Source organism: Oreochromis aureus, linkage group 9 (assembly GCF_013358895.1).
Source record: "Oreochromis aureus strain Israel breed Guangdong linkage group 9, ZZ_aureus, whole genome shotgun sequence".
In the NCBI taxonomy this organism is placed as follows: Eukaryota; Metazoa; Chordata; class Actinopteri; order Cichliformes; family Cichlidae; genus Oreochromis; species Oreochromis aureus.
The window spans coordinates 25,817,589-25,868,791 of record NC_052950.1 but is presented as its reverse complement, the minus strand read 5'-3'; the positions used below and the strand labels follow the sequence as shown (position 1 = coordinate 25,868,791).

Here is a 51,203-nt window from a genome sequence, read left to right as displayed (position 1 = left end):
ATTGCTCAAAGCAGAGTGGGCGGAGGTGAAGTGTGTTCATGGTGATACTCACAAGTATCCAATAGTACTGCTGATATTAAAATACAAGGGCAAAACACATGGAATCAAGCCCACACCTGTCGCATAGAGGAGACAAACATCCAGTTGTTTGAGCCTAAAGCCACCGGGAAATGATTTTCCAGGCGGTTCATTACAACCCCATCGCAGGGCATGTGGGATATGACAAGACTCTGGAGTGAATAATGGCCCGATTTTATTGGTAGGGCATCCGACAAGTTGCCCGGAGTGCCAGCTTGTTAATCAGCCGGCCATACCAAAAGCTCCGTTCCCGTTAATAGAGGTCCCGTTTGAGCGCATCGGCATGGACCTCATCGTTCTGTTTCACCAGAGTGCACGCGGTTATCGCTTTGTATTAGTTCTGTTGGATTATGCTACGCAATACCCGTGTTACCGGCATGGCCCTTTAAGGGTGAAGCCTGATGGGAAATGTATTCAGGATGTGTGTAGCGGGACGGGCCTGTGTGTGTGTGTGTGTGTGTGTGTGTGTGTGTGTGTGTGTGTGTGTGTGTGTGTGTGTGTGTGTGTGTGTGTGTGTGTGTGAAGAGAGAGAGAAGAAGGGAAAAGTAACAGTTAGCGACAGAAGAGACGGAAAAGGAAATAAGGAAAAAGGAATATAATAACGCCCTCGGCAGCCTGAGTTGGGTCGGCAATGTTCACTGTGAGTAAATTGTTTTCAGCTCACTGTACACGGTGTTCGTGCCTTGGAGAAGGAATAAAGTTCGGTGAAGCAGTTTTCCTACGCCTCCTTCGATCTTTTCACTAGCGGAGTAGACCTGTACAGTAAGCTAGTTGCCGGCTACGAGCCAGTCACGAAACCTTCAAGTAACTGCCAGAGGTTTCCTTACTACGGTTCGGAGCCGCGAATCTGGCGCGGTAACACCCGGAAGCAGTGCCGCTGTGCACCATTTCTGCAAAGAGTGTGGCGCAAGTGCTGTTTCAGGTCATTTCCCAAGTTTGTATTCTGAAAGAAATACTGACTGACCAGGGCACGTTGCTTGTGTTATGCAAACTGAATGAACTGTATGAATTATTGGGCATTAAGTCTGTTCGGACCAGCATCTACCACCCTCAGACTGACGGGCTGGTGGAGCGGGTGAATAAGACTTTTGTGACTTCCATGATTCGGAAGTTCATACACGAGGACGAACGCAGTTGGGATCGCTGGCTAGACCCTCTGTTATTTGCAGTTTGGGAGGTGTCCCAGGCCTCCACAGGATTTTCTCCCTTTGAACTGCTATTCGGCAGGAAACAGTGTGGGGTGCTCGACCTCATGAAAGAACTGGGAGAAAGGCCCGAGCCCCGCAAAAAATTAGATTCAGTATGTGCTGGACCTCAGAGCAAAACGCCATACTTTGGGAAGGTTGTCACGGGAGAATTTGCTCCAGGTTCAGCAGCATCAGCAATGCCTGTATAACAGAGGGGCAATTTTCACTGGGAGACACAGTGCTTGTATTACTCCCTTCTTTTAGCTCCAAGTTACTTGCCAAGTGGCAAGGGCCCTTCATGGCACACGGCGAGTGAGGGACATTGACTATGGGGTTGTATGGTCAGACAGGGGAGGGGCTATGCAGATTTATCACCTATACCTCCTGAAAGCATGTAGAGAGGCTGAAACCATTTCTCTGGTGAATCTGGTAAAGGAGAGAGATGAGTTGGAGCCGGAGGTGCCAAATTCCACCATTCCTGCCTCCCTCCATTGTAACGGCCATCTCACACAGGCCCAGAGAGCAGATGTTGCCACATTGCAATAGTGCTGTTCTCTCCCCCTGACTGGCTGTATTACTCTCATTGAGCACCATTTTGAAATGTGTCTGTGAAGGTTCTCAGTCATCCAGGTCATCATAGTCTAAGGAGCTTGGAAAGAAAAGCGTCTGGACTTCTTTAGGTTGCTTGAAGACGTTTCACCTCTCACCACCAACAGAACATGTTGCCTCTAAGCCTGAAGGGAAAAAGAAGGAACACACACATGTAAAGGAAGCACATAAAACATGCAGTTATCCTAATTGGGCTTTTATAAAGTCAGCAAAGATACACAGAAAAGAAGTTCAGACACCAGCTAGGGAGGATAAGACAGACGCTACAACATTGTCATCCCCTATGTAGCCGGTGCATCAGAGAAACTCAGGAGAGTTTTCTCCAAGCACGACATCCCAGTGCATTTCAGACCCAGCAACACACTCAGACAAAAACTGGTTCACCCGAAAGACAAAACTCCAAAAACACAAACTTAACAATGTGGTGTATGCTGTACAGTGTAGCGAGGAATGCCCAGACCTCTACAATGGAGAGACCAAACAGCCACTTCACAAGCGCATGGCACAACATAGAAGAGCCACCTCCACGGGACAAGACTCAGCAGTCCATCTGCATATAAAGGATAAAGGTCACTCTTTCAACGAGCCAATGTTCACATTTTGGACAGAGAGGACAGATGGTTTGAAAGAGGAGTGAAAGAAGCCATCTATGTCCACTGTGAGCGACCATCTTTGAACAGAGGCGGTGGCTTACAACACCAACTGTCTGCCATCTATAATCCAGTTTTTGAGATCCCTTCCCAGATGCCTTAACACCCACTCACACCCTGGGCCATCTGACCTCAGGAAATCACATGATAGGGTGGGGCTAGGTTTCACAATGAGCTCACCCGAAACCCTGGCTGATTGTGACCCACACCCGTTTTCACACCTTGGCTCATGTGATTAGGTAGAGGATCATCACGGGGTCCTTTTGTCCCTCTGTGGGGGGATACTCCCACGGGGTTTAAATCTGGGACTCGCCACCATTTGACCCTAGAACTGAAGAAGCTTCTCGGGTGAGAGATGAAACGTCTTCAAGCAACCTAAAGAAGCCCAGACGCTTTTCTTTCCAAGCTCCTTAGACCATTTTGAAATGCAGCCTGGCGTGACGGTGTGTTCATGGCCCTACAGGCTACCTGAACATAAAAGTAAAATTGTTCAGAGCGAATTGACTGTAATGCTGAAAATGGGAGTAATAGAAGAGTCACACAGTGCCTGGCGTAGCCCCATAGTTCTTGTAGTGAAGAAAGTTGGGTCTATACAGTTCTGTGTAGACTATCGCAAGGTGAATGAAGTGTCACGGTTTGACGCCTACCCCATGCCCTGGGTCAACGAGCTCCTGGACAGGTTGGTTGGTACAGCACAATTTTTCACGACACTGGATTTAACCAAGGGCTACTGGCAGATTCCCTTGTCTGCAGAGTCTAAGGAAAAAAAACGGCTTTCTTCCCTCCGTACGGTTTGTACCAATTTGTCACACTTCCATTCAGCTTGATGGAGCCCCCGCCACATATGGTCCCTATAGATGTTCCTACACCTGTTTGTTAAATTATTAAATTGTCAAATTACCAATATGTCTTCTTTAGTGCCATTTATTGGATTTAGTTCTGAAGAAACAAAAGTCAGTAGTATTTTTAAAGTTTTTAAATCGGTGCAACCTACATTTAAAACCCACAAATGCATTTTCTTTACAAATGTGGTACTTATATAGGGGAAATAAACAGGCATTCCAACAAAATAATACTTGCCAAGAAGAATTGTTACCACAATTTCTTTTTTAATTAATTAACCAAAACACAAAAGGTCCTTATTTTTTACTGAATTAAAAAGGATTACAGTTGAAATGTAAGTTTAAGAAACATCTGAAAGTACAATTATCTTAAATCTATACTTCTAACCACTTGGAATTTTGTTAGAGAAAACATTTCCATGAACACATGAATATTCAGCTAATCCAATATATTCATGCTTGAGGACGTAAACAGAAAACATATTTTTCCAAATTAGAACAACTTTGTCCTTTTCTGGATGCCATGGTTTAGTTTTTCCCACCTCACTGGAGGCTCTTTTTAAATAAATATTTATAAAATATACAACCCACTCAGTCAATCACCCAATTATTGACCCCAGAATTTTTGGAGGCTACCAGACATTTAAATGGATAAAGTTTAATCACTTTTTCTGCAGCTTCTCCACCAAACAAACTAATAATTTTGCCTTCATGGAACCCCACTGGTTCTGTTTACTGAAGCGCATTCGCAGTGTAGTGTTATGCACACAAAACACATCCCACTGTGTCAAAACTGTGGTGTCAGTAGATGCTACCATCCCATAGATCTCTAAGGCTGATCAATGCAAAAACAAGCAACTACATGCTTCTTGCACGGCCATTTGATGTCAATTTAATATCGGCATTTCAAATATCTCTTTATCACATCGCCAGGACAGCTGAAAGCCAACCCTAAGAGGGATGTAATTTCCTTCATCTCCAGTACAAGCTTAAAAGTGTTGGCTTGTCAGAAAACAAGATGCATTTTAAAAAGTGTCAACTGAATAAAAATCCCTTCTTTCATTTTTTTGGATTTCAGATTAAGTATTAAGCTAAACTAATATGAAAAGAGTGCTGGTAAGGGTGCAAGCAAGAATGATTTGGTTCCTAGTTATAAGCTGCAAAGTAACTTGAGGAAAAGAAGCAAATCAAGCCAGTCAGCCAAAGCAGGTCGAATTAAATTCATCTTACTAGAGACTATAGAAAGTATAACGCTAGTTAACAGAAGGGAGCGATGAAATGCAAACAAAAATCTAATTGGAGGGACAAAGATTTTATTTAAAAAAAAAAAAACAGTCAGAAACAGAAAAAAACCAATGCAAGTTTTTAGGAGTGATGCAAGTGGCTTGAATTTATACACAGTTGCTTGATGAAAAACAAGTGTGGCTTGATGAGGTAATGAGGGGCAGATGTGCAGGGAGGCGCAGGCTGGGTGATTAGCAGGAGAACTGAAGAGGGGCCAATTGGGAAAAAATAAGGAATGACTTGGTCTTGAAAGGCTGAAAGTAAAGAGTTAAGATTGAGTTTAACTTTATAGTAATTTCTGTATATAACCCAAGGAACAGAAAATTTTACAGATTTTTTTTTAAGGTGAGAAGCAACGAAGTACAAATACTTTGATAATTTCAAATGAAAGGTTTCAAATAGCTCAACAAATGTCAGCAAACAAACTGTTCATGAGCAGTTTGTCACATAATGTGTCTGTGAACTAAAGTACAGCTGCTTTATTTCTCAGGGATTAAAAGAATTTGACATAACTTCAGTCAGAGATCGAAAAACTTGTAAGAAAAATATAATAGTGTGTGTGTGTGTGTGTGTGTGTAATAGTTCTTCACTAAATTCTACCTTTTACTGTCACCAAATCAGTCATGAAAGTTCATATAACATCTACTTGTATCTTGTTGAATTTGTTTGGCTAAATCCAAAAAGAGCGGTAACACTACAAATTATTCTGACTTATTTCTAAGTGATTTTTAGGGCTGCCTGCTGAATACCACATTAACCCATGACTATACTAATTTTCTTTTAGGTGTGATGTCACCCATCTACAATGTAGACTGTTGCCTACATTGTAGAGCTTTTATTTTTATTCAATTTGCGTCATCTCTTCACACAGCAGATGTTGAACTGTTCTAAGTTCTAATGAACTGTGTACGTTCATTAGAATGTATAAAATAAAATAAAGAAAGAATAAAATTTGTATGGTACTTGCTACTTTCATACTACTTACATGCTACTCAAGACTCGCAAGTTCAGACAAAGTTTTTCCTGTTTTCTGTTGTCCACTTTTGGTGAGCCTGTGTGACTTGCAGCCTCAATTTCCTGTTCTTAGTTAACAGAAGTGGCAACTGGTGGCTTCTTCTGCTGCTGTAGCCCATCTGCTTTTTGATGTGTTTTGTGTTGAAGGAACTATTCTGCATACCTTGGTTGCAGTCTGGCCATTCGACTCTGACCTCTGGTATCAATGAGGTATTTGTATAGTCACCCTAGAGATGGTTGTGTGGCAAAAGTCCAAGAAGTTCAGAAATTTCCATCCGGGCACTAACAACCATGCCACTTTCAGAGTCTCAATAATCATCTTTCTTTGCCATTCTAATGCTCGATTTAAACTTCATTGGGTTGTCTTCACATGTCTAAATGCATTGAGTTGCTGTAATTTGATTGGCTGGTTAGTTATTTGTATTAAACTGCAGCTAAGAAGTGATGTGTTAGTGTAGATGCTTCACAAATGGCCTCTTTCCTTTAGCCTTCATGTAAACAATTTTTTTTAAGCTTTCAAGCGTGCATTATGCAATTTCAGTTGAGTTTACAACATAAACGCTGACAAATCACCAGCAAAGATGCATTTTTGTTTTCTTTATTGCAAAGACAAGGTTTATGTTTGAGAATTAAGATCGTTTGTTGAAATGGCTAAGGTGGTTTGTCCATTACAGATACTCATGTGACCTTTTCCGGCATGCAGTCGAATTGGTTTGCCTGTTTTGAAATGATATCTACTTTCAAAACACATCTTATTAAAGAGATCTAAAAAGAGATTAGAGATGATGTAAGTATATCTGAAGAATTCACTTGAAAATTTAAAAAAAAAAATACTTCCCATACATGATGTAACAGTTTCTGTTTTTGAGGGTTGCATTTTCTCACTCAGCTTTTCTGTTTGCTTGATTCAAATACCGTCCTCTGATTATTAGTTTGCACTTTTCCAAGGAGTGCCAATCAGCCAGCTGTCCCACTTTGTGTGCCTTATTTGTAGTGTCTTGGCTTGAGAAACTGTCACATTTAGTGAAGAAAAGAGTTCGAGCTTTTTAACTTGAGACTAAACATGAAGGGCCTCCAACTGTGTGATTAGAAAACTTCAGCATCTTGTTTTCATAGACATGTAAACACTGCAGCTCAGACTCTCTCTTATCAGCTGGTAGAAAAGACAAAAACATGACTATTTATAACATAAATTACCAGAGGACATATCATTTTGCAGTGTGGCTCAACAGTATGAATACTTCAGCTCTGATTCACAGGAAAAGCTATTTGTACCCTTTTAGTGTCAAAACATCTCCAATATAATTATTTTGTTCCATAACACCAAGTTATGCTGGAATAGTGAATCTCCCCTACTACTATTAGTAAAACTCACAAAATAGTGAAGCCTTCTTAAAAATACTAACTAACATGTCTGTGTTTAAAAGTAGGTTACCTACTATGCAAATCCTTTGAAGATTAAGTAATAGATGTTGTTTCTCCACATTCTGTTGATAGCTTTAGTTAACATTAGAATTTATAATGTATGACATTGGGCTGTAGCAAGTGACTTCTAGTATGTTGGCCAACACAAGACGAAGTGAGAATGGTGACTGAGAAGCAGATATAGAAGAACGGGTATTCTAGTGCCTGGAAAAACAATTCTAATCACAACCAGCACTAAAAACCAATCTTACTAATAGTTTTTCTGTATGTTTTGCTATCCAGGTATGCTTCAGCTGCATTGGCAGTATATCTAGAACCATTGTCATGTTGAAAAAAAAAAAGCCAGTCCTAATCAGATGCTTTCCAGATAGTATTGCATCAGTTATCAAAATCTGAGTGTACTTTTCTGTCTTCATATTTCCATCGATTTTGACAACTTCCCCAACAGCACTGGCTGAAATGAACCCCCAAACTACAACAAATGCTTCATTGTATTTTACAGATGGCTGAGAAGGACTCTAAGAGATGTCTTGATGCATTCTCAATCATCCAGGAAAGTAAATCTCCAAAAGTTGAATCTGTTCATCTGGACGTAGCGTTTTGTGGGAGAAAGCGTTTAAGTCACTCATCAAGTGACTTCTTCAGTCTCAGCTGACTGCAGGTTTCCCCAAACCTTATAAACAGTACATTTGCATAATGACTGAAACCAGCCCACTGATCACTTGGTCAGTGATTGTTGATCAATGGTCATGGGAATTTGCATAATTATGATTAAGGAACTGACCTCACAGCCCATTGTTCCTTCAGTGGGCTGGTTTCAGTCATTATGCAAATGTACTGTTTATAAGGTTTGGGGAAACCTGCAGTCAGCTGAGACTGAAGAAGTCACTTGGATGAGTGACGAAACGTTTCTCCCACAAAACGCTACGTCCAGATGAACAGATTCAACTTTTGGAGACTCTAAGAGATGCATAAGTCCCTTTAGTTGATTCAGCTACTGGTCTTTGAAGCCTCATCAGAAATGGTCTCAGTGGAAGGGCGACTGACAAGAAGCCATTCTTAAGCAAAGGAAACAGGGAGAAACAGCTGAGGTATGCCAGATTACACAAGAACTGGAGTGAAAATTGGCTGCAACAGGTCTGATGGAGTGATGAATCTAATTTAAAATTTTTGATTCAAATTGTCACCAGGATGTACTGAGGAGGTCAGTAGAGAGGTACAACAACGAGTGTCTTCGGGTCTTTACTGGATTTTTTTTTCTTCATATTTCTGAAGGATGTGATTTTCAGATACTGTTCATCTGCTCTAGATTTTAGGCCAGCATCCTCTTCTTTTCTCCTTTACTTCTTCAGTTTCATTAGAATTTTTTTAAGGACATTGTCCCATTGTTGGTGTAAAAATACTATTTAATACCTGTCAGACTGTGGTATCTTTGGCATTATTTAACAACTTGGCAAAGAACCAATTTTAAATTCCATCTTTAGGGACTTGATTCTTTAGGCCTGTTGCAAAAACACATGTTTCTAAGTTGTCTATTACGTATAAACATGACTGGTATAGCCTTTGAGTTAGATACCTTTTTTAATGCTGGAAATATTCTTAGGTCAGGTCATGGGCATAAAAAAATTAGTGAAAAATTAGCCAATGTCCAAAGAAAACTTCAGAAGTTCTTCAGAAAGCCAAGGGAACTATTGTTCAAGACCACTTTAAAAGAGTACAAGTAAAAGTCTGGCCCCTTGGAAAAAAAATCTTAGAATTGATGGGTGTTTTAAGTTTGATATACTCAGTGTTGGGAAGGTTACTTTTAAAATGTATTCCATTACAGAATACTGAATACATGCCCCAAAATGTATTCTGTAACGTATTCCGTTACGTTACTTAATGAGGGTAACTTATTCCGAATACTTTGGATTACTTAATATATTATCATGCTGTTTACAACTACGTGAATGTACTATTGCTGTGATTTATTACTGTTACTGAAGGTCCGCGGCTCCGAACAGTAGTAAAGGGACCTCTGGCTAATACGTCGGGTTCCGTGTTGGGCTGGTAGCCGAAAACTAGCTTTACTTTGTTGTCTGGGTCAACTTTGCTTGCCAGAGACAGAGAGAGGCGTTGAAAGGCTGCTCCAACGGAACTTATTTTTTCCGGAGGAAAACACGAACACAGCGTACAGTCGAGTCTTAATAGCTTACTTACAAATGGGCTCGTCAGGCAGTCTTCTTGGCTGCTGTGGTTATTATTATATTTACATGCTTCCAGCTCCCGTTTTTGCTCCGTGACAGCTCGGACTTTTCCTTTCTCTCCCTCCCTCACTCACAGACACATAACGGGTATGGTAGTCCATTCTCCCTGCAGCACAGACTACACTGCCCATGATGCTACATTCTTTAGAGCTATGCCTGTAGCATTCTGCCTATTAGCTTAGCACAACAACAAAAAAGCGCTCTCTCACCCAGGAAACACGCAAAGAGAGAGCGTCACCCTGTAACCATGGCAACCGTAACGCTGCCGCCTGGAACAACAGAACGTAGCTGTCAAACAAACCCAAACAATCCTGGCCCGCGACAATATGAAACAGGAAAGTACCGCCGTGTAATCCATTTATTTCAACAAAGTAACTGTATTCTGAATACCACCTTTTTAAACGGTAACTGTAACGGAATACAGTTACTCATATTTTGTATTCTGAATACGTAACGGCGGTACATGTATTCCGTTACTCCCCAACACTGGATATACTGTAACAGGACGCTAGAAAGTTGCAGTATCTTTGAGTCAGTTATAGCATTCACTGTGCAAGAGATGCACCATGGCAACCTGGTGGTAATCAGCTGATCTGCTTGGACTCTTGGCTGAACTTGACCCACAGAGCCCACCAGATCTAAGCTATGCTTAATTACTACTCAAATAGTGTTTAGCCAGAACATGTACATGTCTTTAACAAGAGCACTCTGCTTTGTCTTCGTTCATGGTGAAGAAGCCCACTTAAAGAAATCAGTGAAACAATGAAGTACCTTTGGCAGCCAAGTATTCAGAGAAATGAAGAAAAGGGTAACAAGTCCCACTGAGATCCGAATACACACTTAAGAAAAAACCTGCTGCGCATAAATTTGAATGAAAATCTTAAGGGTTGCAACTTTAACCCCCTGAACATGAGGCTAAACAGAGAATGTCGGTAAGAGCTCCTCAGCCTTGGAACATAGATAAAAGACACTTGGAAAAAATTTAAATTTATCTCCTTAGCTGCATCACAAGGTCTGAGTGACATTTGAAAAACTGCAGCAAAGCTGCTTTGTCCTTCTTTATCACCAAAACTACACATGAAAGAGTAAAACCACATAAGGCTTTATACATAGTAAATCCTGATGTTTGTTCTCATTTGCAACTCAAGTGGAGTACTTCTTCACAAACAAGTTGCAACTTCATATTTACTTACATTCACTCAACTTAATTTTAGTATGTTTTATGCCTATACTTCATGCACGATTTTATGGTCATGGTTCACGACTGTGAGGACATCTGAGTATGTCCTGTTTTTGGTGGAGAAACAAGATGCCTACCTTTGTTTAGACTTATGGAGCTTTAGATAAAAAAATATCCTTAGCAGTGCTTATTCTGGGAAATTTTCAAGGATAAAAAGAAATTGTCACAAACAGTATAAAAGGATCTGGTCTCTTGGAGCAAGCTGTCATGTCCTGCACATTATCCCCACACTCCCTGTGTTTCTGTGAATAAAGCTATTGATAAATTTGAAACCAATGCCTACTGAGAATGTGTGTCCACAACATAAAGTGAAATAGCTTTTGCTGCCAAACAATGAATACTGCCACTGCAGTTATCATCTCTTCATGCAAAGGGTAAAAATTTATGTTGTTTTTTTTGTTATGCTCTTTTTTTATATGAAGCGATTTGAGTCAACAGGTTACAGAAATAAACAGGTAGACACATTCTTCAAGTGTGTGTTGAGTCTTAATTTCTTGATATTTTTATGTGAGGTGCTGGTAACTTGTTCTTGATGCTGGGTGAGGCCCTAGGGTATCTACTGTTGTTGCAGAGCAGTTTTGCTATTGTTTTTGTTGTTTAATGTTCGTTTGTGTTAATATGAATGCAACCACATATAGAAGTAGTGCAAAACAGAGGTATGATGCTCAAAGGCCTAAGGGACCCTATTGTCACAGGTGCCTTGAGGGTGACAGGATGAAGAAGTAGTGAGAAAAATGGAGATAATGTTCAGCGGTCAAAGGGGCCTTCGGATACCCAGATGTGTACAATGTTTGTTTATATTTGTATGTATGAGACAAGACAGAGACAATATGTTAAATCTGATATTGAAGTTGTTTTTGGGTATGTGAGGAATGCCAGATGCAAACAACTTGGTATTTGCTTATTGCCCAATATTGCTTCTTTATTCATGACAAAAATAATTTCCACTGAGGGGAAAAAATCTTGTAAGAAGCAGAATTCCCTCTTATGAAATATCTGAAGCAAATAAGATTATAAAAAGGATGGCTATGGCAACATTTCCTATATTATTATAGGAAATGTTGATATAATATGATGAGACCTGAGGAAGCCATATGAATGCAGAGAGACTGAAATAATGGTAAAAATCATCTGAGAAGTTTTGCATTAGGTATTCACTTATGGCCCATCCTGGGCCTCTGCTTAGGTTGAATCTGGTAGCCTAATGTGTGAACTTGAAAAATATATTACAACCATTTTGAACGAAAGATGCATCCAGCATTGTCAATAAGTGGGAATTCCTCAATGAGTCATGGCATCAGCAAAGAAAACCAAGAAACTATTTACTGAATAGATGATTTAGTTAAATATCTCTATTAAAAAAATATTAAAAATCAATTGGTCTTTTTACAAGAATTGTAAGAATGCAGGACTAATTTTTGCAGCTTACAGAAAGCTTTGGTATTTTGTAATTTTCTTGGCTGACTCTGTCTTGTGTTTTCCAATTTTCTTTCTAAGAACTATAACAGGCAGCATATCCAAACAAATATCAACCTTTATTCAGTGCAAAATAGGATATCAATCTTTTTCTCTTCATTATTTTCCCATGCTTTGATCTTTTCATTGCATATACCGAGGCTCATACTGAGGCTGCTTGCTTGTGGCTGGCTCTGAGCTCTTTAGCTTTCACCTCTTTACCTTTGTAAGTTTATTTAAAATGTCCACATTAGTATGTCATTATAAAATGAGTTTCCATGCAAAAGACATGTTAGTATGTGGCTGCAAGTGTATGCACGACTATTTACCTTTACCTATGACAGGCTGACTGGCTGGTCACTAGAAATGGGCTGATACCAGTTCCTGCCCGAAGACATGAAATAGGATGGTACTTTTTAAACAGATTGTATGTCTGGCTAAATATCCATGTTTTTTACACTGCTTACATGATTCAGTCTTTCATATGCAAATGTGAAGCTGTTTGCTTAATCTGGATTAGGCATGATTAACAAGACAGCTTGAAACCAATGTAATATGACTTATCTTGCTAATAACCACTAAATAAACCTCCAACTCTAATAATGGTCTCTTTGAGCCTTCTTTTACTGGACATACAGCAAACACACTACTCAGATCCATCCTTATTGCTCTGGTCATATGAAGTCACAACAATACATACTTAATAAAGTGAAGCAAACCATCAATCATGTAGTGATGATCGAACATTTTCCCTATGCTGGATGCAAGCTAGACAAAGAAGAAAAATGTTGCTTAGACCTCAGGAGAGGGTTGATTCAATACTTGTGTCATAATATATTGTGTAACTACATTTTCTTACTCTACTGTGTCTTTCTTTGTAGCTCTTTCAGCATCCTAGATGTGAATTTCGAGAAAGGTTAAAAGAGAATTCAGCTATGCCAGTACTCAGTTACTCGTAATAAAGAATGAGTTGACTGGTACTCTCTACAACTGCTTCACATCGCTGACAGCTGCATCAAGGGAAATGAAACCAAATAAATGTTGCCACACATTAAAATATGAATTATTTTCTAATAAATGGAGGACAATAAAGCCAATAAGCACAGCCTGAAATTCACCAATTTGCTAAATAGCAAAAATCCTGCAGATTCAGCTACCTCCCTCAATCAACATTTGATTGAAAGTTTTGCCTCATTGATCTGATGGTTCCTTGAGGAGGCTTTTATATTGTGCTGATGCTGAGGGGAGTGCTTTTGGTGATATTTGCTTTCAAATACAGCAATACTGCTCATGAAAGCTGGATTAGAGTCCATATTATTTTGTATTTACATCATGCAAACGAGGAACAGTGCCAGTTATAATATTAGTGTGCATCTTATGAAGCACAGTAATACCGACACTGCTTGTTTGTGGCTGGCCCTGAGCTCTTTAGCTATATATAAACACCCAGCACGCCCCTGCGGGCGGTTTATCCTTCAAGCTCGGGTCCTCTACCAGAGGCCTGGGAGCTTGAGGGTCCTGCGCAGTATCTTAGCTGTTCCCAGGACTGCGCTCTTCTGGACAGAGATCTCCGATGTTGTTCCCGGGATCTGCTGGAGCCACTCGCCTAGCTTGGGAGTCACCGCACCTAGTGCTCCGATTACCACGGGGACCACCGTTACCTTCACCCTCCACATCCTCTCGAGCTCTTCTCTGAGCCCTTGGTATTTCTCCAGCTTCTCGTGTTCCTTCTTCCTGATATTGCTGTCATTCGGAACCGCTACATCGATCACTACAGCCGTCTTCTTCTGTTTGTCTACCACCACTATGTCCGGTTGGTTAGCCACCACCATTTTGTCCGTCTGCATCTGGAAGTCCCACAGGATCTTAGCTCGGTCATTCTCCATCACCCTTGGGGGCATCTCCCATTTTGACCTCGGGACTTCCAGGTTATACTCGGCACAGATGTTCCTGTACACTATGCCGGCCACTTGGTTATGGCGCTCCATGTATGCCTTGCCTGCTAGCATCTTGCATCCTGCTGTTATGTGCTGGATTGTCTCTGGGGCATCTTTACACAGCCTGCACCTGGGGTCTTGCCTGGTGTGATAGACCCCAGCCTCTATGGATCTTGTGCTCAGAGCTTGTTGTTGTGCTGCCATGATTAGTGCCTCTGTGCTGTCTTTCAGTCCATATATATATATATATATATATATATATATATAATATACGTGTGTGTGTGTGTGTGTGTGTGTGTGTGTATATAAAAATATATATTGGATGCATAAAGAGTCACAAACCCACAGAGAGCTGCTGGAGCCTGCAGATTCTGGTGTTTTACTGCCCTCCATGGTCACATAGTTTGAGATTAGTCCTCAGCCAGTAGTTCAGACACAAATATCCCATTATTATGCTTAGATAGTGTCCACACATTTGATAATAAGACATGCTTGGGAAATCAGAACCACTTTTTATCAAGGTCACATTATTACTTTCAGCTACATTTTCAATAACAAGGATGATATTTTTATTATTTTAATGTGCAATTTGATGTTTATTTAGATCATAGATATTTCCCTGCACACACACACACAAACTTTTACCATTAATTCGTGCTGTATTCAGCATAGTGGCATCTGTTGGTAGACGCTAAACTTAGAGTTCAGTTTAATTAGTTAAAGCGCAAAGTGCTTAAATCACAATAAGAAATGTTTTTGTTTGTTGGTTTGTTTTTCAAACAGTAGAATCTACAGCATTTTGGTTCTTTTTGGAAAACTGCTTCTAACATTTAGATTTTTTTTGTTCTAAAAATCCCTTTAAAACTTCTTATTATGGTTAAGTGTACTAAAAGAAATTGGAAAAATTGACTAAATATGTTGCTTCCTGCAGCCACCATTTATTTCAACTCCCCCCCAAAAAATACTATTAGTGCAGTTGCGTTGTATTGTTGACCTTTTAATTCAGTATTCACGGGACTCTATGCAATCCTTAAGTGCCTTCCATGATTCAGTAGCTTGTACAACCGCCTCTAGCAGCAATAGTTTGAAGAATTCATTTTCTGTTTGACTTTATCAGTCTCCAATGTCCTTGTGGAGGAATTTTGCCCCACTCTTCTTTACAATGTTGCTTCTGTTCACTGAAGTGTGTGGAAAAGAATTTCTACAAACCTTGATTTACTGTACTTTAAGAGAGTGGTAAAATGAACTAAAGTTTTTTAATTAGGTCTGAGTATAGGCTTTGACTGAACCATTGCAAGACCTTGATTCCTTTCTTTTTACCCATTCTGATGTAAATTTGCTGTTTCGGATCATTGTTCTGCTGGATGACCCAGTTTCAGCCAAGCTTTAGCTGTCAGACAGATGGCCTCACACTTGACTGTAGAACAGGGGTGGGGAAGTCCAGGCCTCAAGGGCCGGTGTCCTGCAGGTTTTATATGTGTCCTTGATCCAACACAGCTAATTTAAATGGCTAAATGACCTCCTCAACATGTCTTGACATTTTGCAGAGGCCTGGTAATGAACTAATCATTTGATTCAGGTGTGTTGACCCAGGGTGATATCTAAAACCTGCAGGACACCGGCCCTTGAGGCCTGGAGTTCCCTACCCCTGCTCAAGAATATACAACGCAGTGATATACAGAAGAGTTCGTGGTCAACTCGGTGACAGCAAGTTGCCCAAGTCCTGTGACTGCAAAACAAATCAACCCTCCACTACCATGTCTGAGAGTTGGTATAATACTGGTCCTTCAAAGTTCTTCAAATTTTCATAAATATCTGAGAGTGTTTTTTTAAATAGCACATTTGTTATAAGAAAGCCTTTTAGTTGTATAACAAGTCATACAGGTTGATAATATCAATGGCTTGTTAAGTTTTGCTATAGGTTCAAAGCTGTAACTGTTAGCGCTAAATGAAAAAAAAAAAAATTCTCGGGCTTTGTGGAGGAATGTTTTCTTATCTTAAACTGCATCTTCACCACACCTACAGAAAACATTTAATAGTTCTATTTATTTGCTCAAGCCATCACTGGAAAAAAATAGATATAAGTCAAGTCTGTTGCAGTATGTTTACATTTTACCATAGCTTAAGTTTGTACCCTAATAGGTATGTTCATTAAAAAAAAGTATTACTCTTTGCTACTTTCTGAAAATCCCGAAGAAAATTATCCTATCATTGAACATTAGGAGTACTTTCAGATTATAGGAATGGTTGAATACAGCCATTTTGGTACAGCCAGGTTTTCACTTTGATCTGCCTTCTTCCAAACATCCCAAATACCCACTGCCTTACAGATACAGGACTTTAGGTTCAAGGATACCTGAATTTGGTACAAAGTTGGAAAAATTGATATACCCTACGACATTTACAGCTATGTTAATCAATACTTAACTCAGGGTATCTCACTGTATATCAATGTATGAGGTGAAAAGTGTGATGCAAGTTGAGATATTGCAATCTAAAGTCTGCAGGCTGCAACATTTCAGATTGACCAATGTTAGTCAAGTTAAAAGCTACAAATGTGAAAAGTATTGCACACCTCTCCCATGTTTGAAAGTACAATTAAAGAAAGGGATAGAGGGCTTAAGAGAACAGAGATAATACATACAGTTCTATTTGTAGTTCATTCAGCCAAAGGGCCGATAAGCTCATGCCATGGTGAGCCATCCATCATCCATCCACAATTCACTGGAATCACTCCTCCTCCGCTTTAGTGAAACTTGCAAACAGTGATCACCTAATAGGGCTTCACCCAAACTGTGCTCAAGGCCAAATCTGTCATTTTGCAGCAATAACCTGTGAATTATGAACTATGAGTGGTTTTGTTTTTGCAGGTTTAAATCGTAGTAACATACCTTTCTGCTAGTAACGAGGATGTCCGAGTACCATGAGTGAATTCAATTTTGGGCTCATGAGCTGCTTCTTTTATGCAGGTTTGCCCTCCTGTTAACTCTGTTGCTAATGTTTAGTTATCTGCTGATAAGCATCATAAGCAGGTTTAGCTCCAATTACACCTGTTCACTGAGGGCAAAAGACCACAGCAAAAGACGGGAAAGAAAGTTGCTGCATAGAGTACAGTTTTGTAAGGAGTGAACCCTCACATTAGCCCAAAAATCAGAGTGAATTACATCTCCTAAACTGCAAAAAGATTAACTATTCACTATTAAACACAAGCAGGCTGTCTCAGGTCTTATATTATATTTAATTTTCACATTCTTGTAGGCTTTTATACCTGCAAATGAAGCAATGCAGGTATGGAATGAATGGAAATGCTGTTACAGTGTCAAGCTGCCACCCTAAGAGAGGCATGGGCCTTTCTTCAGCTGGGTGAAATATGGATGGCCTTTGTAGATTAATTGTATTTGTGTATATTTTCCCTGAAATTAACAATAAAACATCCAATTAGAAATGAAATGTTGTATCAGTGTTAGCGGTTTTACTTCTCCCTTTACTTTTTCCCACATTGCTACTGTTAGTGTGTTTGTGAAAGCACGTAGGCCATGCTTGCACAGCAGCAGTAAAAATTAACCTTCAAATCTAATTAAAACTTCAGATGAGGGGAAAAAACTGCCCCCTTGGCTGATGTGTGATTAGTTTGTTAAATCTGCAAACAAATTAGCAGAGTGAACCTGCCACTTTTATTTTGCATCCATGGCACCTTTTTAGCAAAGTGAAATACAGAATTTGGCAGAATTACATCAGCCAGACAGAAAGGATTCTCGTGCATACATGAATAATATGACGGGAAATGAGAATTTAAGGGTTCTTGGAGGTCCTTGCTGAATTTTTGTCATTCAGAAATTGTATTGTTTTATAGTGGTTTTAACAGGATTGAAACTGTAATATTATCCTGGTTAAAGCTGGGGGATTTTTATTTCACTTAGAAGCTATAATTAAGATTTGCCTCGGTAATAATAATATGCCAAATAGCTGTAATAAAACTGCACACTTGCCAACAGGCCATCATATCAGATTTAAAGGTAGTGCAAAGTGATGGGATTATACTGACATCTAGTGGAAGATGGTAGAGCTTGAAGAGTTTTTATGGAAAACAAGCTCCCAGACGATGCTTGAATGACTCTTAACACCAACTGATTTTCATTTGTCTTTATTTACATTTAATACTGTCAATGCAAACAAGATGACTGCCTGAGGCTGAAGAGCACAAGTGGGTGGGTGTATAGAAAAAGTTACATAAACAGATATGATTTAATGACATTTAATGAAACTGAAATTTGCCCATCTAAGTGCTTTAAAATAAAAGCTTTACTCTCTGTAGAACATTGTGAGAACACACACCCTATTATTTTTTACTTTTATCCATTATAGCCAGGGTTCATAAGGCTTAATAAAAGTGCTTTACACCACAATATGTGAATAATTATTGAAACTACGATACTAAGATAGCTTTGCACCATAACACAAATCTTACCAAGTACCCAAATGGTACCATAACTACGTTACCATTATCAATTACAAATGCCATTAATACAGAAAATATCGAAATATAAACTGTTTAATTTATTTAATGAGTTATATGTGCACAAATACATATACATTTTGTTTGGCAGTAAAGCATGGCAGCGTGCATGACAGCCTTTTTTGCCTCATTCCATGTGAAGCGGGAGGCATTAACTCCTAAGCTCCAATTTGGAGATTTCTGCATGTGAGGGTTAAACAGAGACAAAAGATATGACATCAAGGATCTTTAAGACCGCAGTGGGGTCACAAAGTCAAAAATTAAAACATAAACAGGTAAAACAAAGGTGATAAGGTATAATGGCATTGCATAACATGACTGCCAATACCACAAATAAAGACCGTTTAAACTGCAGAATTAGGATTGATTGGCATTGGGCATTCAGGATTAAATTTAATTTATGGTATTCATGCTCATCGGTGTAACATCTGTGCCTCCAGCTCTTCATTTTTCTCCCAGCATTTCTCACTCATGGGCTTCACATTAGAGGTCTCCCTGTTCTGAGGTTGGAAATCATGTAAAACTTTTAATAGCTAACTGCTGCCGACCTCTGAGGCTGACCTTGACAGGCTGCGATTGAACTGGCGCTGGGTGGGCGTGAGATGCTCTGCTGAAGGTTACTCAACACGGTGATGAGAGGGTTGTCTGCTGGGATCATAATTGTAGTTTTTTTCCCCCTCCTGTTGAAAGGATTTGATTACAGACGTAAAGATGTGGAATAGATGTGAAAGTCTGATGCAAAAAAAAGAGAGAGCAGCTGGGCAGGTGACAAGTTGAAGTTAGTTTTTTCTCTTTTATTTCATCTTTCATTGCATACAAATGGCCTTCCAAGGACATTTAGCAAAATGTGTCCTTGTTAAAAAGGACAGGACATAAATCCCATATTTTGATTGTGCTTCAGTTTGCCACATGAAAATATTTTACATCTTTTTTTTTCATAAAAAGCATGTCTGAACTGAATAAAAAAGTAATGTATAATGTAGTGAATAATACAATATTTAAAACAGAACTGCACCCTTAAATAATCTTGCAGATATCATCTTTTATCAGATATGATCAAGCAGTTGAGTTTGGCATGTGCACATTTTGCATCAATCGACCTTGTCTCTGTAGGTAGCTAACCCATCCCAAAGTGCTATTTGACACTGCCAGAATAAACTTAGAATTTAGCAAAGGCACTGAAATGTAGAGTTAAGACTGGAAATTCCTTCATTTGTCTGTTCAAGAAATGAATAGAGCCTCAAAGAAATAGCCAGATATTAATCTATACAATGCTGACAGCATCTGTTCTCGGCTACCAAGTAAATGCAGTTCAATGAAATGTTTTAGTTTCAGTAGTAGCTTTGCAATGAGAGTAAGCACTAACACTGAGTCAGAGCTGTAACGATAAAACTAATCATATTATCAGTCATAAAAACACCTTATCTCTGCTAACAAGACTCTTCCATTATTTATACTATTAGTGTAGAATTGAAAACATTCTCCACTTTTTGATCTCTTCTTCTCTAAAGGTATTTAGACAAAGGTCTCCTTTGTCCCTGTTCCTCTTTAGTCCTTTATCAAACCTTCATTTTTGTAACATTAAGGCTTTCTTAAGGAAAACTACTCCTCCAATTTGCATCTTGTAAACTCCCAGAGATCCTTTCTTGGAACTGGCTGTAATCACAAAAGAAAGCTCAGGCAGAGTCACTTGGTGGTTTTGCCTTGTGTCAGATTTCCCCTGTGAATCTCATTGAGAACGACATCATTGTTGGAGCCGTCAGATATTCCGCTGTCCGCGAACACAGAGCCTGCGGGCAATGAGAACCATGTGTTATAAAGAATATATACAAATATACGATGTTTGAAAAGGACTATCTGCCACTGCATCACATACCACTGCTATTGGTGCCATAACTGACACCAGAGGAGCTTCGAGAAGTGAACTTTTGATCCAAGGTAGTTGCACTGGAGCGAGAGATATTCTTCTTGGTTTGTGTGAAGGTCCGACTCCAATCTGTAGAATACATGACTTTTTAACCAAAAATAGGCTGAAAATTGACACATTTGTTTGCTTTCAAACTATCTGCTTTTTGAAAAGGCAGGGTAATACGACAAGATTTCACTCTGATTTTCCTGTCACATTCTTTAAAATCTCTGCCAAATCTCTTGTTAGGTCAAAGCAACCCAGCAACACTTTCAAGCCATTCACATTTATGCTTATCTGGCCGTCAGACTCTTTCAACTATTGTCACTATGTCGACAGTGTCAGCATCATAAACCTCAGAATACAACTTGTGATTTTTTTTTTATTTCTGTTGAGAATATTTTATTTAGCTTTACTCTGATTAATAAAGACATAGTAGAAAACAATTCTTGAGCACAAACTTTGTCTTGCTAGAAAGTCTAACAAAGAGGCAATTTTTAAGAAGTAGCTACCTTGAATAGTCGTTATGTATGTTATGTATATCATATCTTTGTTTAGATTACTTTAAGTTATTATTAAAAAGGGGTTCTTATTTTGGTGGAAATTAAGACCAAAATTTGAAGACAAAGGTTCTAAAGTAACTACTGTTTACTCTGTTGTGACCAACTGAACTACTATAAAGTGCTTTTAAAGAAATTTTCGGGAACATTTAAGAATTTCACCTGAGTTCTCAGCCAGTCGCAGTTTTCCACAGCAAAGATAAGTTCTCCACTGCCTGCGGACATTCTCCTTTATAGCACAGTGGAAAACAAAGACAAAGAAACCTACACAGGAACAGTAAGGAAGTAGGTTATTGTATACATCCATGCATCTATAGTGTTATTATTGTGTTATTATATATTAGTGTTATTATGATAAAAAAAATCAATCCTATTTTGAAATTCAGTGTGTTTATACATATCTCACCTTGCAGAGAGTTGAATATAGAGAAAAGGTAAACAAAGGGTAAGTAGAGGGGTCCCCATGCAAACAGAGCAAACCCCCAGGTGAGGCCGAGGATGATGACTAGGCCAGTGACACTGCGCAGATCAGTCATAACACTTCTTTTGGGAGACTGGTTGTGGGGGTTCTGCTTCTTGATCCGTGAAAGCTGTACCATAACAACGATGAAGGCCAGCATGCACAGGATAAAGATCAGGAGGAAATAGGCCACCACACCCACATAGAAGGCTATGTTATTACTCAGCCAGCAGCTACAGAAAGAAAAAAAAAGGAGAAATGACCAAGGGAACATTTTAGCTTCAAAACAGTGATAACTTGTTTTCTTTCTCTTCATTTAGGTTGCTTCGAAATTATTAGATGCTGTGGCAACAAAACTAAAGCAGTGTGATTAATCAAAGGTTAAGTTCTTTGCTAAGGTGGCTGGACCATCTAATTTGTTGATGTGTATTGTGAAATCCACTTACTGTAGCTGAACAGACTTTTCCCACAGGGATATTTTGACTCCTCACTTGGAAAAATCACTCTAAAATGGCTCATTCATAATGGCTCTGTTTCAATATATGCATCAGCGTCAATAATCCATGCCATAAAGCAGCCTCATGGAATGTGAAAATCCTAGCAGTTGCATAGTCTTTTTAAATCATAATCTCTGATCAGTGCTGGGAGAATCAAGTTAAGACATTTTTCCACAGTTGCCACTCCTGGGAAATACTTTTGTTTAGGAAAGGTGACATTAGTTTAACTGGTTGTTGCACAGTTTCATACTCTGAAAAATGGAAATGGCTGATTTCCTGACATTGCATAAAAAAGTTCCATTGGGATGCTAAAACTTTTAATGTTCAGCACTAATGTGGATTTTTCTTCTTTATAAAGTTCCTTCAGTTCATTGAGGTTTGCACAGATGAATTTATGCACTACACTCTTAAGGTCCCACCAGAACATTTCAGTGGGGATGAGGACTGGACTTTGACTGGGCCAGTTCAGCACCTTAATTCTTTCCTTTGCTGCTGTTTTTGGGATCTTTGGGATTTTCATCAAGGTTTAGCTGTGGGACTGATGGACACATATTTGCCTTTAGAATACTAGTAGGTCCTATGGTTTAAAAACAAGCCTAAACCATCAGCCTTTAATCACTGTGCTTGACAGTTTAACAGCATAAACACTGCATACAAACTGTTTTAGGTTTTTACCAAAAATAGAGCTGTGCATTTTGTCCAAAGATCTCTGCCTTGGTCTCCTCTGTCCAAAGGGAATTGTTCTAGAATTCTTGTGGTTTTTTCAGATGTAATTTTGCAAATATAAGCCATGCTGCCATGTCCTTTTGAAGTGAACAGGTTTTCTCCTGGCAGCCCTTCCAAATAAGCTATATTTTCTCAGTCTTTTTCTAATTGTACTTTAATGAACTTCAACATTTAATATGTTACGGCTGACTTCTCTATGATTGCTGCAGATGTCTTTTCTGCTTGGCATTGTGTTAACACACACCTGAATGCTCCAGAGCAGCAAACTGACAACACTTGCTGATGATTAGTTAATTCAGTGTATTTTATTAAGAGAACCAGGCTGCTGTTTACCCTCTTAATTCTAATGGAAGCAGTAATGGTATACTTAGTTTTTCACACGGTGCTTGTACATTTTGGCTTAATTCTGGTTAAATAATGCCACTGTGTAAAATCGTGTGGTATTTAAATAGATAACCTTTATATTTTTTCAAGAAATATGTTTAAAGCTTTTTGACCAACATTATGGGAATGCTGCTTACTCTTAAATGCTGTTTAGGAAAATCACAGACTGCACTTTCCAAAATGTTATTAACCATTCAAAATATTTTACACTACAAGCCTTATTCATCTCATTTACTATTCACATACACAATCGGAATTCAGTATCTTGCCCAAGTAAGTGTTCTATCTACACTACTTAGCCATAGCTTCTTAAAGTTAAAGTGAGTTTAATCAAGAAAATGGATCTAAATCTTTGACATACAAAAAAAAATATTAAAAAATAACTCACAAGTTATCTGAAGTGCCATTTGTGTGTTTTCCATAATTAATCACACCATAGTTGTTTTTGTCCACGGATATCACAATAATTACAATGACAAGAGGGATACCTGCAAAAAACCCAAGGTTAATCAAAGGAAATTTATGAACATGTTTCAAATATTGATATAATGAAAAATTGATAATTGATCATCAAGTAAAAGTTTGAAGATTCCTACCCCAACCCATCAGAGTGAACTTCAGCATGTACTGGCTCAGGTAGGGTGTAAAAACTCGCACAATGCTGAGATACATATGCAGGGCCTCAAGCCCCGCCCATGTAAATGATGTCAGCAGGAAGTAGTGCAGGAAGAAGGCAGTACAAATACAGAGGCCTGTATTGTTGTGGCTCGCCAGCCAGCTGTCCAGCAGGAACACCAAGTTCAGGAAGAGCAGGGATAAACAGAGTTGGACCAAGATCTTGGCTGGTATATCCCTTAGCAATTTTCTACAAAGACAGAGTTTATTAAAGAACTTTAAGAAATTTATAAGACTAAACAGTAATGATTGATGTGCACCAAAATGGATCCTTACGGAAAAGAAAGATACGTCAGCAATGTGATAGCAAGAAAAATAGCAGAGATTCCACAGCCGATGTAGGTGATGAAAGTAAGAATTTGTGCGTTCTTCGGGTCAGGAAGTTCCTGTCTGGACAAATCCTGCATGGAGAAGTGGCATACACAAACAAACAGTGAACACAAACCGAGACAATTTGTTTCCGTTGCCGGTTGTTATAAATTATAAATTATAAATGAAACAGAAACAGGTGCACAAATTCACACTAACCAGCAGTACTGCAAAGGATGTAAGATGGCTGCAGCTGCAGATTGTATATTCAGGGGTGCTGTTGACCACAAAGCAGCCAACAGAGCTCCAGCCTCCTCCATCACCTGAAAAATAACATCAGGGGCAGGAATATTTACACCTAGGCCTTTCTGGCTCTTCACAGACACTGTTTGAAATGTGTAAACTCACTATTCAGCGTGAAATCCCAAAATGCACACTTGGCTGTGTAGTTTTCCTACAAACCAAAAACAATTTGTTATTACAGTTTATCTTTTTGTGAGCCTATATTGTTTATAATTGCAGTGATATAATGTTATGATCATAAGTGAACAATACAAAACTACTAACGTGCTGCACATGACACTCACATGAACTGGGTGGCTGTTTCGGATGGTGAACTCAATGTTTTCACTCAGGTTGCTAATTGACAGATTAGCCACACTTGAGCCCAGAACTGCGCTGACAAGAGTTTTGTTATCTAATGATGCATCCTGCAAAAATGAAGAAATATACAGAGGTCAGTTACAGGAGAATCAGATTCACTTCATATTTAACCCCTTTCATATAGGTCATAATCATTACATAAATCAAAACAGAAAATAAATAAACACATTCTGATATGACAGTGAGAAAGCACCTTAAAGAATGAATTTTTTGCATAGAAAGTAAACTGGACGCTGTTGGCCTGCTTCTGCTCTTCAGGGCTGATACCAGATGTGAGGGAGGCAGGCAAGTATACAGACGCCACAGCAGGCTCGGAGCTTTTCAACATGGTCCTGTTTGGGCCACTGAACTGAAAACATGCAATAAATAAATAAATAAGTGGTAGGTTTGGTTTAGGTTTAGGTGTGGTCGAGCCCTTACGTGTCTTAGATACTAAGATTGATATGTTTATAAAAAAAGGCTCTCATGTGAGGACCAATGTCTCTTGATGAGCAGATGACTACCTGGACATGATCAGTGTTAAAAACATCAAAAAGGATTGTTGTGAAGTTGCTCCCATTCACTGTCTTCACAGCAACAACTAAGGAACTGGTTGACAGAATTCCATCGCCACCAGTGACAGCCAGTTTAACACCCAGATTATCCACCAAGTGAATCAGCCTGTCGCCAAGAAATACAACACAAACATCAGGGGAAAAAATCACATTTGCATGTGCATATGTTATTTTCTTTGTTTGTTTTAAGACAGACGTGTGTGTTCAACCTGTTTGCAGATTCAGAGAGTGCCTCAGGGTTACTGTCCATCAAGTTACTGACAACTTTGATTACCACTGATGGTGAAACAGAGGGACTGTCCAGATGTTTCTCCAGTGTCTCAACCAACTGTGACACCTTAAAATTCCCAAATGAGACATTAAAATAAACAAACACAGTCGTTATCCATTTAAATGTTAGTTGTACAACAGAGTAGCAGAGTGACATTTACTTGAGAGGCGTTGAGCAGAGATACAGCCTGTGTTTGATTCAACAGGTAAATTGCTTCATCAGTTGTTTGTACATCAGTTGTGGAAGTTCCTGTGTTCTCTACAGGAGCAAATCAATAAATCAGTAGATCTATTTTCTTGTTCTGTAGCTTAAAACTGGATAGTAATAATTTTTTAAAAAAAAGTTAAACTACAGAATCTACGTACCAGCCACTGTGGTGGTTGTAGTAGTTTTGGTGAGCGGTGTCAAAGAAACCTCAGCAGAGTTGCCATTTAAATCTTGTGGACCATGACCTGTTATAGTAGTTGCAGTGGTTGCGGGTGAAGTAATAACAAGAGAGGCATTTTCTGTTGTTATTGTCGTTGTTGTTGTTGTTGTTGTTGTTGTTGTTGTTGTTGTTGTTGTTAAACCGCCCTCTGGTGTGTCATTTGTTTGGACAGTGCTGGCAGTTGTGGTGGACATGGTTTCATTTTTGTTTATTGTTGTGACATGAGTCAAACTCACTGTGGTGAATTTTGCAGTCTGGTTCTTCAGTGGAGCTGAAGTAGGTTTAGTACTGTGAGACACTGCAGCAGTTGTGCTTTTCTCTGTGGTTCCAATAATTGCAATTGTTTTATTTTGAGATAGAGTAGTCGGAGTAATGATCACTGGTGTTGTGTAATTGTTAGAGGCTGTAGTTGTGCTCGTTATCATTGTGTAGTTGGGAGATATTGTTGTTGTATTAACTGTTCTGTTACTGGTTGTTGCCACACCATTGTGTAAAGTTGTGCCAGCTGTTGTTACATTGTACATTGCTGTGTAATTGTTGTCAGCTGTGGTTGCAGCATACACAAGGGTGTAATTACTACCAGATCCAGTTGCATTATAAACTATTGTGTAGTTGTTGTTAGTTGCAGTTATATTAAAATTGTTGCCAGATGTAATCGCATTATACACTACTGTATAATTAATGACAGCTGTGGATGCATTATACATTGTTGTATAATTATTACCAGGTGTAGTTGCTGTGGGACTATTCATAGTTGTAGCTGTACTAACGTTGTTGGACACTAATGTGGAATTACTGCCAGGTGTAGTTCCATAATTAAGGGTTGTGTAATTTTGGTTAGTTGTATTTTCATTTAAATTGGTCCCAGATGTAGTGGCATTATGAACTACTGTGTCACTGTTGTTCACTGTGGTTGCATTGTAATCCTTTGTGTAACTGTGCCCGCCTGTAGTTGTATTGTATATTGTTGTATAATTATTGTTGGACATAGTGGTACTGTAAAATGCTGTAGAATTATTGTTGGCTATAATTGTGTTGTAATTGTTGTGTGACATAGCTGAATTGTAGGCTGTTGTGTTAATGTTGCTGGCTGTAGTTGCGTTGTACGCTGTTATGTAATTGCTGTCAGATATAATTCCATTATATACTTCTGAGTCATTTTTGTTAGTTCTAGTTGCATTGTGCGCTGTTGTATATTTATTGCTACCCGTAGTTGTATTTTGTGGTATTATGTAATTGTTACCAGCTATGGTTGTGCCATCAACTGTTGTATAATTGTTTCTCTCTGTAGTTGCACTGTGAACTGTTGTAGAATTATTGTTGGGTGTGGTTGCGTTGTAATTGTTGCCAGGTTGTCTGTCATTGGTGCCAGATGTAATTGAACTGTACACTGTTGTACTGTTCAGAGTTGTTGAAAATGGGCTCACTGTTGTGTAATTGTTGTTTGCTGTAGTTGTATTGTATGCTGTTGCTGAATTTTTGGCACTTGTATTTGGACTGAGCACTGTTGTATAATTGTCGCTGGCTGTAGTTGTAATGGAAATATTACCAGTTTCTCTGTAACTGTTACCAGCTGTGGTTTCACTGTACACTGTTGTGTAATTGCTACCAGCTATAGTTGCATTATACACTGTACTGTCATTTTTGCTTGTTGTAGTTTGAGTGTATGCTGTTGGATAACTGTCGGCAGCTAAAGTTGTATTGTATGTTGTGTAATTGTCACCAGTTGTTGTTGCGCTGTTGACTGTTGTATAATTGTTTCTGGCTGTAGTTGCATTGTACGCTGTTGTAAAATTATTGCTGGACATAGCTGTATTGTACAACTTTGTTGAATTGTTGATAGCTGTAGTTGTGTTGTAACTGTTGCCAGTTTGTCTCTCATTATTGCCAGAAGTAACTGAATTGTACACTGTTGTACTGTTCAGAGTTGTTAGAAATGGGCTCACTGTTGTGTAATTGTTGTTTGTTGTAGTTGTACTGTAACCTGTTGTTACATTTTTGACACTTGTATTTGCACTGAGCACTGTTGTATAATTGTCGCTGGCTTTAGTTGTAATGGAAATATTACCAGTTTCTCTATAACTGTTATCAGCTGTGGTTTTACTGTACACTGTTGTGTAATTGCTACCAGCTATAGTTGCATTATACACTGTACTGTCATTTTTGCTTGTTGTAGTTTGAGTGTATGCTGTTGGATAACTGTCGGCAGGTAAAGTTGTATTGTATGTTGTGTAATTGTCACCAGTTGTTGTTGCACTGTTGACTGTTGTATAATTGTTTCTGACTGTAGTTGCATTGTATGCTGTTGTAAGGTTATTGCTGGACATAGTTGTATTGTACAATGTTGTAGAATTATTGATGGCTGTAGTTGTGTTGTAAATGTTGTCTGACATAGTTGCATTGTACGCTGTTGTATAACTGTTGTTGGACACAGCTGTATTGTACACTGTTGTAGAAGTAATGTTGGTTGTAGTTGTGTTGTAAATGTTGTCAGTTTCTCTGTCATTGTTGCCAGAGGTAATTGAACTGTACACTGTTGTACTGTTCAGAGTTGTTGAAAATGGGCTCACTGTTGTGTAATTGTTGTTTGCTGTAGTTGTATTGTATGCTGTTGCTGAATTTTTGGCACTTGTATTTGGACTGAGCACTGTTGTATAATTGTCGCTGGCTGTAGTTGTAATGGAAATATTACCAGTTTCTCTGTAACTGTTACCAGCTGTGGTTTCACTGTACACTGTTGTGTAATTGCTACCAGCTATAGTTGCATTATACACTGTACTGTCATTTTTGCTTGTTGTAGTTTGAGTGTATGCTGTTGGATAACTGTCGGCAGCTAAAGTTGTATTGTATGTTGTGTAATTGTCACCAGTTGTTGTTGCACTGTTGACTGTTGTATAATTGTTTCTGACTGTAGTTGCATTGTATGCTGTTGTAAGGTTATTGCTGGACATAGTTGTATTGTACAATGTTGTAGAATTATTGATGGCTGTAGTTGTGTTGTAACTGTTGCCAGTTTGTTTCTCATTATTGCCAGAAGTAACTGAATTGTACACTGTTGTACTGTTCAGAGTTGTTAGAAATGGGCTCACTGTTGTGTAATTGTTGTTTGTTGTAGTTGTACTGTAACCTGTTGTTACATTTTTGACACTTGTATTTGCACTGAGCACTGTTGTATAATTGTTTCTGACTGTAGTTGCATTGTACGCTGTTGTAAAATTATTGCTGGACATAGCTGTATTGTACAGTGTTGTAGAATTATTGTTGGCTGTAGTTGTATTGTAACTGTTGCTAGTTTGTCTGTCATTGGTGTCAGAAGTAACTGAATTGTACACTGATGTATTGTTCAGAGTTGTTAGAAATGGGCTCAGTGTTGTGTAATTGTTGTTTGCTGTAGTTGTATTGTATGCTGCTGTTGAATTTTTGGCACTTGTATTTGCACTGAGCACTGCTGTATAATTGTCACTGGCTGTAGTTGTAATGGAAATATTACCAGTTTCTCTATAACTGTTATCAGCTGTGGTCTCACTGTACACTGTTGTGTAATTGCTACCAGCTATAGTTACATTATACACTGCACTGTCATTTTTGCTTGTTGTAGTTTGAGTGTATGCTGTTGGATAACTGTCTGCAGCTATAGTTGTATTGTATGTTGTGTAATTGTCACCAGTTGTTGTTGCGCTGTTGACTGTTGTATAATTGTTTCTGACTGTAGTTGCATTGTACGCTGTTGTAAAATTATTGCTGGACATAGCTGTATTGTACAGTGTTGTAGAATTGTTGATAGCTGTAGTTGCGTTGTAACTGATGCCAGTCTGTCTCTCATTATTGCCAGAAGTAACTGAATTGTACACTGTTGTACTGTTTAGAGTTGTTAGAAATGGGCTCACTGTTGTAGAATTATTGATGGCTGTAGTTGTGTTGTAATTGTTGTCCGACATAGCTGAATTGTAGGTTGTTGCGTAAATGTTGCTGGCTGTATTTGCATTGTGCGCTGTTGTATAATTATTGCTACCCGTAGTTGTATTTTGTGGTATTTTGTAATTGTTACCAGCTGTGGTTGTGCTGTTGACTGTTGTATATGTTTTTCTCTCTGTAGTTGCACTGTGAACTGTTGTAGAATTATTGTTGGCTGTGGCTGTGTTGTAACTGTTGCCAGGTTGTCTGTCATTGGTGCCAGATGTAATTGAACTGTACACTGTTGTACTGTTCAGAGTTGTTAGAAATGGGCTCACTGTTGTGTAATTGTTGTTTGCTGTAGTTGTACTGTAACCTGTTGTTACATTTTTGATACTTGTATTTGCACTGAGCACTGTTGTATAATTGTCGCTGGCTGTAGTTGTAATGGAAATATTACCAGTTTCTCTATAACTGTTACCAGCTGTGGTTTCACTGTACACTGTTGTGTAATTGCTACCAGCTATAGTTGCATTATACACTGTACTGTCATTTTTGCTTGTTGTAGTTTGAGTGTATGCTGTTGGATAACTGTCGGCAGCTATAGTTGTATTGTATGTTGTGTAATTGTCACCACTTGTTGTTGCACTGTTGACTGTTGTATAATTGTTTCTGACTGTAGTTGCATTGTACGATGTTGTAAAATTATTGCTGGACATAGCTGTATTGTACAGTTTTGTAGAATTGTTGATAGCTATAGTTGTATTGTAACTGTTGCCAGTCTGTCTCTCATTATTGCCAGAAGTAACTGAATTGTACACTGTTGTACTGTTCAGAGTTGTTAGAAATGGGCTTACTGTTGTAGAATTATTGATGGCTGTAGTTGTGTTGTAATTGTTGTCCGACATAGCTGAATTGTAGGTTGTTGCGTAAATGTTGCTGGCTGTAGTTGCATTGTGCGCTGTTGTATAATTATTGCTACCCGTAGCTGTATTTTGTGGTATTTTGTAATTGTTACCAGCTGTGGTTGTGCTGTTGACTGTTGTATATGTTTTTCTCTCTGTAGTTGCACTGTAAACTGTTGTAGAATTATTGTTGGCTGTGGCTGTGTTGTAACTGTTGCCAGGTTGTCTGTCATTGGTGCCAGATGTAATTGAACTGTACACTGTTGTATTGTCCAGAGTTGTTAGAAATGGGCTCACTGTTGGGTAATTGTTTTTTGCTGAAGTTGCATTATATCCTGTTGATAAATCTTTGGCAGTTGTATTTGCACTGTGCACTGTTGTGTAATTGTTGCTGGCTGTAGTTGTATTGGAAATATTGCCAGTTTCTCTGTAACTGTTACCAGCTGTGGTTTCACTGTACACTGTTGTGTAATTTTTACCAGCTATAGTTGTATTATACGCTGTACTGTCATTTTTGCTTGTTGTAGTTTGATTGTATGCTGTTGAATAACTGTCGCCAGTTGTAGTTGTATTGTATGTTGTGTGACTCTCACCTGTTATGGTTGCGCTATTGACTGTTGTATAATTGTTTCTGGCTGTAGTTGCATTGTACGCTGTTGTAAAATTATTGTTGGACATAGCTGTATTGTACAATGTTGTAGAATTATTGATGTTTGTAGTTGTGTTGTAATTATTGTCTGACATAGCTGAATTGTAGGTTGTTGCGTAACTGTTGCCAGTTTCTCTGTCACTGGTGCCGGGTGTAATTGAATTGTATGGTAATGTATTGTTCAGAGATGTTAAAAATGGGCTCACTGTTGTGTAATTATTGTTTACTGTAGTTGTATTGTTTGCTTTAGTTACATTTTTGGCAGTTGTATTTGTACTGTGCACTGTTGTGTAATTGTTGTTTGTTGTAGTTGTACTGTAACTATTGCCAGTTTCTCTGTAACTGTTACCAGCTGTGGTTTCACTGTACACTGTTGTAGAATTATTTTTAGCTGTAGTTGTATTGTAATTATTGCCTGATACAACTGAATTGTAGGCTGTTGTGTAAATGTTGCTGGTTGCAGTTTTATTGTAAGCAACTGCATTTGAAATGTACATTGTAGTACTGCTAGCTGAAGTTTCTGAACTATTATATACTGCCTTGTTGTTGCTTTCTGTGGTTACATTATACACATTGTTTAGAGTCCCTGTTGTGTCATTACTGTCAGATGTGGTTACATTGTTAACAAATGTGTGTTTGCCAGTGGGAGTAAATGCTCCAGTTGTGGTTACATTGTACACTGTCGTGCCACTGGGAGATGGTGTAACTGTTGGAAGACCTGGAGATGTTATATTGTCAGTGGGAAATGGTGTAACTGTATCTATATTGGTCTTTGTTACATAATTGTCAGTATATGCATTGGCTGCAGGATCTTGAGATGTTAAATTGTCAGTGGGAAATGGTGTAACTGCAACTAACTGCAACTTTGTTGTATAATTTTTGGTATATGCATTGTATGCAAGATCTGGAGATGTTACATTGTTGATGGGAGAGGGTGTAACTGCAACTACATTGGTTTTTGTTGTATAATTTTTGGCATATGCCGTGGCTGTAGTTACATTGTATATTGTTGTAAGATCTGGAGATGTTGCTGTTGTAGTTGCATTGTGTACAGTTTGATTAGGAGATGTTGTAGATGCATTTGTTATTTTAGAGAGTGTAGTACTCTTAAGCACTGAATCAGGCATAACAGTTGTGGTGTTTTGTACTGCTATGAAAGCACTGGTTATGGTGTTGGTTAGTTGGGTTTCATTAGGTAAAGTATTTTGTACTGTTGTTTTATTAAACACAGTTGAAGGAACTATTTGTGAGCTATTCTGAAGAACAGGTTGTGGTGTTGGGGACTTTGCACTGGCAGTTGTTTGAAAAAATGTTGTGTTTTCTTTTTTTTGCACTGTATTTTCAATTGTTGCATAAATATCTCCACTCGTATTGGTCAACGATTTGGTGGTATCAGTCAAAGATTGCATAGCTGTAGTAATGCCGTTGGCCAGAGTTGAAAGTTGTGTTGTGGTTGGAACAGCTGAAGTGTCTGAAGGGCAGCTGTCAGTCAGAAGAACAGCAAGTGTCTCACTTGCTTGACTGTGGAAAAAAAAATATGATAAATAAGTTATAAATTATATCCTATTAGAGTCTACTGGACATAAAACACATCTCCTCTAACAGATTGTACCCGATATAACAATTTTGGGAAAAATGAACAACTTTCACAATATAGTAAGTGACATCAACATATATATATAAAAAACACTTTCTTACACAGAGCTCTTCTGTCTTAAACAAAAAAATAAATAAATAAAATAAAAAATAATAATAGATAGGAAAGAAATCTAATACTGAAGGAGAGTAATAAAAGTAATTCAGCAAACTTGTAAATGAAGAATGACAAAATAAAAATAAACTCATGTAAAAGTGTAAATGTTGTTGAAACAAAAAATGTATTACTTCCTATTATTATCATAAACATACAATGGTTTGGTTATGTTGTATTTGTTATGTCATGTTGAAGAAACAGAGTATATCTCCAATAACCTTGCACTTTTTTGTGTATTTACAGAAAATATGAAAAAAACACTCTTAAATTTCCTACTTACAGTTAATGTACATGACTATGAAGCCATGTGAGTATAATTTTCAAAGGCTGTATTTTATATACGCCTATATTTTAGACACTTGTTACCATGCAAGTAGTGTAGGGTCAGGTTGACAAACATCTGAGCTCCGCAGGTCACTGGCAACCCAGGTCAGGTTGGATTCCAACAGTCTCTGGACAGGCAAACCAGGAGCACCACACACCACTGACAAAGCACAGAGTACCATGAGTAACAGTGACAAATTATTATATCATATAAAGCAGTTTGCATAGTAGGAAAATAACAAAATAAGCATGCAAACTAACTCAGGCGAGTAAGCGAACTTTCGGCTGTAAATAAATTGTTCCTCGCAATGATATTTTGCATAAGGTTTTTTAAGGAGCAAACATTGACGGGTCCAGACATCTCCAATATCACCATACAGCTGTACAACCTAGAGACCAAAAGACAACAGGGTAAAGAGGAAAATGTTGGATTGACATTACACTCTGTCAGTGGAAATTGTTTTTCTTTCTTCCATTAGCATACGTGCAGGTAAAATGCAAAAAGGAAAAAAAACCCAAAACAAAACATGATTACCTCTGGTTTGTCCCATGACATTCTATATGAGCACCCTGAGTGATGAAAGTGAAAACATGATTCACATTATAGAAGTATGATCAATAATTATAGAGCTACACGAGTAATCATTATACAAGTTTACAGTAAGATTTACCTGATATTGCTTTGTAATATTATAATTACTGCACCTGGTAAGAAAGAATTTTTAATATGTGTAAATTATAATCAGATTTTGATAAAAGCAATCACATTTAACATCCTGGAGACCTTTAAATGACAATTCTTATTCTCTCTATTGTAAAAACAGACAGACAAACCCAGAACCATGTTTCCCAGGTAGGCCTTAGTTACACAGGCCCAAAGACCAATGCCATGGCAACAACCGGTTGTTGTTGCCATGGCAACATGTGTATTTCCCAAATGGTTGGTGAGTGGCTTCTTGAGGTGACTGACAGTCACCAGGACTGGCAACCACTGGTTGGGCAATATAGATTTTTCCCTATCAACCAGAGGTTGGCAGGGGGTTTCTAAGCCTGCATGACTGAGACAGAAAACCCATATGGAAAAGATATATATAAATCTTATAAAGTTTGTATCTGTCTTGTGTGAAACTTGTATGAAAAGCATACAAGAGTGAAAACAGATATAAGATCCCTTGAAAAAATATATAAATGAAACTTGTATGTTTTGGATACTTACTAAAACAATATATGAAAGTAATGAGAAATTGGCCACTTTCATGAGTAAATCATATAAGTTTTTACTATTTCTTTTCCATATGGGAACCAGGACAGTTTAGTTTAACAGCAGAACTTTTTACTGCTTACTGTTGCTTTGTCTGCTGTTGTGACCAACATACTGATACTAACAAATGCATAGTAAATATCAACACAATCCACACTTACTGTATGTAATGTAACTGGATCAAGACTTACTGTGAATTTGTGGGACATGCAGGACTTAGTAACTGTCAAATAGGGTTACAAAGTTACAAAGTTGCATAAAATATATACGTATATGTATATATATACACAGTGGCTTGCAAAAGTATTCGGCCCCACATTTTGTCACATTATACGAATACTTTTGCAAGCCACTGTATATATATATGTATATTAATTATATATTAATGAGGCATACTTTAAGCATACAGTGTGGTACATACCAAGCTTTTTAGGGACTGAATGTTAACAGCTTCACTAGTAACATTGATTCTAAAAGCATAAAATTGGCCTGAGAAAGCGATAAAGAAAAGGGATGGTTAGTATGTGGGTGGAGTTTCTGAGACACCATAAAAATACTTATTAACTGAGAAGTTCTCTTCTCAGATAGCTTGCTTCATAGAAGCAACGTTATGTTTTCCAAAAGCCTAAATATTTTCTTTAAATTTGAATAAAAATGGTGCATTCACTCATCACATATTGCAGCAGCAGCCTGGATTCTAAAAATGTCAGTGCAATATTGTGATTATTTTTCTTACGTGTAGAATTACAGAAAGCTGTGCAATCACAGTAGCGAGGCATTTCCCCTGAGGATCAGACAAACATGGTTACAGCAGCAAAACCCTTGATGAACAGGGGTGAATATAAAAAGCATCTGTGTTTGTGATACTCACTGCTACAAGAGTCATTCTTCAATTTAGGAGCCGGGTTGGAGTTGGGCTCTAAGAGGAAGCTGGAGATTAAACATGTAGAAGTTATAGGGTGTACAGACACACATACAGTGGACATTTAAAAAAAAGTGTGTTGCTCACCATGTTAGTGGAGAGGATTTATTTGACTGACAGATATCGTCAAGAGAAGACGTGGAATTGCATCTCACAAAACCGCCACTAGAGGGCTCTGCATCCTTACACAGATTTCGACCTGAAGTGGAGAAAATCCAAAGAGCTGAGTACTGCATCGGTCAGTGTCTGATTTTACACTTATTTTGGTTATTTAATATACTTTTTTCACGAGAGAGCTGAAAATATCACACACGCAGACAATGCAAATTTTCTATGACAGGCACAGATATTATCAGAAATCCTATTTACTGACATACCTGTTAGGTACACCTGTTCATCTGCTTGTCAACAACAAGATCTAAACAGCCAATAGCACGGCAGAAACCCAACAAATTAAAGCACGTTGCCATGATCAAGACAACCTGCTGGAGTTCAATCTGAGCATCAGAATGGGGAAGAAAGTTTATTTAGGCCCCTGTGATGTGGCATGGTTGTTGGTGCCAGACAGGCTAGTGTGAGTATTTGAGAAATGACTAATCTAATGGGATTTTCACTCACAGATCATTTCAATTTGAAAAAAAAAAATAAAGAAAACATCCATTGAGCCAGACTATTTCAAGATGATAAGAAGGCAAGACCAATCACAATGTCTTGGAACAGGAGATTCACATAGTTGCTGAGTGATACTGTATGATGGCATCATGCCAATATGGATCAAAATCTCTGAAGAATGTTTCCAGCACCTTGTTGAATCTGTGCCACAAAGAATTAAGGCTGTTCTGAGCCAAAAAGGGCTCAGACCAAGTACTAGGTGTACCTATGGTACCTAAGGTGTACCTGTGGTTATGACAATCCTGTTAATCTTGATAAATATCGGTAAGTAAAGTTGAACAGGTATGCCTGAATAGCTATGAAAACACAGAGATGAAGATAAATGTATCTTTGGTGGGTGAGTGAACAGTGTGAAGAGAGTCAAAAAGTCCAGTGACGATTAGTGGATTCTGAGAGGTCTGTCAGCCTACTCCTGTTTGCTGTAATATCACTGTGTAAGATGACTGATTACAACAGGCCTAAAATCCCAACAGTATTTCAGACAAGAAGTCTCAATTATGCATAATGAGTATGTGTGCATTCATGGTGGTGCTTTGCATATGTATTTCCATGTGTACATTTAATTCAAAAATGAATGCAGGCTGCATGTCTGGAAAAAAAAACTTAGAAACTTAGAAAAAAAATAGTTATATATTATTGGTAGTGACTTTTAGGATGGTTCACATGATTCCATTTAATGAGTTAAATATTTGTTTTGATATGATTAAGTTTTGGGGACAGGATAGTGGTGGCACTGATGATTCACAGCTAGAAGGTCCTGGACTTGAAGCCTTGAAACTGGAGCCTTTCTGTGTGGAATTTGCATGTGCAAATAGTTTCTAAACTGGTCGTAAGTCTGAATGTGAGTGTGAATGTCTGTCACATGTTAGCCATGTGACAGACTTTTTTGTCCACAGTGTACCACATCTCTCAATCTGTTAGGTGGGAAGGCCTCCTTTACTGTGATTCACTTTTCATTAGCTAGGTCTATTGCTGTATTTTCAGCCTCAAGTATTATCAAGCATAAATTTTACTTAAGTCACACAAGTATTAACAAGGGATCATCTCTTTAACAGGGAGAGAAAATTAGAGCACATATCTCAATGTGTCACCCCTATGATTTGATACTATTTATTGATTTTTAGTAATGAACTTATACATATTAACTTAAGTCACCACCTGGATTTACCTAAGTAAATAGTGTAAGAGCATTAATTTTAAAATTTGTATGTTTTTTAAACTTTTTTTTTTTTTTTGGCTGGGCAGTATATTTTTAACTAGTTGTTCTCTTTTACATGACCAGCATGAAACAACTTTGTAAGAACACACTGGGCAAAGCATCTAAGATGAGCTTTTCATAATCCATCTTCAGGACACTGCTGTTGTCAACACAACAAAGCCACATCAGCAGCATTATCAGGAGCTTTGTGCAAGCACTGAATAAGTGCAATCAGATACCCTGGGTACTGTGGTCCTCTTTTCCTTTTCACACTTTTCCTTGACACCATGATGATTTCTATCAAGAAGATAGGAGGTCATATTTTTAACTATTTTACTGCAGTCAGGGAACAAGGAAGGAAGCAGCACACAAGAAAGAGCAGTTGCCAAAGTAAAACAGGAAAATGGACATAGAAGACCGGGAAACTAATTCACAGACAAAACAGAGTGAAGGCAAAGGCAAGGAAACAAGCGCTCACCGACTCTCTCCATCTCCCCTATGATTCTCGCTTGCTGCAGTCCAGCGTCTCCAGCTTGTTGAAGTTCACACACTGAGACAGCATGGTTGAGCAGCAGCACCACATTGCAGGCAGTTTGGCTGGAAACAAAAGTGTTTCATGTGAGGACGCACAATCTGCTGCACATGTAACAGCTGTACAAAGCAGCTCCTCATATCCTTTTTACCTTATGTTCCTTTTTGCACTACAGGACACTTCAACTACCTGCAAAGAGAGAAAGGAGAGTTAAAGCCATGAGCCAGGCTTACAGGAGAAATTTGATTCTGTAAAGTATATAAGGTGTTGTCGTTTTCTGTACTGACCTGAAGTTGTCTGTCACCCTGACAGAAATTTAAAGAGCCTGTTTTTCCTTCTGCTGCACCAACACTGTCATTGTGACAACCAAATGCTTTTGACACCTGAGTGATAGACGGAGAGAGGGAGGCAGACAGATAGAGATGTTTGAGAGAGGTGATGGGAGTTTGACGTATAAAGTTTAAGTTTAAGGAAAATAGCACATGTTTTGTTAGTTTCTGCAGTCTTAGATGTCAGGATGAGAGCTAAAAAGACCACTCAGGTTTAATTGTAAAAGAATTTTGTTCTTTTATATACATATTATGAAACCATAGTTTATTTCAGTCAAATTATAGTTTGTAAATACAGGAATTTAAGCCATTAGTACAAGTTGACACAAAGTTTCCATGATGTATAACGAAATATCCCATGGAAACTGTTTTTTGTTTTTTGATCGATCGGATTACAAATGCCACAGTTACATATAGTGGCTTCAGTAGGATACAATTTGGATATTGACTCATATGTTTACTGATGCATTCTAGAGATGTTAAGCACATGGGCAAACTAAGGATACTGAATAATTTATAGTAGCTTTGTGTATTGGGTTTCCTCTGCCTTGAAATGATTATTTGTCAGCTCAGCCGTGGTAAACAGTGTATTACTTCCTGGACAAAAACTTATGGGAAAAGAAAGACACAACCCACTGCTATTCCCGGGATGTTATTTTGTTCCAAGTGGGACACAACTCATACTCTCCTGGGCAACAAAAACTTCAGAGCCGAGACTTTTATCTCTGAGCTGTCAGTGCATCAAGACAGCACTATTTGACAGCCTTGCATGAGAATTCACTGAACAACCTTTGCTTACATGCTATTTCCTTGCAATCGACCTTAAAAATATGACTAGATTTGTGTCAAAATGATCAAGCATTAAAAGTGAACCAAAGACTGAATACAACAGGATTGCTTTACGATCCGTGTTGAGAATTGTAATGGTTATGTCCAATTTTTCCTTCAGTAATATATATTAATAATCATAACAATAATTTAAAAAATGATCAAAGGAAGCTGGGACTATGGCACCGTATAGTATAATCTCAAAACAAAGCTGGAAGTGGACAGGAAGGGTTAAAGAATCATAACTGGACATTGTATATATTTAAATCGGGTAAGGTTGTTGCTTTTATGGGTAGAAACATAGTGGACAATATCTTGATCACATAACTTTGTACCTTTTTTCTCCTCTCCTTCAGCTTTGCAGAAAGAAACTCATTACCAAACAACAAAGCAAAAAGGGTTATTGGGAGGAAATGACTAGTCAAAATAACTGTGAATATATCTACAATGTCTAATAATTTGTATATCTATTACTGCTGTTGCCATTACATTTTATTTGATTATTACATTTGTTTTATCATTAGCTTTACAATGCAAAGATAGGTACCAGAGACAGCTAATAATCATGGTCTTAACGTAGAAAGGTCTATCTGACATAGGCTGAGAACTGCACATCAAGTGTCAGTAAGAATATTATGTAGGAAGTGTTCATTTAAGTTAGGAATGATGGGAAAGGAGAAGAGAAGACACTGAAGAAAGCAAAAAAAAAGGCGTTTAAAGAAACATACTTATAACACAGTGGGAGCAACATTTGTAAAAGGCCAAAGTGGTAATAAAGCAACAAATATTTGGCGTAAAAAAATCTAAATTATTTTCAGGTGATTCACAGGGTTGGAATACGCTGCTCCCACAAACTTACATTGTGCTTACAAGGCTTGTTTGTAAAAGCATGTGTCAATGATGGGGTGTTAACTGAAAGATTTATGAGAAACGTAATGAGATGGACAAGTGAAATTTGTCATTCTCACCAAATTTTGGACCTCTTCTTCAGTCTTGTTGCCCTCTACACTTATGGGCATCCAATAGTAAGCACCTGCAGAAAGCATTACATCTGTGAGGCCATGCAAATGCAAAAAGGAAATAGGAAAGGACAAGAAGTGAATATTTGCTTACTGTTATTGGAACAGAGTTGACGGACATCACAATGAACTAATCTGGTGGATCCTGAAAGAAAATGGCAACTTTACAAATTGTTCCTTCTCATTAGTAATGACAGGCAAAACTGGTGCTGGGGCTGAAAGACTATTTGTTGAGAGCATGATGGAGGAAACTGAAATATAACAAATATTCAGGTGCCAAGTTTTAATTTTTGTCATGTAGAATACCCTCCATTCCATTATTTGGTCCCATTATCTAGTTGTTTGTGGGGGTTTAGCTTTTTGGGTGTTTTTAGACAGTATCTGTCATTTTTTAGGTTTTGTTGATAGCTTTGATACAGTTTTCACATCAGGAATGCATTTTCCCACCCACATTTTGTTTGCACATGTTGATGCATTTGCTATCTAAATGCTACACCTCTGTCAAACAGAACTACAGATCTCTGACTTACCTGAATACTCTCCATCATTGCATTAGCATTTGCCATCAAATCAAAGCAAACTCTTTTTTTTCTAATATGTAAGAACGAGTAAGGCCAGTCACACGCTGTCAGTAGTAGTAGTGAAATCATGCGTCAACTGAGAGCAACGATAAACACATGTTCTCAGTCTTGCGTCAAGACAAGTGCATGTCATGTAACTGCTAATTACACACAAGCACATACTGTAATTATATATGTGACTTCACTGTAGCAAAGAGTAGCTGGTGCTGTGTTCTATGTTTTATATATTTTACTGGAGTGATTTGTGAAGAAGGATAGCAGCAAAAGTGAAAGGGAAGATTTAGAGACCTCCTATCTTGTAGGGTTTGGAGACAGTGGCATAGTCAAAAAAACAGGAGACGGAGCTGGAAGTGGAGGCTGATGATTGGCTGTGGCGACCCCAAAATGGAACAGCCGAATATAGAATAAGAAGATGAAGATAGTTTCGCGTGCATGATCTTACTTTTTTCAGTTTTAGCAGTCATACTGAGTAAACTGTAGAGTAAATCCTTCACATTTCTTCTTTTGTCTCTGAATGCCAACATTTTTGTAGTTCTGTTATTCTTACCAAAGACAGCAAGGTTTTGGCAAAAGTTTAAAAGCATTAGGTGTCTTAAAGACTTCACATGTTTTGATATATGCAAAAAGAGTTTCAAGAATTATTTTAGTGTCTTTTGCGCATATGGGTCTGTGTTAGGAGAACTGTTTCCAGAAGTACATTAAGAGTTGAGAGAATGATGCTAGTAGTGTGAGAACAGCATGAAAGTGATGACTCCAAAGAAGAACCTACTTTTGTTTTTCCCTCCCCTCTAAAGAAGTATCACATGATGGTAAACTACCACATGCACTAATCTCTTGATGACCCATCTGACTTCATTCCACCAATAACGCTTTTCTAGAATTTCAAAGACGGATTGGTGCTGCAGCTACAGTGATGCAGATGCCGTACTGGTCCGCAAAGAGAGAGCTGAATGGAAAAGCAAAGTTCTCGACTTACTGGTCGATCTATGTCCCTACCCTCACTTATGGTCACGAGCTTTGGATAGTGATTGAAAGAATAAGATTGCAGATACAAGCGGGGGAAATTAGCATTCTCTGAAGGGTAGCTGGCCTCTCCCTTAGAGATAAGGTGAGGAGTTCAGCCATCCAAGAAGGGCTCAGAATATAGCTGCATCCTCCACATTGAAAGTACCCAGTTGTGGTGGTTCAGGCCTCTGACAGTGATGCTGCATGGGGGAGGTGTTCTGAGCATGTTCCACTGGGAGGACGCCCCGGGGCAGACCCGGTAGAAAATGCTGGAGGAGGTGGTTTGGGAGAGGGCGGTCTGGGTGCCTGATGTGATGAATCTCAGATTCTGCTCTGACACGCAGATAGAGGGGAATCTAGTGTAATAAATCTGGTGCACTCAGCCTTTTATTAACTGATGTGGCTAGTGCAGGGTCAGCACCAGAGAATATGAATTGGATGGGCAACCAAGTTTGACAGTTGGTTCTTGAGCCAAATTCAGATAACATGATGACAAATCAGATGACAGAGATGAGAGAAATTAACTCTAGGTGCAAAAGACTACCAATGACCTCACCACACATTTGGCCAGTTGACTGTGAGGTCACAATATCTTCAAAATATTTCTATTTGTTTTTTTCAATTTTCTAGTAGGGTCATGCTTTAAAAGTAGCTGCACAAGCTATGAACCTTTTTTTTAGTTTCAAAGAGACATGAGGGGTGCTTCCCCAAGTCTGATCCACACAGGCACATCCACTCAGTGAGTGTCCTCCTCTGTGATGCTAGTTACAATGATTGCTGTAGAAGCACTACATGATTAGACTGCAAAAAATTATCAGTTACATGGCTGATTATGTGGGTTTTTCCCAAATTGTATGACTTAATGTAACTTGTAGTTGAAGTATATAGTAGCCAAAATAATGGAATCTCTTTATAGAGATAGTTGGAAAAGATATGCAAAGTAATCATCACCAAGAAGTTTCTGTGGGTTGTTATTAAAGTATATTTTAGTACTCTTGTCAGGGTCATGCTTACCAGATGAAGGCAGCAGGGACCGGCCAGCTCCCGGTGTAGTTGCTGTAAATGTGAATGAATTCTTTAAACTTTTCTCTTTTGCACTGTAAAAGCAAGGTAGATTCTAGTCTCTTTCTTTGTTGTTTCTGCACTATTGTGTTACAGTTTGTGTTAAGGTCTCCTATTTATTGCAGTGCAATAGCATTCCTGAAAAGCATATTTACACAAAAATAGGCCATCTGGTTATGTAAAACTAAAATAATATAATATTTTTTATGTTTTTTGGTGAGAACCCACAATTACACAGTCTTAAACGAACAATAGAAATATCCTCCAATGGACAAATACATATTTAGTCTTTTATATTCATACATTTAGACAAATAAACACAGCATGCATACTGGTGTCTAAGTCACACTAGTTGCATGGATACACACCATCAGTAATGCTTCTGTAAGCACGAGCCCCACGTTTCAACTGTTTGTGGTCTACAAGACCCATAAAAACATGCAACATTCAACATTCAACATGCACTGCAGTGGTATAGAAACAAGTGCTAGGCATAAAGATAACAAAAACAAGTTTTGCATGCACTGTTATCATTTTAAGCAAATGATATCGGCATGCTTAACAAATAATACTGATATACTAATATTAAAATATTCGCAGGAAATGTTTTGTCTGATTCGCGTAATGAATCAGACAAAACCAACAGTCCAACAGTTTTAGATTATTGTGGCAGCTTGAATTTGCAGGCATAAAACTCAGTAGTGCAAAGGCTCAACTGCCATTCCTGTAATTTTCAATAATCACTTTTAGTTCTTGTATTTTTTTCAACTCTTTAAGGAAGACTTGAAAATTAATTTCTGGTGTAAAATCTCTCGTATTAAACTCTTTTTCTAAACGAAAAAACTGAAAGCAAAGCTGTAGCAACTAGTGAGGCAGATAAATGCTTAATAACATGCTTACAACATATTTCAAACATGCTGTGCTATGGTTTGGCTAACATTAAGGTCTTTTCTGTGACAGAAAAGACAGCCCTGCATTTTCTTATAAATGCAGCCATTGTTAGTTTGGCAGTCCATTCATGGTTAATATTAATACATATTAATACATCTACTCTAGAACAATTAGGACCCGTGACAACGTATTCTTTCATATCTGGCTCACCACACATAAGGCTAGGGTCTATTTGCCTTGCGCTGGGACTGGTCACTCCCCAGTATTTGGCATTCCAGCCAATCACAGTGCCATCCTCGCAGGGCCCATGAGCACCCAAGTCTGCCCACATGCGGAACAAGTACAGCTCCACATTTCCGAGATTAGGTCCTGGGGGTGGATCTCTGGGACGACAGCCCAGCCACAGAGAGCCGTAGGAGGGGATGGCCTGAGCGATGGCGGTCCTCTCTGCTATAATGTCCCCATCAACCTGGAACAATTAAGGAGTTGGATGTTTCTGTGTCTGTCTTTATTGTCTTTGTTCTTCTAGTTTTTGCTTAGATCTGAAAGCAGGCAAACTTAAAAAAAAAAAAAAAAAAAAAAAACTAGACCAAATTTAGTCACATAACCATAACCAGACCGATTTTATGTTCTTTTTTCATTTATCCGATTCAGGGTCATGGGGGGACCGTTGCCTATCCCAGCTGTCATTGGGTGAAAGGCAACACCCTGGAGAGGTTGCCAAAGTGTTGCCAGGCTAACAGAGAGACAGACAACCATTCTTGCTCACATTCACGCCTATGGTCAATTTACTATCATCATTAAGCTAACCACATGCATATTCTGATGGACTACAAGTCTATCCATTCAAGAGACCCAAAGATCGTAAAGATAAAGCTGAAGCACACTGAGGACATCCACACTAGTGGCCAACAAGCCACACAGTAGGTAAAATGTAAGGCAAAGCAGCAATGACTTGAATTTTAAACTTAGACCAAATAGACTGTCCACTAATATACATGGCTGGCTTGCTAAGTCAAGTCTTTATTTGGAAAGAAAATGTTATCAGAACTAGAAATGATGGCCAAAATGTAAAGGGGAAAAGGTATGTTATCATTTAAATTGCTGTGACTAAGTTTAAAAAGAATTTCTTGTATATATATATATATGTATATTATATTTTATATTTATTTATTTTATATTTACAGTCTTAACCTGCTATTTATGGTTTTAAAAAACTATTACAGTGTATCTACAGAAAAAGTACTGAGACAGCCAGGGATTGCAGTCATTAGCATTACCTGGCCTAAAGTAACCAGGCAAATACATATTTACCTTATCAGTTCTTTGGAATCTATTTTCATACCACTGTGCAGGCTAAACATAGACTCAGCAACTCAACTTCTTGCAAAACTGTAACTGTGTTTGTCTAATCAGTACCTGCCATTTTTGTTTTGTATTTTATTTCACATTCCACTTATTATGTGCAGTGTTTTTGCAAGTTTCAGTTATGTAACAGTTTTTCTTTTTTTACAAACACTGTTTGTTTTGGGTTTGTGGTAACATTTTGTGCTGCTTCTTATTGTAACTACTAAATAAATTACACACATATACATACAAAATACATCAATTTGGAATAATATTGGGTGATTTTACAATGTTGCATTATTACTTTTTATGCAAGTAAAATATCTGAATGCTTTGTCAAGCACTTTTCAGTGTTACCTCCAGACTAAAAGTGTTGCCCTTTACATCCCTCCTTAGACACACCCTGTGCCAATGCGTTGGGGACAGCTGGAGAGGAAATTGGTGTCGCACTCCTAGTAGCCATCCGTACAGTGCCCTTTCATCTCCCTCCAGGCCTAACTCGGGCCTGGGTGCGAAGACTGAGTGGTAAGAGAAGGCCACCCAAGCACCAGGGAGGACCACACGAATGTCCACACATATGGTCATCTCATAAAGGAGGGGCACGGCTGCCCTGTCCTGCAGGGTCCAGTGGTCTTTACAACCATTTAATACTGCTTTAGTGTCTCCCAGGAAATAGCCAAGTGCTGCAAATGGGTAAAAGAAATCCAGGCAAAAAGTTTTAATTGCACTTTGACACAGTGGAGACAGATAAAATCTCAGTGGTGGCTTAGAGCCAAATAACTTCAAATTAAGTGTGCTATTTTAAGTCAGCAGTATGTTATGGTGTAAAATATTCCATTAAATAAAAATCTGTATTTCCTTTTTTTGTCCTTATGTGAGTAAGTCATTACCTGTAGGAGCAGCTCTCAGCAACAAAAGCAAGATGGTGAGAAGAAAATAAGGTTTCCATCTCCACCTCCCCTCTAAGCAAAGGTCATTCATCCTCCTGGGAATAAGAGGCAACACACTCCACAGTCAGTTATTCGTCCGTTTCTCCTTTTTATTTTGTTTTGCAAATTTCTATATGTCAATCATGTTATTCAAAGTAAATATCAAACTTTTTTTAAACAAGAACAACTTGCTTGCCAGCTTCCTCTTACTGTATTTATGTAATACACTGCATCTGTGTCTCTCTAAATGTAGATTCGTGTCAGTTTTTGTTCCAGTTGTCGGATTACATTCAATTTCTCCTTTCTTTTCCTCTCCTCGTAAACTGAAACGATCTTGTATTATATGTGCCTTTGTGTGCACTGAAAGGTTGACAATGGGGCAAGGGTGGACACATAGAGATTGGGTTACACCTTACTACATTCACACCTTTAAAAGAACCCTATAGGTTATATTTGTGTGAGTCATTTTGTGGCTAAATTTCAGTTCACAGTGCTTCTGCAAATTTAGCACATCCAAAGAACATACTAATGTGGCACTCTTGTACTTCTCTATTGACTTTTTTGTTTTGCTTTTTGTTTGCATGGCCATGTTCATAGTATAAAGGTGGGACAGACTGAAAAAACGGTGCCATATTGTCACGTTATAAAACTGATGTCAAGTGAGTTTGTGAAGCTGCAGTGTAATGCTTGTAGCATTTAGCAGGCTATTCTAATCTGTTCGCCACAACCTGGTGAATTAAATTCTCTTTTACCTCTGATTTGAGCCACAGACGTACTGCTGATCCTTGTGTTGGGGGTATTTTTAATGTTGTATAATGTTTTGGTTTCTCTGTCATTGATAAACAAGAGGTTGCTTGTCTAAATCTTATTTACCCACTCACTCACCAACCTCTGATTAAACTTGTTTATTTGTTGTAAAACTGACAGGTTGAGTCAGTAACAAAATGATCCAATGCCCCGCTAGTGAACAGCTGTCAATAAAAAGCAAATATGAAATATAGTGAATAAATCCAAGAAAAAAAACTAAAGCAGAAAAGTACCATAACTGGTCTTTCATGTAGCACTTTTTTAAAATTTGACCTTAACAACTATTAAATTACCATTCCTTTTGATTATAGTCAGATAATGCTAACAAGATTAGTCTTTAGTGGATAGATCATGTGATTTTTATGGTTGCTAAGCTGCATTTTAATTCCTGGTTAATTTATTATGTCAGCCCAAAATAAGAAATAAGACCACATCTCATTGGTAAATACTACCTTTTGGTTTTTTTTACCCTGCTGCAGTCTAATTTTCTTTAAATGCAGAAAAGGATTTAAATCATTTGTATACCTACCAGGAGTTACAGATTACTTAATACAATCTGCAGCACAGACAGAAAACAATAACTAAAAGAATGTTAAATCAATGTTTTACTGTCAACCTAAATTTCATTGACTTAACATTGGATTCTGACATTAATTCTTGGTCATTTTTACACCTCAGTTTATATTGAAACAATATTGAGATGATGATTAACTAAAGATCAAGAGGACATGAAGTGGAATTTCAACTGATGTTAAAAAAAATTACTTAAAATACATCAGCATAATGTAATTTACTTATCTAATGTTATGATAAATGATGCAATGATGTTGATTAAAACAATTTAACTGTACCATTAAACACTAGGCTTTAACATATAAATGACAACAGACAACTTCACATCAATTAAAAAAATTTTTTTAATTAATCTATTGAATCACAATTAGTTTTGGTGAATTCTCTCGTGCAGTGAATGATGTCCTGCCCCGGTCTTGACTGTAACTGAACTGCCTGTAGATAAAGGAGAACTCACAGACTGTCACTTCCTCCATTTGTTGAGTCGCCCAATCTACACAAGAAAACAAAACCAAAAACTGAATAAAGCAAATGAAAAAAATAAGAAAAGAGCATACTTTCTTTAGATTTGATGTTTTCTACTCAAGATATCTCTATCTTCTCTAATTCATCTTAGCTAACAAAATCTGATCATCTAAGTAATCAGTTACGTTAAGCCAATTTCAGCTGATTACCTTTTTGACAGTCAAACATCTAGAATATGTATCACTGTAGTGAGTGTTCAGCAATGTATATATATATATATATATATATATATATATATATATATATATATATATATATATATATATATATATATATATATAAATATATAAATATAACTGGTTAAGAACAGATTTGGTACAATTGAAATATTAGAAAATAAGTGAATGCTTACCTGATGTATTCTCTGGGGTGCAGTGATATCAAACCATAAATCCACGATTTTAAATATAATATCCCGGTCAAATATAAATCAATGACTACTGAACAAATGGGGTGGACCACTGCAAAAGAAGGGTGTGATGGAATTGTCCAAGTAATAATAGCTTTAATTTCCCAGTCAACTATAAATCCACCTTTATTCATCAGTTAGTATTTTTGTATTGGTTCAACATTTATTTAGCATTGATATTTCAATCTTGACCATAATGATGATACAGATGAAAAATCAAAATTAATTCAATCTATTCTTGCTATCAGGGATGTGGTACACAAAAACTGGCAAACTGCAAAATTATCTGATATTGGTGATGTGTGTCTCCTCAAATAAAAAAATATGCATATTCTTTGTATTCATAATGAATGAATAATGAATTTTTGAGTCTTTAATAAAATGCAAAATAGAAGCATTTCCCCCCAAACATAATACAAAATCAAATCCTTTTGAGCTACATGCAGTGTAGACTAGACACGGAACATTTCAGTGAAGAATAGATGATAGAAAATGACTGTCTTCTACTTGCTGGAGCAAATATGCAAAACAAACTATCAACTCATCTAATTCTGCTTTTTCAAGTCATATGCAGGTTTTATTCTCAAATGTTTCCAACGCCTGTAGTTTTTAAATGTGCCATCTGCCTCATCAACAATTAATGCTCAATCATAATTGCTCAGTATGCTCAAAAAGTACAAATCTTTACCTGTACATGAAAACCTCCCCCATCATTTATCCAAAGTCAGGTAGCGATGTCGGTGTTACCCATTATTTATCTGAAAATATGCACTGTTATCATTTCTTTTAGGCTGTTTCATCCAGTCACCTATTACTACAATTTACTGCCTAATGATTGCTAAAGCAAAGGGAGACATTGATTTTTGCAAAAACCTAATTTCCAATTTGAAAATATATTTTCTTTGCTAGTGAAAATAGGCTGACGAGACACTTTTCTTTTCCTTCTTTACACAATAGTATATATTGTTAGTGATTTTGCACTTTCTTTTATTGTAGCCACTCTTTCTATTATTGCAACCATCCAAACAACTATTCCTTTATATTAACGGTTATTATTTTACCGGAACCCTGACTCTTCCCTAAAACTAACCCAAACTTTTCTGCTTGATGTCCATTCTGAAAACCCATTAAAGGTGTTTAACAGCTTATCTGTGGTATTTCTATTTAATTCTGGAAATGGGAACATTAAAGCTGCAATGTCAAACAGAAAAGTTAAGGATAATGACCATGTTAGATTAAAAATAAAAAGTAAATGGATATATATATATTTTTTTTAAATTGTTAACATATATTAGACAAAAGCAACTATGAGTGAGTTATTCCTTTAAAATTTCAGACTAGGCCTCAGTGGATAAAGACATGCAGCTACATGTTTCCAGTAAAACTTCTGTAATCAGTTCACAAAAGTAAGTCATTACACCTTACTGTGTCTCATTATAAGACCGAATCTGATGAAATAAAAGTTAATCTATGGGGTTTGCTGCATGAAATATGCAGAATGTCAACTGGAGTGTCTGAATAAATTATACATGTAGATGGAGCACAAATAAAATCATCATCACTTTTTGTCTGTCTGAAGAATGCCAACAGCACTATTCTTTGCTTTAAAAAAACCCACATATTTGTAATATTTGCTCATTTGTCATTTGTGGAAAAGAAACGATCCTTCCTAAAGCCCAGAGGCTGCGCCTGCCTTTTCCCCCATTCTGGCTTTCCTGGAAATCAAAATATGACACATTCTTCTCGTCTTTCATTTAAGAATTTACAGTGCTGTTTTTGACATCGTGTGCATCCTTTACAAGCATTACACAGGGCATTTTACATTATATTTTAGATTCATTAAATAAGTTTTTTGGACTTTAAATGGCTTACCTGATGCTTCTCAAAAGCATCTGTAGTCTTTTTACGCTTGTCCGCAATTATATATGTATCCTAGGGTCCTATGGAGACTTGTCCTCTTCATTCTGCTCTGCGCATGTTTCTTCCTTATTCCCATATTCTCATTCATCCATCTTTCATAAGTCCAAAAATTACCACAGTTACCGTCTATTTCACAACTTGTTGTTTGTCTTTCCTTTCTGTCCTCAGTTTCTCTCTGTTGTTCCTCCAGTAGCAACCTGTTTCTTATACAGGAGCATCATCTATGGCATCAGATAGCATAGTTTGCAGGTGTGTTTGTGTTTCAGTATGTGCGTGTGCTAAGGCGCATTCAGGAAATCAGAAATTCTGAAATGCAAGGTCTGCCTCTGGGACGTAATAGACACAATTTTGACACACCCCCACAGAGGAGGAGGAGTGAAGCTCTATCTATCTGTCTATTTCTTTGTCTCTGCGTGACTCTTGGGTAACAGCTGGGAATACAGGATATGGGGTCAGACAGTTCCTGCAAAGAGTATTATCCTTTATCTGGAATGTATTTGTGTGTTTGTGTGCATGCATACATGTTTCTATTTGCCAATGTAAAGTGTGTGAGGTGAGCAAAAAATTGCAACAACAGTCAAAAATTATATGCTGGGCAGGTTGACAAACCGGTCAAACATCTCTCTCTCTCACACACACACAAACACACAATGATGGCGGGGCTTTGAACTTGAGCACTGGCATCTGGCGTCAGCCGTAAAATAAATCCAAACAAGACAAGAGCAGCCTCAGGGCGACACCGTTCTTCAAATCTCAGTGTGTTCTTTCCTGGTCTGCAGTGTGAGGAGGAATCTGCTGTAACGCAGCTACCCATTGACCACAGGAGGGCAATGAAGACAACCACGACTTTATTTTCCACAGTGGATCAAGTGTCAGCTTTTGTTCATTTTTACTGACCGGTAACAAAACGGTATCGGATCAGTGGAGCAGAGCATGACTGCAGCATGCTGCTG

General features: G+C 38.0%; 2 protein-coding genes across 2 annotated transcripts; both read right to left on the bottom strand.

Moving 5' to 3' along the window:
• Positions 1-18,120: 18,120 nt before the first annotated feature.
• Positions 18,121-27,961, bottom strand: adgrg2a (adhesion G protein-coupled receptor G2a). The gene is made up of 15 exons (XM_031745054.2): positions 25,854-27,961; positions 25,649-25,746; positions 25,427-25,554; positions 25,167-25,323; positions 24,857-25,012; positions 24,588-24,710; positions 24,409-24,454; positions 24,220-24,323; positions 23,968-24,092; positions 23,613-23,881; positions 23,405-23,504; positions 21,356-21,642; positions 21,112-21,213; positions 20,360-20,479; positions 18,121-20,273 (listed from the first exon to the last, which is right to left on the bottom strand). Exons 1-15 carry the CDS (start codon positions 27,721-27,723, stop codon positions 20,170-20,172), a joined length of 3,789 nt encoding a protein of 1,262 aa, XP_031600914.2. The 5' UTR covers positions 27,724-27,961; the 3' UTR covers positions 18,121-20,169.
• Positions 27,962-32,470: 4,509 nt separating this feature from the next.
• LOC120441832 lies at positions 32,471-50,491 on the bottom strand. Its single transcript, XM_039617282.1, has 19 exons — positions 50,203-50,491; positions 45,978-46,072; positions 45,445-45,770; positions 43,951-44,209; positions 41,954-42,120; positions 38,313-38,408; positions 38,177-38,214; positions 37,972-38,090; positions 35,711-35,822; positions 35,573-35,631; positions 35,438-35,485; positions 35,123-35,190; positions 34,893-34,924; positions 34,112-34,145; positions 33,976-34,010; positions 33,702-33,829; positions 33,483-33,600; positions 32,591-32,884; positions 32,471-32,477 (listed from the first exon to the last, which is right to left on the bottom strand). Exons 1-19 carry the CDS (start codon positions 50,220-50,222, stop codon positions 32,471-32,473), a joined length of 2,055 nt encoding a protein of 684 aa, XP_039473216.1. The 5' UTR covers positions 50,223-50,491.
• Positions 50,492-51,203: the final 712 nt, after the last annotated feature.

Coding starts and splice junctions, on each gene's coding strand:
- adgrg2a (XM_031745054.2), bottom strand. CDS start 27,723: ATGTCCAGCAATAATTTTACAACAGCGTACAATGCAACTACAGCCAGA. Junction 21,643..23,404: donor AATGGCACTTCAGATAACTT/GTGAGTTATTTT, acceptor TTCTTTCTGTAG/CTGCTGGCTGAGTAATAACA. Junction 20,480..21,111: donor GCGACTGGCTGAGAACTCAG/GTGAAATTCTTA, acceptor TGTATTCTACAG/ATTGGAGTCGGACCTTCACA.
- LOC120441832 (XM_039617282.1), bottom strand. CDS start 50,222: ATGCTTTTGAGAAGCATCAG. Junction 44,210..45,444: donor GCAACACTTTTAGTCTGGAG/GTAACACTGAAA, acceptor TAATTGTTCCAG/GTTGATGGGGACATTATAGC. Junction 35,823..37,971: donor AGGGGAGATGGAGAGAGTCG/GTGAGCGCTTGT, acceptor TCTCCACTTCAG/GTCGAAATCTGTGTAAGGAT.